This window comes from Triticum urartu, chromosome 1 (assembly GCF_003073215.2).
Source record: "Triticum urartu cultivar G1812 chromosome 1, Tu2.1, whole genome shotgun sequence".
Classification (NCBI taxonomy): Eukaryota; Viridiplantae; Streptophyta; class Magnoliopsida; order Poales; family Poaceae; genus Triticum; species Triticum urartu.
The window spans coordinates 547,019,275-547,091,363 of record NC_053022.1 but is presented as its reverse complement, the minus strand read 5'-3'; the positions used below and the strand labels follow the sequence as shown (position 1 = coordinate 547,091,363).

Here is a 72,089-nt window from a genome sequence, read left to right as displayed (position 1 = left end):
ATGTATTTTAGTTCTAGATCATCCATTTCTGTGACAAGTAATTTAAAACGAAAGGAGTAGGAGAGAGAAAGAGCTTCAGAAGTGTTCCAGAGATCCCGGCATTGTCATGGTGATGCTAGAGAATGTTCCATAAGGTCCCAGAAATTACCAAAAGGCCGCGGAAGGTTCCAAAAACGTTCTGGAAGGGTTCTTGTGGGTCGGCTGCTGCATTCCCTACAGCTGCAAATCCCGTTCCCCGCGCGTACAGTTTCTTTCTTCTTTCCTGTACTCAGTTTGAGCTTGAGCTACAAATTCTCTGACTCCTTTTGTCCAGTGGATTGGGTAGCAGTAGCACTGCACGCACGATGTGTCATCGTCAAGGTTGCGGCTCCAGACCCTTTACCGAATCCATCACCAGACACTCACACCTTGAGTCAGTTGGCTTCAGCTTCACTCTCACTGGCTGCTCCCTGCCGTGAGTGACACTTTCAACCCACTGCAGCTCAAAGCATGAAGAGCCATTCCCCTGCCGTGCTTTGCTTTTGCCGTCTCCCGTCTCGCCGCGGCAGTGCAAAGCAGCAGACCGGCCGCGAGCCAATCCCCTGCTGCTGCTGCTTCCTGTGCACTGCTTTTGCCATGTCTCATGTCTGGGCCTGCTTTTCCGTGCAAAGCAGAGCCCGACGTGTCGTCCATCATCGCCGTCACACACATTGAGTTGAGTTGACTTCAGCTTCGCTCCCACACCACCCTCCGTAGAATGACTGTAGTCTGTAGGCGACCAGAGACAGGGACGACTCTCTTGGCCGCTCACCTGACTGACTGGCATGGCAAAGAAAGCGGTTGGGATCCCAGACGACACCTGTTTGTTTCTCTTGTTGTTGTCGAATCTCCTGGTCTGGGCTGGGTAGGTTTGGTTTGGTTTGGATACAGTTAGATGCATGTGCATGCACTAGCTATATTGAAGGGGAAAAGATAAGACGGTGGCAGGCCAGTCGTTGATCACCACCCGGAAGGCTCGCACGAGGTTGGATGATGACATCGTTGTTGGAGGCTGGACGAGATGAGAGAGCAAGAGGGAAAATGCTATTCGGCGCTGCGCCAAACGTGCACATACATTGCATCAAAGTGATGGTGTAGCTGATAGAAATTCCTCAAAAAGAAGTGTGTGTGCCAAGGATCGAACTCAGCGTCCGCCCGGGCCTCCCACGGCTCCAACTCCTCCCGCCACCCTCAAGAGGAAGTGGCAAGGAAGGCATCTCGTTCAAAGCGGCTCACTCCGTGTGGCAGCACCAGCGTCGCCCCCGCTCCGGTTCCACGCGCCCCGCCCAAGAGGAAGAAGACCGCCTCGACAGGCCCCGCCGGCGCGCGGGCGAAGCCTCCGAGGAAGAAGGCGATCGCGTCAAGGGATCGGTCTGCTCCTCTGCCTCCGGCCGTCCCCGACATCCACATTGACGGCCAGGCCGCCGGGCACGCTCACAACGTGTTCAATGAAACGGCCGGGGGCTAAACACAATTTCTCTTGCTAGTTTTGCACCCGTCATCATTTTCGGCCTTTGGGAACTGTTGATTTAGCTTTTGGCCGTCGATTTTTGTAGCCCAAATGTGCCCTGCAGATATACAAAGATGTTGGCTGAGAGCACTTTCTTGAGGTCGACGCGGAGGTGCACGATGAGAATGAAGATAATGATGCTAGAGATCCTGGAATCCGACTATGATACTCGTTTCGGGAGGACCCGCAACTACACGGAGACGGAGGATGTGTGCTTAGTTAAAGCATGAGAAAGCATCTCTTGACTTCATCACCGGCAAGGATCAAAATATGGCAACTATAGGCAAAGGATGGAAGACAAATTTCATCAAACGATGCCATTCCCATCTAGCCGGAGCTTGAAGGGCCTTCAAGGCCGTTCTGACACCATCAACAAAGCTTGCTCTCGCTGGTCTGGATGCTTGGAGCAAGTGCGAAATGCACCACCAAGTGCCTCCACTATTGATGAGTATGTGAGCATTTCTTCATCTTGAAGTCCCTAGCCGTGTGCATAGGAAGATTATGAGCTCACAATCCTCTCAATGTTTATGTGTAGGATTGCATCGCCAACGAGTACTACAAGCAAATCACGGTCTCCAATGGCCGGTCATTCAATCTACAACATTGTTGGAAATGGCTCCGGGATAATGAGAAGTAGAGGGTGAGGGACAAGGAATCCCCTCCAAAGAGAGGCATGAAAGTGGAGGTTGAGGATGATGATGATAGTGATGATGCACCAAGAGAAGGAAGAAACAAGGGCAAGCCGGATGAAAACAAGAAGGAGAAAGCAACACTGGTAGAAAAAGAGCCATTTGTCCCGGTTCGTAAGGCCCATTTGTCCCGGTTGGGGAACCGGGACTCAAGGGTCGGTACTAAAGCCCTACACCTTTAGTCCCGGTTCTTATACCAACCGGGACAGATGGGCCTCCACGTGGCCGCTGCGGCAAGTCCAGGCAGGAGGACCTTTGGTCCCGGTTGGTAGCACCAAGCGGGACCAAAAGGCATCCACGCGTCAGCAGCTGCCAGAAGCTGGGGTTTTCGTTTTTTTGAAAGGGGGTGGGTTTAGGGGGTTTTGGGGGGTTAATTTAGGTAGCTAGCTAATAGAGAGAAGTGTCCTCTCTTATCTCCGGGCTTGGTTTACCAACGCTACTGCTATGCCTAAACATGGCTTAGATTGAAGTGAAGGCAACATGTGGTGCATGTCGAAAGTAATTCTAAACCTAACTTGATCAAGTTTGGATTAGTACTACTTTCGACATGCACCACATGTTGCCTTCACTTCAATCCAATCCATGTTCATGTCACCCACTGATATATAATAACTCTTCATGCACGCATCATGCATCATCATAATAACAAGTCCTACTAATCATCATCATACAACTTCTACTCGTTATTAATAACAAGTCATACAATCATCATCCTCATAGTCATCGAAGAAACCCTACTTAATTGTTCTTAGGACATGATCATCAGTATTAGGTAGGACCTAAATACCCTCTTTAAGGTAAAATAGCACAAAACAATATAGGCCCTGACTCTCCATTATGGAGAATGGAGATCATCCTGTCTCTAATTCTTGCGCTTCGCTTCCTTTTGCTTCCAAGAACCTCCTTATGACTGTCCATACATTTTTTCCATTTTTTGATTACCATGTGTTCACCGGTTTTCGAAATCCGGTATGGACAGGTGAGATTCGCAGGATGACCTGGCTGTATGTTCAAAACATCAAGGTGACCATTCTGATACATCAAATGAGGCACACAATCCATCGGAATTTTCTGTTGAAAAACATAGTAATAACTTCGTAGTTAGCAATGATGTACTAGTTTTAGAAGTATGTAAAAGATGCACGGATGTCGTAAGAGTAAAAAATCTTACCAGGTGTCGAGGGTTTGTCACGACAGATGTCCTTGTGAAAGGACTTAGTCGTGGAGCCATCGCAACGGGTTATCTTAAAGGGGTTAAACCGGACAAGGGGACACGTGGAGTTTATACTAGTTCGGCCCCTTCGATGAAGGTAAAAGCCTACATCTAGTTGTGATTGGTATTGCTGGGGTTTCGATGACCAGGGAGCGAATCCGCTTTGACTGGCCCTCGAGTTGTTGTCTGTTGTCCCTAAACCGCGGCCGGGTCGTCCCTTTATATACATAGGTTGACGCCTGCCGGTTTACAGAGTCCCGAAGCCGGATCATAAACGTGTCCGGTTCGGTCTCTATACTTCCTATCTTACAATGCAAGTTACATAATAAGGTCGGTTTATAGCTACAGGCTTTAACTCGCCTTTGGGCCTTGGGCCTTCATAAAGCGCCATCATTCTTACGTCTTCATGGGCTTCTAATCTTCATAAAGTTAATCCGGTTGCTCCTGGCCGGTTTACGTCCAGTAATAATATCCCCAACATTAGGCCCTAGATTGGTTTAAACTTGTTCATGTCAATCTTCAGCACCTAGAAAAATTCTTGCTCTGGCATCTTTGTATAAATCTGGTAAATCGCCGTGACGTCATCCTTTAAATCCAAAACCAATCGTTATGATGTCATCTACCCGTTGAAGCCGAAGATGCTCTTCATTAATGATCATTTCAACCCTTGAGGCATCATCCTTAATAATTATCCATTTCCAGCTCCTCGATTTCCGCACTTGTCGCTTTATCGCTTTGCCTTATAAATAGGACCACGGGTCCTTCTCCTTTTCCCCTTCGTCTCCTTCACTTCGTCTTCCTCCTCGCGACACCTCCACCCCTGAGCGCCGCTGCCGTCACCGAGCTTCACCTCTGCTTCGACAAAGGCCGCTGCATCAACCTGATCGTTACCAGAGACACGTGGTGATCCTCCGCTGCTTCCTCCTGCACCAGTAAGTTTCTCCTCTCCTCACCCCAGATCCGCCATTAGGGTTCGGTGTTCTTCATAACCTGAAACTGTTCCTCCTTTAGTAACACCAATGGCCAGTTAGATCTGATCGTTTTCAGTGCCCTTTGTAGTTTAAACTCCCTTCTTCTTGTTAAGGCACCTGCTTGATATCAAACTCATCTGAACCTACTGAACCTTTTGAGCACTTGAAATTAGAACAAAATATATTTTGATTATCCAACGCACGGCAGATCTGAAATTTCCATGCCAAACTGTGAAATCTGTTTTACCTTACTTAGCCCCTTTTGTCTTATATCTGTATCCTCTTTACCATGTAGGTGGTTTACCCTTGTGAAAACAATCTATCTCATACCATTAGTCCCCTGGTAAACCGGCAAACCCCCTTTACATTCATTGTAACAGTCCGGTTTAACAACACATGTATACCCTTGATATGACCTTGTCAATTATTATTGTATCAGTCTCCGGTTTACGCAATTTCACATATCTGTATATCTTTATCCCATTGCATCTTGCGTATCATCATGAATGATTTGTAAACTGGCATTTCTTTTCCAGCTTTTCGTTTCACAATGGCCAAATAGTTTGCCGCTTGCAACTGGGCTCTTTCCCGGATCACCGAAGAACAGTTGAACGGAATGGTCAGTATCGGCACCTTGCCCAAGAAAATGGAAATTCGGTGGCGAGTTCCAGGAACAGAGAATCCTCCTACCCCGAGGCAGGGTGAGGTAGTGGTCTTTGTCGACCACATAGGCCATGGTTTCAAACCGCCCGGGTCGAAGTTTTTCCGAGATGTTCTTCCTAGTTTCCAACTCCATCCTCAAGATATCGGACCCAACTCGGTGTCCAATCTACGCAACTTCCAAGTCTTCTGTGAAGTATACTTACAAGAAGAACCAACTGCTGAGCTGTTCCGGGACTTTTTTCACCTGAACCGGCGTACAAAATTTGTAAATGGTCCCAACACTGAACTTGGTGGTGTCTCTATTCAAAAGCGGAAGGAAGTTGAATTCCCTCATGCCAAACTGCACAGTCACCCTAAGGAATGGAACCAGACTTGGTTCTACTGCATAGATACCTCTCCTGAAGATGAGAACCCTCTTCCAGGCTACCGTGATCACCGGCTTTCCAACACTCATCCAATGCCGCAACGTTTAAGTTCTGCAGAACGGGCCAAATATGCCCCTCAACTCGCCAAGCTCCGGGCCTTTATGGCCAACGGTTTATCAGGCGTTGATTTTGTGCGTTGCTGGATATCTTGGAGCATCTTGACACTAAGCCGCCGCCCCGGTTTAATGTGTGAGTATACCGGTGAGGTTGAAGACCCCCAACGCCACATCAACATTCAGATAACCGATGAATAGATCACTGAGGGCGTTAAGAAAATTTTAAATGAACCGGAATCAGTCTGTCGCCAAACCGGCTTGAACCCCTTCTACACTCAAAATAAACCGCCTGCTGTAAGCACTATGCTTCCTTTTTATCTTTGATATCTTTTAAATTATTCAACTTGTAAACTTTCCTCTGTTTGTGTATGAATAGGGTGATGATCCCTTCTGGAAGCAAAAATCCGCAGATAAAGCGGCAAAGCCATCCCGTCCCAAAACCAAAGCCGTCAAGCGTACCTCAAAGCGGAAAACGGCTGACCGGACCAACATGGAACTTGATGAAGATGCAGATGATCCGGAAGTTGAGGTAGAACTTGACTCACTTGGCTCCCTTTTCATGCACCTCATTAACAATGATTTTTATCAGGAGGACGTAGAAGGCAGCCAGGCTAATGATGTAGAGGTAATTACCCTTTCCTCCGGTTCAGACTCTATGCCAACACAAAAAACCCGTCAAGCAATCCAGAAAGTAAGCTTTTCTCATCCTCTTGCTTACTTGGATCCAACATTTATTTTGAAAACACAACAACATGAAGCTCGCCGGACGACCTGACACAGTGGCCAACAGGTCACTTCGGCCGGTTTACCTGATACCCAGGTTCGGAAGCGCCGATCTGAGGTCTCCCCCACTTCTGACAATTCTTATCCCCAGGCAGGTTATTTTAGACAACCTCTTAATCCGTCCGATTCAAATTATCGGGTGATACCTCCCTCATCTTCTAGCGAATCAACAGAAACCCAACTCCCTCCTCTTAAAACTATAGCTGGGTAAGCATTCAAACCCTTTCTTCAAATGCATTGCAAATCTTGAATAAGATGCTAAACCTTTTTTTAATCTTGTTTGCAGAGCCAAAGCCAGACCCAGCAAGAAAGCTCGGGTCAACAATCCGTCAGAAGACCAGGCGGTTTTTGAAGAAGAGCAAATAGGAGAACCGGACCAAACTCATGAACCGGAGGGTCCTCATCCTGAAGCTACCTTTGATGAACCGCCCCTTCAAGACCAGAATATTGATGAACAACCAGAAGCTGATCCTGCTATGCCTGCCACTGAACCAGCAGCTCCAAACTAGGCTAGTCCGGTGAGGGGTACTGATACTCCATCGTCACCCGCAAAAACTACTGAAGGCCAAGGAGATGATGTTATCGTTACTGGCATGGGCCACAGCTCTCCTGGCCATCCTGTAATATTGGCCCAACATAGTGCCAAAGAAGAGCGTGTTGCCAAGGAAAAGGGTAAATGAAGCACTGACTTATCAAGCTATGCTCATCTCAGTGCTGAAGAAGTTCACTCCGGTTTCTTAAACCGTCTGCACTCAAACCGTGACTATGAAGCCGGTTTGGTGAACCTGATGAAGAACCACTATGAGGTATTTTCATCTCCCTTTATTTCTTGATTCCAAAGTTGAAACACTAGCCCAGGTAGCCCCCAAGGGCCATTTTATGATGTTAATCTTAAACCGGGACTTTGTAATACTTTAATCCTCTCCTGCTGACCCTCAAAATGTCAGGTCCTTAGTGAAAACAAAACCGATACTTTACCAATGCAATTATGTAGCTTTCCTCAGTGTAGCCCCCAAGGCCCGGTTTAGCTTTGCGAGGTAATCCGGGTCTTGAAATCCATGCGTCCGTTTTGAACAGATGTACATTAGCCCCCAAGTGTCAAGGATAATGCTTGCATTGTTCTGGAGACTTTATAAAAGATGTATTAAAATCAGAGCAAATAGGCATTAGCCCCCAAGTACGAAGTGCATAACTTGTTATACGCTTAGTACTTAGAAAATACATATCCTGTTGTTGACATATCTTCGCTGTTACAGGCTGAGCTAATCAATAGAGACGCCCGAACTACTGATTTGCAAGAGAACGTGAAGTCCCAACAAGCAGAGGCTGTGAAAGCCAAGGAGGAGCTGACCAAAGCCCTGATAGCTATGGAAAAGCTAAAGGAGTCTTTTAACAAAGAACGTGCTGACTGGGAAACCGAGAAGGCCGGTTTAACCAAAAGAGCTGAGGATGCCGAAGCAGCCCTGAAGCCAGTTGTAGATGAACTGACTGGTTTGAAGCGGCAAATCAACGCTATGACGTCCGCTGTATTTGGTAAGTATCTCCTTATGCTGTTTGTCCAATTCATGAGACCTTATTGTTTACTAGTCTGGCTGATATTAAACCATGACAGGCACTCACATTACTCATCTGGGTGCTGATATGCGGATGAAGCTTAAAGCGGCATATACCTTAATAGAACAGCTTTACTTTGGATCCCAGCGTGCTATATGCACTGCAGCCTACAATAAACCGGCGCCATCACTGATAAAAGAAACTCTTGAGAAGCTGGCCATGTTACCAGCCCGGATTACCGAACTAAAGAAGGCAGCCGCAAGAGCAGGAGCGCTGACCGCACTAGTCCAGGCCAAAGCATGGATTCCAGATCTTGAAGCGGATGACATCATTAAAGGATATCCAGGTGTGAAGGAGGACGGTTCAAATTTCGACAATGATGATCTCCGAAGGCTGACAAAAGAAATGCGGCCAATAGCCAGCAAACTGGCAGAAGACACAGACTTATCTCATTTCCAGCCGGCTTACGACAGTGAAGGGAAGAGACAGCCTACCGAAATCCATGAAGTCGAAGAACTTGTGCCTCCAATCCGTAAGCATACTTACGCTCCTGACATTAACCCCTCCAGCCTTATCCATGAAGAAGCCGTGTTTCAAGCTTTAACCGGAATCGATTGGTCAATGGTTGATTCTAGTGTTTGGGGAGGGATGAAGAAGAAGTGATTGCACCAAATGACCCTCAACCGTCAAACCGTCCAGACGAAGCATCTTAAACCGGCAGCCGGTTTACCAGCTATTGTGTGCCAATGCTTAAAAACAATTATTCAATTGGAGCCATGTTGAAGCTTCTTGTAATAGCTAATAGGATAGCAAAAACTCCTTTATCTGTCATGCCATCAAGCATGTTTTGTGGTGTTTTGATATTGTGAAAACTTGCTGCACTTTTTGGGATCTATTTATGCATAGCCCATGATGATTTGTGTTCTGGATACAAGAACTTGAAATTGTCCTAGTGGTTTACCACTGGACGGGTCATGATGCCCAAAAATATACAATACTTGGATGGATAATCAAAGTTTGTATAAAAAATAATATCTGCAACATACCTCGTTGGCTGACCAACTGCTTGTATGGTAAAGGTGTAAACACCAATCCGGAGCATTGATAAATCCGTCCTTAATTTGCCAGATTATGATAATAAACCGTACCGGGATATAATAAACACAGGGTTTTCCTTATAACACTGGAGACTTGTTAGTCAAAACCAGACCGGGCCAAGGACACCGGTTTATCAGAAGATATTATGAACCTCAATAAAGGCGAAAAACTTGGCAAACAAAAATCAAAAAGAACATGCGAGGCTTTTTACGAGCTGCCAGGCTCCAAATCGAGGCTTTTCATGGGCTGCCAGGCCACTGAGTTAAACCATTTTATAAAGCCTTTTTTTAGATGGACCTCAATCTTTAACCAAACACCGATTTAACTGTGACAAGTTCAGGGTCCATGAGATTGACTTGTCAAACGTTCGATGGGTCATACCAGGTTTACCTGCACGGAGTGACTTACTTAAAGAGGTAGGATAACCCGGGGTTTTAGGTGAATACACCTGGCTTCCAAGCCTGGCTTGATAGCCTATTACAAGGGTTCAAAACTCATTGTTCTTTGAGAAGCAAAGAGCCCCCAGGTAATATGTGAGCTGTGCTCGGTGGTTACCTATGTTTGAGTTGTGCTTAATGCAACAGACTCTCTTTGGCTCCACATAATTTCCTTTTGGCTTAACGCCTATCAAGAGGTGTAGCTGTGGTGTGACAACAACCAAGCCCCCTAGTGACATCCCTTTGTGGTGTTTAAACCGATCAAGAGGTGTAGCTATGGTGTGACAACAACCAAGCCCCCTAGTGACATCCCTTTGTGGTGTTTAAACCGATCAAGAGGTGTAGCTATGGTTCGGATACGACCAAGCCCCCTAGTGATTTTCTTTATATCCGTGTGGCCGTATAAGCTGGTTTAACAAAGCTCCATTGTATCAACAGAAACGCCTTGTAAGCTCACACATGATGTAAAAAGAATAGAGACCCCGCTTTATTCGAGGCTCCGGTTTATTATATAATGTATACATTGTCATAAATATGTACATAAGAAGAGCCTGTGGCTCAAGTATAGTAAGGCCGAAGAAGAGCTATATTCCACGGCCATTTAGTCTCCTCCTCCAATTTACGTGAGTCTTTGTGCTCTCGAACATCAATGAGGTAATATGACCCGTTGTGCAGATTCTTGCTGACCACAAATGGTCCTTCCCAAGGTGGGGATAACTTGTGCATATCAGTCTGATCCTGGATGAGCTAGAGAACCAAATCACCCTCTTGAAAGGTTCTGGTCTTAACCTGGCGGCTGTGATAACGTCGGAGATCTTGTTGATAAATCGCCGAACGTGCTGCTGCAAGATCGCGCTCCTCATCTAACAAGTCCAGTGAGTCCTGACGTGCTGTCTCATTATCAGCTTCAATATAAGCTGCTACACGGGGCGAGTCGTGACGTATGTCACTAGGAAGAACTGCCTCCGCTCCATAAACCATGAAGAAAGGCGTGTAACCCGTAGATCTGTTGGGTGTGGTGTTGATGCTCCATAACACAGAAGGCAACTCCTCAACCCAACAACCCGGTGTCTGTTTCAAAGGAACCATAAGCCGGGGTTTAATACCTCTCAAAATTTCTTGATTTGCCCTCTCCGCTTGACCATTAGACTGGGGGTGAGCCACCGATGCTATATCAAGCCGGATGTGCTCACGTTGGCAAAATTCCTCCATCTCTCCTTTTGACAGATTAGTACCATTATCAGTTATAATACTATGTGGAAAGCCAAACCGGAATATCACCTTTTTGATGAATTGAACCGCCGTGGCCGCATCACACTTACTCACTGGCTCTGCTTCCACCCATTTGGTGAATTTGTCAACTGCCACTAATAAGTGGGTCTTTTTGTCCTTGGAGCGCTTAAAGGGTCCAACCATATCAAGCCCCCAAGTCTCAAACGGCCACGTTATTGGAATCATCCTCAACTCCTGAGCCGGAATATGAGCACGGCGTGCGAATTTTTGACAACCGTCACATCTTTTGACTAAGTCCTCCGCATCAGCGTGAGCTGTTAACCAATAAAAACCGGCGAAAAGCTTTAGCTACCAAAGACTTTGAACCGGCGTGGTGACCACAATCCCCTTCATGGATTTCTCGCAAAATCTCACAACCCTCTTGAGGAGAGACACACCGCTGAATTGCCCCTGAGACGCTGTAACGATGTAACTCTCCGTTGAGTATGGTCATTGACTTGGAACGCCGGATTATCTGTCGGGCCGATGTTTCATCCTCCGGTAACTCGCCCCGGTTCATGTAAGCCAAGTATGGGATTGTCCAATCCGGTATGACATGCAAAGCTGCCACCAATTGAGCCTCCGGGTCAGGAATAGCCAACTCCTCCTCTGTTGGTACCTTGATGGACGGATTATGCAACACGTCAAGAAAAACATTTGGTGGGACCGGTTTATGCTGAGAACCAAGGCGGCTTAAAGCGTCCGCCACTTTGTTCTTTCGCCGGTCTATATGGTCCACCTGATAACCGTTGAAGTGACCAGCTATTGTGTCCACCTCTTGTTGATATGCAGCCATGAGTGGGTCTTTAGAATCCCAAGTGCCAGACACCTGTTGAGCCACCAGATCTGAATCCCCAAAGCACTTAACCCGGCTTAAGTTCATCTCCTTAGCCATCCGAAGACCGTGGAGTAAGGCCTCATACTTAGGTGCATTGTTAGTACAAGGGAACATTAAACGGAGGACATAACAAAACTTTTCACCTCGTGGGGAAGTTAGTATGACTCCAACCCCCGAGCCCTCCAACTGTCTGGATCCATCAAAGTGAATAGTCCAATATGTATTATCTGGCTTTTCCTCTGGTGCCTGCAATTCCGTCCAATCATTGATGAAGTCCACGAGTGCTTGGGATTTGATCGCTGTGCGAGGTATGTATTTGAGCCCGTGAGGTCCAAGCTCAATAGCCCACTTGGCAATCCGGCCAGTTGCTTCTCTGTTTTGAATGATATCTCCCAGAGGGGCTGAACTGACCACTGTGATAGGATGGCCCTGAAAATAGTGTTTAAGCTTCCAGCTTGCCATAAACACTCCATACACCAGTTTCTGCCAATGTGGATACCTCTGCTTTGATTCAATGAGCACCTCACTGGTATAATAAATCGGCCATTGAACCGGATACTCCTTTCCAGCTTCCTTGCGCTCCACCACAATAGCTACGCTAACAGCTCGGGCATTAGCAACCACATATAGCAATAACGACTCTTTATCGATCGGGGCTGCAAGCACAGGCGGTTCAGCTAACTGCCTCTTCAGATCCTTAAACGCTTTATCAGCCGCCTCGCTCCAGAAAAAATCATCTGTTTTCTTTAGCATCTGATATAAAGGGGTAGCCTTCTCCCCAAGACGACTGATAAACCGGCTCAAAGCCGCAATCCGGCCAGCCAACCGTTGAAGGTCATTGATACACGCCAGTTTAGCCAAAGATGTAATTGCTGATATTTTTTCCGGATTAGCCTCTCAATGCCTCTGTTTGATACCAGAAAACCCAAGAGTTTGCCTGTCGGGACACCAAAGACACACTTTTCCGGATTGAGCATCATCTTGTAAACCCGGAGGTTGTCAAAGGTTTCTCTCAAATCATCTATCAATGTTTCCTCCTTCCTGGATTTTATCACAATATCATCCACATATGCATGAACATTACGCCCAATTTGCTTATGAAGACAATTCTGAACACAACGTTGATAAGTCGCCTGGGAACTCTTAAGCCCAAAGGGCATGTAGACATAGTAGAAGGCTCGAAAGGGAGTTATGAAAGCTGTCTTCTCCTGGTCCTTAAGTGCCATTTTGATCTGATGATAACCAGAATAAGCATCCAGAAAACACAAACGGTCACAACCCGCCGTAGCATCAATGATCTGATCAATACGAGGGAGGGCAAAGGGGTCTGCAGGGCAAGCCTTGTTCAAGTCTGTGTAATCTACACACATACGCCAAGTGCCGTTTTTCTTAAGAACCAGCACCGGATTAGCCAACCACTCCGGGTGAAAGACCTCCATGATAAACCCTGCGGCCAGCAACCGAGCTACCTCTTCACCAATAGCCTTGCGCCTTTATTCATTGAAGCGGCGGAGAAACTGCCAGACCGGTTTAAACTTAGGATCAATGTTAAGTGTGTGCTCAGCGAGTTCCCTCGGTACACCTGGCATGTCAGAAGGTTTCCATGCAAAGATGTCCCGGTTCTCACGGATGAACTCGATGAGCACGCTTTCCTATTTGGGATCCAGGTTAGCGCTAATGCTGAACTGCTTGGATGAATCGCCAGGAACAAAATCAACCATCTTAGTATCTGTGGCCGATTTAAATTTCAATGCCGGATCGTGTTCCGTGGTTGGCTTTTTCAAAGAGGTCATATCTGTCGGATCAACTTGGTCTTTATAAAACTTCAGCTCCTCCGTGGCACAAACCGACTCAGCATAAGCCGCATCACCTTCCTCACATTCCAAAGCGATCGTCCTGCTCCCATGTACTGTGATGGTCCCCTTATGACCTGGCATTTTAAGCTGTAGATAAACATAACACGGCCTCGCCATGAACTTAGCATAAGCCGGTCGCCCAAACAAAGCGTGATACGGATTTTTGATTTTCACCACCTCAAAAGTCAATGTTTCTGGTCTTGAATCATGGTCATCTCGAAAAGCCACCTCTAAGGCTATCTTGCTGATACATCTCCAACGTATCTATAATTTTTGATTGCTCCATGCTATATTATCTACTGTTTTGAATGTTTATGGGCTTTATTATACACTTTTATATCATTTTTGGGACTAACCTATTAACCGGAGGCCCAGCCCAGATTTGTTGTTTTATGCCTATTTCAGTGTTTCAAAGAAAAGGAATATCAAACGGAGTCGAAACGGAACGAAATCAACTGGAGAAGTTATTTTTGGAAGGAAACCTATCGGATAGACTTGGACCCTACGTCAGAAGATGAAGGAGGAGCTCACGAGGTAGGGGGCGCGCCCCCTGCCTCGTGGCCCCCCCTTCGGTCCACCGACGTACTCCTTTCACCCATATATACCTATGTATCATAAAATTTCCGAGGAGCACAATAGATCGGGAGTTCCACCGCCAGAAGCCTCCGTAGCCACCAAAAACCAATCTGGAGCCGTTCTGGCACCCTGCCGGAGGGGGCAATCCTTCTCCGGTGGCCATCTTCATCATCCCGGTGCTCTCCATGATGAGGAGGGAGTAGTTCTCCCTCGGGGCTGAGGGTATGTACCGGTAGCTATGTGTTTGATCTCTCTCTCTCTCTCTCTCGTGTTCTTGAGGTGATACGATCTTGATGTATTGTGAGCTTTGCTATTATATTTGGATCCTATGATGTTTCTTCCCCCCTTTACTCTCTTGTAATGAATTGAGTTTCCCCTTTGAAGTAATCTTATCGGATTGAGTCTTTAAAGATTTGAGAACACTTGATGTATGTCTTGCCGTGGATATCTGTGGTGACAATGGGATATCACGTGATTCACTTGATGTATGTTTTGGTGATCAACTTGCGGGTTCCGCCCATGAACCTATGCATAGGGGTTGGCACACGTTTTCGTCGTGATTCTTCGGTAGAACTTTGGGGCACTCTTTGAGGTTCTATGTGTTGGTTGATAGATGAATCTGAGATTGTGTGATGCATATCGTATAATCATACCCACGGATACTTGGGGTGACATTGGAGTATCTAGGTGGCATTAGGGTTTTGGTTGATTTGTATCTTAAGGTGTTATTCTAGTACGAACTCTAGGGCTGTTTGTGACACTTATAGGAATAGCCCAACGGATTGATTGGAAAGAATAACTTTGAGGTGGTTTCGTACCCTACCATAATCTCTTCGTTTGTTCTCCGCTATTAGTGACTTTGGAGTGACTCTTTGTTGCATGTTGAGGGATAGTTATGTGATCCAATTATGTTAGTATTGTTGAGAGGACTTGCACTAGTGAAAGTATGAACCCCAGGCCTTGTTTCAACGCATTGCAATACCATTTACGCTCACTTTTATCATTAGTTACCTTGCTGTTTTTATAATTTCAGATTACAAATACCTTTATCTACCATCCATATACCACTTGTATCACCATCTCTTCGCCGAACTAGTGCACCTATACAATTTACCATTGTATTGGGTGTGTTGGGGAAACAAGAGACTCTTTGTTATTTGGTTGCAGGGTTGCTTGAGAGAGACCATCTTCATCCTACGCCTCCTACGGATTGATAAACCTTAGGTCATCCACTTGAGGGAAATTTGCTACTGTCCTACAAACCTCTGCACTTGGAGGCCCAACAACGTCTACAAGAAGAAGGTTGTGTAGTAGACATCAAGCTCTTTTCTGGCGCCGTTGCCGGGGAGGTGAGTGCTTGAAGGTATATCTTTAGATCTTGCAATCGGGTCTTTTAGTTTCTTGTTTTATCACTAGTTTAGTATATAAAAGAAAACTATAAAAAATGGAATTGAGTTTGTCTCATACGCTTCACCTTTTTAATATCTTTTGTGAGTATGATGGAAATGATAATTGTGCTCAAGTGCTAGAAGAAGAAATCTATAAAATGTTTGGCACTAAATATTTGAATGATGAGCATGATTGCAATGTTGTTAGTATGAATTCCTTGAATATCCATGATGCTAATGATGATTGCACTAGTTATGATGAAAATGCCTCCTATAAACATGTCAATTTTTGTGGAGTAGACTGGGTTTGCAAGTACACACAAAATAGAGAAGATAGATATTGCAAGAGGCATAAGTACTTAGAAACTAAATTGTTGCAAGAGAGCTAGATGAATGTGCTGAAAGATTCAATATTTTTCGTGCCCCTTGTGAACTTTGCAATCAACATGGTCATTTAAAGCTCCAATGCTATTTGTTTCATGATCAACTCGTGTCCAAACATTGTAATAATTTGATTACCCTTGAGCATCATAAAGAGCTTAGCCTTCTTTTGGGTTATGAAGAAATGAAACGTATAACTGAGGGTATTCCAAAGTTTAATCTTGATAGAGTTCTTGATTTTGATCTAGAGAATATTTATATGTATTGTGCGGTGAATTGCATTGAAAATCCTTATATTGCCAATTACATAAAGAAAAGAAAACAAATAGAGGATGAAGAGAATACTAATGAAAGGGAAGAGACTTCCCAATATCCTCCTATTATTTCTTATGATGAATCAAGTAACGAGGAGGAGCCTCCTATTCAACCAATCTCATTAATAAGGAGCTCCCAAAAGAGGATTGAACCCACACATGATGTGGTGAAGAAGAAGAAAAGAAAAAGGAAGAGAGGTAAAAAGGTATCTCTCCCAAATAAAGTTGCTCCCATTATTCCCGTGCCTCATGAAAATGAAGATGATACACTTGATGATGATATCGTTATGCCTATTGCTTGTTGTGATGATTATGATTGGGAAGATAATGATACTTCTTATGATCTTGAAAATCTTTTTGGTACTTGCTTGGCAGAATATAATAATTTCTATACTATCGGTGCTATCTATACTATTAATGATGAGAGTGATTATGCTTATGATATGAAAAGGCCCAAGCTTGGGGAAGCTATGTTTGATGAGGATGGCATATTTGAGAATATATTTGCTGCAATTAATGTTTGTCCCAAGCTTGGGGAAGCTATGATTAATGAAGATGATATTTTTAGTCTCTCAAGTTTTGATATGCAAGTTTATAATGATGACAGCATGCCTCCTACTTATGATGATTATTGTGACGATACTTATGCTATAAAAAGTAGTGATTATATTTATAAAACTTGTCATGATTATGATTACCCCTTCTCTGAACCTTACTCTTTTAATATGGAAACAATTTATAGTATTCGAGTTTCCTATGATACTCCCATTATTCATGAGAAGAATTTTGCTTGTGTGGAGAGTAATAAAATTTCTATGCTTGTAGATCATGAAAAGAATGCTTTAGGTGCTGGTTATATTGTTGAATTCATTCATGATGCTACTGAAAATTATTATGAGGGAGGAATATATGCTTGTAGGAATTGCAATAATATCAAGTTTCCTCTCTATGTGCTTAAAATTTTGAAGTTATGCTTGTTTTACCTTCCTATGCAAGTTGATTCTTGTTCCCATAAGTTGTTTGCTCACAAAATCCCTATGCATAGGAATCATGTTAGACTTAAATGTGTTATTCATATTCTTCATGATGCTCTCTTTATGTTTCAATTCTTATCTTTTATGTGAGCATCATTGAAATCATCATGCCTAGCTAGGGGCGTCAAACGATAGCGCTTGTTGGGAGGCAACCCAATTTTATTTTTGTTCCTTGCTTTTTGCTCCTGTTTAGTAATAAATAATTCATCTATACTCTTCTTAGATGTGGTTTTATGCTTTTAATTAGTGTTTGTGCCAAGTAGAACCTTTAGGAAGACTTTGGGAAAGTCTTGTTGATCATGCTGTAAAAAATAGAAACTTTAGCACTCACGAGAATTGCTGCCATTTTTATTTGGAGAGTGATATTTAGTTAATTCTTTTTTCAGATGATTAATAGATAAATTACTAAGGTCCAGAAATTTATTTTAGAATTTTATGAGTCCCAGAAGTATACGTTAGATCCAGATTACTTCAGACTGTTCTGTTATTGACAGATTCTGTTTTTCATGTGTTGTTTACTTATGTTGATGAATCTATGGCTAGTAAAATAGTTTGTAAACCATAGAGGAGTTGGAATACAGTAGGTTTAACACCAATATAAATAAATAATGAGTTCATTATAGTACCTTGAAGTGGTGATTTATTTTCTTATACTAACGGAGTTTACGAGTTTTCTGTTAAGTTTTGTGTTGTGAAGTTTTCAAGTTTTGGGTAAGGATTCCATGGACTATGGAATAAAGAGTGGCAAGAGCCTAAGCTTGGGGATTCCCAAGGCACCCCAAGGTAATATTCAAGGACAACCAAGAGGCTAAGCTTGGGGATGCCCCAGAAGGCATCCCCTCTTTCGTCTTCGTTCATCGGTAACTTTACTTGGAGCTATATTTTTATTCGCCACATGATATGTGTTTTCCTTGGAGCATCAATTTATTTTGTTAGAATTTGCTTTCTGTTATTTAGAACAATGTTTTGCATCTTTTATTTCAATAAAAGTGGCATTGATAGCCTTTACTATGCCTATGTTACAAGTATACATGTTGCTGTTTGAAAACAGAAAGTTTACCGCTGTTGCAATAATTCCCTAGAAAAGTCAGAATGTGATAAAATGTTGAAACCTTTTGAATAGTAAGCTATGATAATTTTACTACAGTGGGAATTTTATTTCATAATTTTTCGAGCTAGGGAAGTGTGAATGTTTCTGTACTCTTTACAGACTATCCTGTTTAGGCAGATTGCTGTTATGTTTGCATTGTTTGCATATGTTTGCTTCTTTAATGATTCTATTTGAGGATAGGACTATTAAATATGCAGAGGCCTTTAGTATTCAATGTTGAATAATAATTTTAGTGATTTTCTACAGTAGAGTATGATAAGGTTTTGGCAATGGTTTATACTAACTTATCTCACGAGTCCTTGTTGAGTTTTGTGTGGATGAAGCTTTTGAGATTTAGGGAGACCTTGATATGAGAGGAATTAAGGAGACACAAAAGCTCAAGATTGGGGATTCGCAAGGCACCCCAAGATAATATTTCAAGAAGTCTCAAGCATCTAAGCTTGGGGATGCCCCGGTTGGCATCCCACCTTTCTTCTTCAACAAACTATCGGTTAGTATCGGTTGATCCTAAGTTTTTGCTTCTTCACATGATGTTTGCTATTCTTAGATGTCATTTTATTTAGTTTTGCTTGCTGTTTGAATAAAGTATCAAGGTCTGAAATTATTGAATGGGAGAGTCTTCACATAGTTGCACAATTATTCGACTACTCATTGATCTTCACTTATATCTTTCAGAGTAGTTTGTCATTTGCTCTAGTGCTTCACTTATATCCTTTTAGAGCATGGTGGTAGTTTTATTTTGAAGAAATAGATGAACTCTCATGCTTCACTTAGATTATTTTGAGAGTCTTAAATAGCATGGTAATTTGCTTAAAATCCTAATATGCTAGGTATTCAAGAATAATAAAATTCTCTTATGAGTGTGTTGAATACTATGAGAAGTTTGATACTTGATAATTGTTTTGAGATATGGAGATGGTGATATTAGAGTCATGCTAGTTGAGTAGTTGTGAATTTGAGAGATACTTGTGTTGAAGTTTGTGATTCCCGTAGCATGCACGTATGGTGAACCGTTATGTGATGAAGTCGGAGCATGATTTATTTATTGATTGCCTTCCTTATGAGTGGCGGTCGGGGACGAGCGATGGTCTTTTCCTACCAATCTATCCCCCTAGGAGCATGCCGTAGTACTTTGTTTCGATAACTACTAGATTTTTGCAATAAGTATGTGAGTTCTTTATGACTAATGTTGAGTCCATGGATTATACGCACTCTCACCCTTCCACCATTGCTAGCCTCTCTAGTACCGCGCAACTTTCGCCGGTACCATACACCCACCATATACCTTCCTCAAAACAGCCACCATACCTACCTATTATGGCATTTCCATAGCCATTCCGAGATATATTGCCATGCGACTTTCCACCGTTCCGTTTATTATGACACGCTTCATCATTGTCATATTGCTTAGCATGATCATGTAGTTGACATTGTATTTGTGGCAAAGCCACCTGTCGGTGTCAAAACCGGCGGATCTCGGGTAGGGGGTCCCGAACTGTGCGTCTAGGCCGGATAGTAACAGGAGGCATGGGACACAATGTTTTACCCAGGTTCGAGCCCTCTTGATGGAGGTAAAACCCTACGTCCTGCTTGATTGATATTGATGATATGGGTAGTACAAGAGTAGATCTACCATGAGATCAGAGAGGCTAAACCCTAGAAGCTAGCCTATGGTATGATTGTATGTTGTGGTTGTTGTCCTACGGACTAAAACCCTTCAGTTTATATAGACACCGGAGAGGGTTGGGGTTACACAAGGTCGGTTACAAAGGAGGAGATATCCATATCCGTATTGCCTAGCTTGCCTTCCATGCCAAGTAGAGTCCCATCCGGACACGAGACAAAGTCTTCAATCTTGTATCTTCATAGTCCAACAGTCCGGCCAAAGGATATAGTCCAGCTGTCCGGAGACCCCCTAATCCAGGACTCCCTCAGTAGCCCCTGAACCAGGCTTCAATGACGATGAGTCCGGCGCGCAATATTGTCTTCGGCATTGAAAGGCGGGTTCCTTCTCCGAATACATCACAGAAGAATTTGAATACGAGGATAGTGTCCGCCCCTGCAAAATAAGTTCCATATTCCACCATAGAGAGAATAATATTTTCACAGATCTAATTTGCATGCTTGTTTTGGCAGCATGACGTTATGTCATGGCCCGGTGATTACTCGAACCGTTTCCTTTAACCAGCCCCGCACATAACGCGAGGCAGTTTTTCGACACGTCTCGTCAAAGCAGAGATCGTGTCCCCTTATTATGTGATTCTCATCAATACGGGCGTGGGTAACCCAACCGCGCCATCAATTACGGCGCTTGGGGGATAAGCGAGTTTTACCAGGCAAGTGGGGACGCTTAGCTTCGTCCGCCCATATAAACGGATAATGATTCACCTTTCTATCCACGCCTTATTCCTCATTTGCTCATCCGTTTTCGCACACTCGAGCTCTAGCGCCCAAGTCTGCACTTCCCACCTCAACCTTCTCCAACCATGTCCGGAGCGGGAGGCAGGTGGATGGTCTCCTCCGTCACGGAGGGAGACATCAAGAAACTGAGGAGAGCCGGATACCTACCCGACGACATCGCACACCGGCTTCCAGATGAGGGGCATCTCATCCCCACCCCCAGGCCCCATGAGAGGGTAGTGTTCCTCACCCATTTCCTCCACGGACTAGGATTCCCTCTCCATCCATTCGTCCGGGGGCTCATGTTCTATTACGGCCTGGATTTCCATGATCTGGCCCCGAACTTCATGCTCAACATCTCGGCGTTTATCGTCGTGTGCGAGGCCTTCCTCCGCATCAAGCCCCACTTCGGCTTATGGTTGAAGACCTTCAATGTCAAGCCGAAGGTTGTGGGCGGGCGCCAGGCGGAGTGCGGAGGTGCCATGGTGGGCAAGATGCCCAACGTAACATGGCTCGAGGGCTCCTTTGTGGAAACCATAAAGGGGTGGCAATCGGGGTGGTTCTACATCACCGAGCCGCGCAACCCTGCATGGGCAGCGGCCCCCGAGTTCTGATCTGGCATCCCCATGCGGCTCACTTCCTGGAAAGAGAAGGGCCTATCCCGGGGTAGTTTGGGAGAGCTGACCGGACTCCAGACATGTATTCAAAACATGGTGAACAAGAAGCTCAAACTTGTCAACGTGGTCCAGGTCATGTTCCATCGCTGGATCCTCCCGTGCCAACAACGGGAGTTCAATTTGTGAGAGTTCGACCCGGCGCAACACCGAACTCTGAACAGGCTCTTCTACACAACTCACGAAGATGCCTGGAGGGTGCTGTTCAAAAGTGCCGAGGTCCCCCCCTCCTATTACTGAGGATCGCGGATTCAGCGCGAAGCGCCAAGCCAAAGCGGTAAGATGCTTTACCTCTCGCAGGATACTTATTTTTTATAGGTTGACTCCATGCGGGATCTAAACTCCCGTACCTTTGACTGGACTCGCAGGAGACGACCGGACAGATCGATTGTCCGGCTCCTTTGCCCGAAGGCCCATCAGACGCTCTTCTGGCGAAGATGCTGATTCCGACTCCTTATACGGTGCCGGAGAAGACCAAGAAGGCCAAGGGAACCCAAAAGAGTTCCCGACGCTAGGCGTCATCGGACTCACCGTCCGATGATTTTGTTGCGCACTCCTCCCTCGAAGACGAGGAAGAAGAAGAAGATGCTCCCCCTCCTGCAGGGGGAGATAAGAAAAGGAAGGCCGCCCTAACTGGGGGGGCCGAAGGGTCCAAGAAGGGAAGGACTCTCCTTCCGGACAGCTCCATCGCCGCCGACGAAGACGAAGACGAGTGGTTGCCTAGGGCCAAGCCCCTGGGGAGATCGTAAGTATTCGGATACCAGAGTAACTCATAGCATTCCTTTGTCGCACTACTTTCCCTAACGCCGAACATGATTATGCAGGCCGCCACGAACCAGCATCGATGTATCATCGAACGGCTTCCTGGGCTCGTCGGACATGGATAGCGATCCAGTCCCGACCGCCACCTCCCCTCATCCCGCTGAGGACGCCGAGGTGCTGTCTCAAGAGGCACCGGGTCGAGGGGAGACAGTCCCGGAGGCGCCTCAAGGCGACCTTCCGGACTCCGGGAGCCGAGGGGACGAGGCCCCTGAGAGCTCCGAGTTCGGCCCTCAGCCGAACACCGCGCCGGACCCTCCAGCGGTTCCGGGCTCGGGCAGGCGACCTCCTTCTAAGAGGGGCAAGAAGCCTGTGCCGGTGACCTCTGTCCATCCAGAGGCGCTGGACAATCTGCTGGAAGCGCTTCGCAGCGCTTCCATCGACGAGGAGCACCGCACTATCATGAGTGCGGTGATCCAGAAGGTTCAGTCCGCCAAGAGCGGATTGACTGAAGCCTGTGCCAGCCTTCTAATAGGCTTTGAGGTAAGTGTTTTAAAATGTAGTAGAAATATTACCACATAGACAGTAGCCCCTGATGCTTTGTTCGGTGTTCACAAAGAAAAGCCGAACAGAGGATCAAATAATATCGCAGGAGTCTAATATAAGTATGTCAATATGCATATGCGGGCTTCGTTGTTGGCGTCCGCCGCACTGACTGCGGAGGTCGCCGTACTGAAGCAGGACCTTGAGGGGTCCAGGAAAGAGCTCGGCCTTGCCAAGAGGCAGCTCGAGGAGAACAAGGGTAAGTAATACCCTGTCTATAGATATGTATATATAAAAGAAGACGCGATTGCAAAATGACAGGATCAACATATATTTGCCAGGGGCCACGACCGAGGTGGCGGCCCTGAAGCAAGCGGTAACCAAGGCCGAGGATATAGCGGCCAAGGAGCGCACCGAGCGAGAGAAGCACGAGGCTCGGGTGGGCGAGGTGCAACAAGAGCTCCAGGCTCTCGTGGCGAAGCACGAGGCGTTGGAGCTTGACTCAAAGACGCGGGAGTCCGAGCTTGCCGCGGCCCTCGAGAGTGCAAAAAGTGCCAAGGCCGAAGCCCAAAAGGCCCTCCAAGAGATCGACGCGATGAAGAAGATAGCAGCGGGTAAGGCTTTCTATATGCAAAGCAAGCATGTAAAAGTAAATTACTGATTACTTACCCGAATCCGGAGCTCTCCAGGAGCATTCGTAGATTTTCCCGCAGCGTGTCCGATGCCGCACAATTTTACCAGGCCGAGGATGGAAGCTCAATGGAGAAGCTGTTCTGGTCTTAGTATGCTGAGGCCGAACACCCGGTGCCAATGAGCGACCAGCTGAAGCACATGGTCGAGCTACATAAGGCGGCCGATCTGGCCATGAGGAGCTTTATAGTCCGGCTGTGGCCTGGCGACGCCCTTCCGAACAGCTTCTTCGGCCTGGTGAGGCGGCTTGTGGATGCCTGCCCGCGGCTGGAGGTCGTCAAGCGATCTGTCTGCATTGAAGGTGCACGCCGGGCTTTCGCCCGTGTGAAATTGCAGTGGGTCAAGCTGGACGCCGTGAAGTTGATCAAGGAGGGGCCGCCGGAGGGCAAGGAGCACCGCCACCCCGAGATGTACTACGAGGGTGTTCTGCTGGGTGCCCGTCTCATCGCGGATGAGTGTTCAAAAGATGTAATATTTGAATGAGACTTGCTCATTGTATCCTGTATTTATGAAAACTTGTTTCATATTCGCTATGCAACGCTTGTTTGAGTTTAAAATATTACCTTCTGTTTGGCTGTTTATCCAATCTGAGAGATGGCTAGTCCTCGGCTTCTGCCCCCATGCCACGAGTGCTGGGGTGTTCGGGATAAACCTGAGCACTCTTGTTCCCATGTTTGGGTCCTTCGAGGGAGGTGCTCAGCACAGCGAACAAGGCAACCGGACTAATAATGCTTTATCACTCTCACTTAGCCATAGAATTCTATAATTTTAAATTTCGGCGAAGCCCCTGGTATTCGGAAGGTCGAATTTGGGGCGCGATACATGCCTTTAAGCCGGAAAGGGCCGGCCCCTCGCTCTAAGCGGCATAAGTCTTTAGGGACTCGAAAACCTCGCCGAACAGCGACCAGTCTCTCGCCTTATCATGACAGTCAGTTTTAGCTTTCTCTACTGAGGTGCTGAACCCAGCAGAACCGGGGTACAATCGCAGTAGTTCTCCTAGCGCTACCTTAGTCGATAGAGCGGAACGTAAGGTACCAAAACGTAGGAGCCGGGCAAACCCAACATTTGACCAAAGACATGATTCGGAGCTGATGCATATAATGCTATAAGTTCGGGGTGCCGCACTTGTGAAAGTGTTCGGACTTTTCACACCGCATTGTGGGGTACGTAAGCCCCTGGTGTATTGGCCGTACCAAGGTGTACGGTTGCAAGGCGTCATTAATGAAAACACACATATATATAACAGGAATGCAACAATAGTCATAATGTCATGCATTGTTTATTAAAAAATTGCGTTAAAGCAGAGTGATACAGATAGTGCGATAAGCAAAGAGTAGGACTATGTCCCTTCCAAGGGCAAGCTGAGGAATGATATTAAATCGAATATTTCGCTCATTACTGTAATCCACCTGGGAATTCCGTGGTATGACATAGCTGTCTGCCTCCTTGGTTGCTGCATCATGTGTTCGGCAATAGTGCTGCCAGACAGTGTTTCCAGAGATTAAGGTCCTGAAAAAAAAGAAAAATAACAAAACGGGAAGCCCCTAGTGCGGTTTAGGCCGCGTCTTGGGGCGTGCCGCAGTTGTGCCCCCTCCCCACCTGTGCCCATGGTATTTTTAATGCGTAATTATGTACGCGCGGCACGAGTTTCTCCGTTGGGCTGGGATTGGGGTGGCCGCCGTATTGCTACGCGAGCTCAGATCGCGCCAGGTGGTCTATTTGTCGATTGCCCCGAGCGCGCTTGAAGGTGTTCGGGCTTTGAAGTGCCGAACTGGTTGATTGCCTTGAGAGGCTGCTTTGCGCTTCTGCTGCGAGGGCCGCGGTGTGCTCCTCTGTTCGGAGAGAGCGCTCTGTGTTTCCATTGATTGTAATAACTCCGCGAGGTCCTGGCATCTTGAGCTTGAGGTATGCATAATGTGGTACCACATTGAATCTAGCAAATGCGGTTCGCCCGAGCAACGCATGATAACCACTGCGGAACAGGACTATATCGAAGATTAACTCTTTGCTTCAGAAATTATCCGGGGATCCGAAGACCACTTCCAGTGTAATTGAGCCTGTGCAGTGGGCCTCCACACCTGGAAAGACGCCTTTAAAGGTCGTTTTTGTGGGTTTGATCCTTGAGGGGTCTATACCCATTTTGTGCACTGTGTCCTGATAAAGCAGGTTCAGGCTGCTGCCGCCATCCATAAGGACTCGAGTGAGGTGGAATCCGTCAATGATTGGGACCAGTGCGGCGAACCTGCCATGACAGATACTAGTGGGATGGTCCCTGCGATCGAAGGTGATCGGACAGGAGGACCAAGGGTTGAATTTTGGGGCGACTGGCTCCAACGCATATACGTCCCTGAGCGCACGCTTCTGCTCCCTCTTGGGGATGTGGGTTGCGTATATCATGTTCACCGTCCGCACTTGCGGGGGAAACCTCTTCTGTCCTCCATTGTGCAGCTGCCGGGGCTCCTCCTCGTCATCGCTATGCGGCCCCTTGTCCTTGTTTTCGGCAATTAACTTGCCGGCCTGCTTGAGCACCCAACAATCCCTGTTGGTGTGATTGGCTGGCTTGTCTGGGGTGCCGTGTATTTGACATGAGCGATCGAGTATACGGTCCAAGCTGGACGGACCCGGCGTACTTTGTTTGAATGGCTTTTTCCACTGACCGGGTTTAGAGCCTTTGAATCCGGCATTGACTCCCGTATCCTCAGTATTTTCGCTGTTAATGCGGCGCTTATGTTTGTTGCGACGTGACCTGCTATTGCCGTCCTTGGTATCTGAGGTACCATGGTTCTTTGATATGTTATTACTGCGAGCCAGCCAGTTGTCTTCTCCCACACAAAAGCGGGTCATGAGCGTTGTGAGAGCTGCCATAGATTTCGGCTTTTCCTGACCAAGGTGCCAGGCTAGCCACTCATCTCGGATGTTGTGTTTGAAAGCCGCTAAGGCCTCCGCATCCGGACAGTCGACGATTTGATTTTTCTTTGTAAGGAACCGAGTCCAGAATTGCCTGGCCGACTCTTCTGGCTGCTGAATTATGTGGCTCAAGTCATTGGCGTCTGGTGGTCGCACATAAGTGCCCTGAAAGTTGTCGAGGAATGCAGCTTCCAGATCTTCCCAACAGCTAATGGAGTCCGTTGGCAAGCTGTTAAGCCAATGCCGCGCTGGTCCTTTGAGCTTTAGTGGGAGGTATTTGATGGTGTGTAAGTCATTGCCGCGGGCCATGTGGATGTGGAGGAGGAAATCCTCAATCCATACCGCGGGATCTGTTGTGCCGTCGTATGATTCAATATTTACAGGTTTGAAACCTTCTGGGAATTGATGTTCCATTACTTCGTCTATGAAGCATAAGGGGTGTGCGGTGCCTCTGTATTGGGCTATATCGCGACGCAACTCGAATGGGTCTTGCCCGCTATGTTCGGCCCGGCCGGATTTGCTTTTACTGTATCCGGCGTGATGTTTATCGTCTCGCAGAGTGGTGCACCGTCGTGATCCGTAGATCGATCTTGCATGCTTTGCTTTGTCCTCCAATATGTCTCGCAGGTCTGGCGTATCTCCCCATGCCTTTTTATTTGAATGGGGTTGGGGTGGAGGCTGAGCTTTTGGCTGGAATGCCTCTCTATCGCGGCCACGAGGTGGCCGATCAGCCGTATCATACGCTTCTTCCTCCAGTCGGGGTAGTAACCTGCACTTTGGGTAATTCTTGGAGGGGCGCTCGAGTTTATATTCCTCGGCCGCAAGGACTTCAGCCCATCTGTCAGCTAGCAGATCTTGATCAGCTTGAAGCTGCTGCTGCTTTTTCTTCAGGCTATTTGCCATGGCCATAAGCCGACACTTGAAGCGCTCTTGTTCGATGGGATCCTCTGGTACGGTGAATTCATCGTCGCCGAGGCTTGCCTCGACTTCGGAGGGGGGCATGTAATTGTCATCCTCCTCCTCTCCGTCTGCCGCTCTCTCAGGAGAGCCGGCTCCTCCATCCTCCTGCTCTAAATCATGTTGGAGTTGATTATTGTTGTCTTCGGCACTATCCGGAGTGTTATTATCTCCTGTGCCGGTATCACCACTTTTGCTTTGGCGGGACTTAGAGCGGCGCCGCTGACGTCGGCGCTTGGGTTGCTTCTTGGAGGGGTCATCCTCCGCTATCTCGTCGCCATTGCCTTCGTTGGGTGTATCCAGCATGTATATATCATATGACAAGGTGGCTTTCCAGTGCCCTATAGGCGCTGGTTCATGTTCGTCTCCTACATCGTCGTCCATACCGTCGATGTCTTCGGAGTCGAAGTCGAGCATGTCGGTTAAATCATCGACAGTGGCTACGAAGTGGGTGGTGGGTGGGCGTCGAATTTCTTCATCGTCCGCATCCCATTCCTATTGGCCATAGTCCGGCCAGGGCTCTCCTGACAAAGAGAGAGACCTTAGTGAATTCAGAATGTCGCCGAAGGGCGAGTGCTGGAAGATATCCGCGGCGGTGAATTCCATGATCGGCGCCCAATCGGATTCGATTGGCAGGGGCGCGGGTGGTTCGGAGTCCGGAAAAGAGTCCGGCACCTTGGAGTCACGGGCTTCGCGGAGGATTAGGCTAGTGTTCGGCTCGATCGCCGTTGAGACTGCAGCCCCTGAGGCGGTGTCTAGCCACCCGTCCCCGATTGGCGATGTTGGCTCCGAGCTAAGGGTCGGAGCTGATGCGGGCGCGACCTCTGGGGTACTGTTCGGCGGCAGAGCTAGGTCATACCCATCGTGACAGTGCGGCGCGTCCGGCTGCGGCTCGAATCCATTGAAGATCAAGTCTCCACGGATGTCGGCCATGTAGTTCAGACTTCCAAATCTGACCTGATGGCCAGGGGCATAGCTTTCAATCTGCTCCATATGGCCAAGCGAATTAGCCCGCAGTGCAAAGCCGCCGAATACGAAGATCTGTCCGGGAAGAAAAGTCTTACCATGGACCGCATCGCTATCGATGATAGTAGGAGCCATCAAGCCTAACGGCGACGACACAGAGGAACTCTCAATGAAAGCACCAATGTCGGTGTCAAAACCGACGGATTTCGGGTAGGGGGTCCCGAACTGTGCGTCTAGGCCAGAAGGTAACAGGAGGCAGGGGACACAATGTTTTACCCAGGTTTGGGCCCTCTTGATGGAGGTAAACCCTACGTCCTGCTTGATTGATATTGATGATATGGGTAGTACAAGAGTAGATCTACCACGAGATCAGAGAGGCTAAACCCTAGAAGCTAGCCTATGGTATGATTGTATGTTGTGGTTGTTGTCCTACGGACTAAAACCCTTCGGTTTATATAGACACCGGAGAGGGTTAGGGTTACACAAGGTCAGTTACAAAGGAGGAGATATCCATATCCGTATTGCCTAGCTTGCCTTCCATGCCAAGTAGAGTCCCATCCGGACACGAGACAAAGTCTTCAATCTTGTATCTTCATAGTCCAATAGTCCGGCCAAAGGATATAGTCTGGCTGTCCGGAGACCCCCTAATCCAGGACTCCCTCACCACCGTTCATAATTCTTTCATACATGTCACTCATGCATCATTGCACATCCCGGTACACCGCCGGAGGCATTCATATAGAGTCATATCTTGTTCTAAGTATCGAGTTGTAATTCTTGAATTGTAAGTAAATAAAAGTATGATGATCATCATTATTAGAGCATTGTCCTAGTGAGGAAAGGATGATGGAGACTATGATTCCCCCATAAGTCGGGATGAGATTCCGGACGAAAAATAAATAAAAGAGGCCAAAGAAGCCCAAATAAAAAAAAGAGAAAAGAGGCCATAAAAAGGGAAGAAGGCCCAAATAAAAATAAAAGAATGAAATGAGAGAAAAAGAGAGAAGGGGCAATGCTACTATCCTTTTACCACACTTGTGCTTCAAAGTAGCACCATGATCTTCATGATAGAGAGTCTCCTATGTTGTCACTTTCATATACTAGTGGGAATCTTTCATTATAGAACTTGGCTTGTATATTCCAATGATGGGCTTCCTCAAAATGCCCTAGGTCTTCATGAGCAAGCAAGTTGGATGCACACCCACTTAGTTTCTTTTTGAGCTTTCATACACTCATAGCTCTAGTGCATCCGTTGCATGGCAATCCCTACTCACTCACATTGGTTTCTATTGATGGGCATCTCCATAGCCCGTTGATACGCCTGGTTGATGTGAGACTATCTTCTCCCTTTTTGTCTTCTCCACAACCACCATTCTATTCCACCTATAGTGCTATGTTCATGGCTCACGCTCATGTATTGCGTGAAGATTGAACAAGTTTGAGAACATTAAAAGTATGAAACAATTGCTTGGCTTGTCATCGGGGTTGTGCATGATTTAAATATTTTGTGTGGTGAAGATAGAGCATAGCCAGACTATATGATTTTGTAGGGATAACTTTCTTTGGTCATGTTATTTTGAGAAGACATGATTGCTTAGTTAGTATGCTTGAAGTATTATTATTTTTATGTCAATATGAACTTTTGTCTTGAATCTTATGGATCTGAATATTCATGCCACAATTAAGAAGAATTACATTGAAATTATGCCAACTAGCATTGCACATCAAAAATTATCTTTTTTATCATTTACCTACTCGAGGACGAGTAGGAATTAAGCTTGGGGATGCTTGATACATCTCCAACGTATCTATAATTTTTGATTGCCCCATGCTATATTATCTACTGTTTTGAATGTTTATGGGTTTTATTATACACTTTTATATCATTTTTGGGACTAACCTATTAACCGGAGGCCCATCCCAGATTTGCTGTTTTATGCCTATTTCAGTGTCTCGAAGAAAAGGAATATCAAACGGAGTCGAAACGGAACGAAATCAACTGGAGAAGTTATTTTTGGAAGGAAACCTACCGGATAGACTTGGACCCTACGCCAGAAGATGAAGGAGGAGCTCACGAGGGTAGGGGGCGCGCCCCCTGCCTCGTGGCCCCCCCTTCGGTCCACCGACGTACTCCTTTCACCCATATATACCTATGTATCGTAAAACTTCCGAGGAGCACAATAGATCGGGAGTTCCACCGCCAGAAGCCTCCGTAGCCACCAAAAACCAATCTAGACCCGTTTCGGCACCCTGCCGGAGGGGGCAATCCTTCTCCGGTGGACATCTTCATCATCCCGGTGCTCTCCATGACGAGGAGGGAGTAGTTCTCCCTCGGGGCTGAGGGTATGTACCAGTAGCTATGTGTTTGATCTCTCTCTCTCTCTCTCTCGTGTTCTTGAGGTGATACGATCTTGATGTATTGCGAGCTTTGCTATTATATCTGGATCCTATGATGTTTCTTCCCCCCTTTACTCTCTTGTAATTAATTTAGTTTCCCCTTTGAAGTAATCTTATCGGATTGAGTCTTTAAAGATTTGAGAACACTTGATGTATGTCTTGCCGTGGATATCTGTGGTGACAATGGGATATCACGTGATTCACTTGATGTATGTTTTGGTGATCAACTTGCGGGTTCCGCCCATGAACCTATGCATAGGGGTTGGCACACGTTTTCGTCGTGATTCTCCGGTAGAACTTTGGGGCACTCTTTGAGGTTCTATGTGTTGGTTGAATAGATGAATCTGAGATTGTGTGATGCATATCGTATAATCATACCCATGGATACTTGAGGTGACATTGGAGTATCTAGGTGACATTAGGGTTTTGGTTGATTTGTATCTTAAGGTGTTATTCTAGTACGAACTCTAGGGCTGTTTGTGACACTTATAGGAATAGCCCAACGGATTGATTGGAAAGAATAACTTTGAGGTGGTTTCGTACCCTACCATAATCTCTTCGTTTGTTCTCCGCTATTAGTGACTTTGGAGTGACTCTTTGTTGCATGTTGAGGGATAGTTATGTGATCCAATTATGTTAGTATTGTTGAGAGGACTTGCACTAGTGAAAGTATGAACCCTAGGCTTTGTTTCAACGCATTGCAATACCGTTTACGCTCACTTTTATCATTAGTTACCTTGCTGTTTTTATAATTTCAGATTACAAATACCTTTATCTACCATCCATATACCACTTGTATCACCATCTCTTCGCCGAACTAGTGCACCTATACAATTTACCATTGTATTGGGTGTGTTGGGGACACAAGAGACTCTTTGTTATTTGGTTGCAGGGTTGCTTGAGAGAGACCATCTTCATCCTACGCCTCCTACGGATTGATAAACCTTAGGTCATCCACTTGAGGGAAATTTGCTACTGTCCTACAAACCTCTGCACTTGGAGGCCCAACAACGTCTACAAGAAGAAGGTTGCGTAGTAGACATCACTTGCCCACTGGATATGCAGACTTGCCAGGCACCACACCATAGAAAATAGTGTCTGACGGTTTAAGATTCTTATCTGTCAACCCCATACGACGGAAGGTATCATAATATAGAATGTTGATACTACTTCCTCCATCCATGAGTACCTTAGTGAACTTATATCCCCCAACTTGAGGGGCCACCACTAAAGCCAGATGACCCGGATTGTCAACCCGGGGGGGTGGGGGGTGATCCTCTCTACTACCCAAAATGGGTTGCTTAGACCAGCGCAAATACTGAGGCACCGCCGGTTCAACAGAGTTTACTGCCCTCTTGTGAAGCTTCTGATCACGCTTACACAAGCTAGTGGTGAAGACATGATACTACCCACTATTTAACTGCTTAGGATTGCTCTGATAACCCGACTGCTGTTGTTGCTGCTGGTTTCCCTGATGGTTGTAACCTCCCTGGTTGCCCTGCTTCCCTTGATTGTTATGTCCGGTTTGATTGCCCTGAAATCCTGAACGGGAGTTGCCGCCTCTGTAACTCGGCCCGTGGAAACCACCTCCTGAACCGCCGGGCGGGCCATTATCGTACTGAAACATATTGGAGTTCTTGAAATCTCACATGATTTAACAATCCTTCCAAAGATGCGATGCTGGCTTCTCCTTTGATCCATGCTTTGGACAGGGTTGATTTAACAGGCGCTCCAAATTGGGGCCTGAACCTCCGCCCCTCTGGGACTGCTTTCCCTTACGGCGCTGACCATTCTCATGAGCATTGGTGTTAGCCACAAAGTCCAAACTATTGTCGGCCTTGCGCTTACCATTGTTCCCATGGCCTGCCGGATTATGCTGCTGACCCTTGGTGTTGCTATTCTTTTTCCCTTTCCCCGGTTTGTCCTCCTCTGAGTCAGGGTCTTTGGTATTATCTGAATCGGCGTATTTAACCAAAGCGGCCATAAGTGTTGACATATCATTGCAGTGACGTTTGAGCCTTCCTAACTTCTGTTTGAGCGGCAGAAAACGACAATTGCCCTCCAACGTTAGCACTGCGGTATCTGCATTGATACGATCTGATGAATGCAGAATAGCTGAGACCCGCTTTACCCAATGGGTTGTGGACTCCCCATCCTCTTGGACACAAGCGGCCAGATCCACAATTGACATGGGCTGCTTACAAGTATCTTTGAAGTTCTGGATAAACCGGTGCTTCAATTCAGCCCATGATCCGACAGAGTTAGTTGGTAAGCTCTTCAACCAAGTACGAGCTGTTTCTTCCAACATCATGGTGAAGTATTTAGCACATACTGCTTCATCCACATCTAACATCTCCATTGCCATGTCGTAACTTTCAACCCATGCCTCTGGTTGCAGATCGGCGGTATAATTGGGTACCTTACGAGGTCCTTTGAAATCTTTGGGCAGTCTCACATTACGCAAAGCGGGGGTAAGACACGGCACCCCTAAGGAACTAAATACCACACCTGGCTCTACTGAAGCGGTAGGGTGAACCAGAGTAGGTTGACGGGCTCCGTGCAGAGCTGCTAACTCGGCCTCTCGACGCGCGCGACCATGGTCCACCACATCCTGCGCATTAGCACCTCCCCTTGCCGGGTTGTGCCCTCGCGGTGAATTACGGTGACGTGCACTGCTTGATACGGCCGGTTCATCCTCAATGTGCCTGCTGTAGCTACGGCTTGGACGGGGGGTGGAATGAATCCTCTCAAGACTGTGCGAATATGCCTGCTACTGGTTTAGAGCTGTTTGAAGGAGATCCCTGGCCCGTCGTGCCTCAACCGCAACTGGTGATTCGCCGTCGGTTGGGAGGGCTGCCAATCGTGAAGCGGTGGCCACAATGTTGTCCAACGGGTTGGAGTAATGCCTGGGAGGTGTTGGAACATACTGTGGCACAATGTTATTCTGACGAGGCGGGTCCGTCGCGCGCGGCTGAACCGGCGCTCCTGTTCCTGGCACCTCCGCTCGGTTTAATATTGGCTGGTTACTCGTTCCTGATCCTGGCGTATTGAAGAGATTTCTTGGCTCATAACTCGGCGGGAGATGCGATCGGTATCTTCTTCTCATGACTTCCTCTGAAGCATTCTGATCTAGCCTAAGCCGGTAGGCCTGAGCTTCCAACTCGGCCCGTTCTGTAGCCATCCTAGCATTCTCTGCTGCTAGGTCCGTTTTAGCCTGAGTTATCTGATCCTTTACCTTTGCGATCTCCGCATTGTGCTGATCCCGGGCTGCTGCATCCACCTCTGCATCCATCAATGTTGCCAAAGCGTCGAACAAGTCAGACAGAACTTGAGCCAGAGGTGGCGCAGAGCTCCCTGCCCCCGCCGGCGTGGCTGTTGCTGAACCGGAGAGCATTGCTGCGGCGGTTGATGAGTGGGGCGCTGATTGTGTATCGGCCATGAAGATAGCGGCCCGGTTTGGCAGATCAGGGGAGTTCGGAATACTGTTGCCCTCAGAACCTCTACCAATCCGGCCATCCTACAACTGATAGAGTGATTCAGTCTCTCCAGAAGACTCGTCGTCGAAGCAGACAACAGTTTCTCCATCGGATGCCGGTCTGTCCTCATATTCTGCTCCATGGATGACACCTATGAAAACATGCTTCGCCATAGGCTGAACCGGGGAAGGGCTTGCACGCTGAGCCGTCTCGACGATGTCGGTGTAGGTGTCCGGCTCAGGGCCCGGTTCGCCAATCTTGCCGATGAAGACGTGAATCCCACCAAAGGGGACCCGGTACCCGTATTCGATTGAATCGGCCTCGGGGCCCCATCCCGTGTTGTCGATGTAGAGCTTGCCGCGACGACTCTTTGTCATCCGGCCCACAGCGTATCCCTTGAGTCCATCAAAGCTGCCCTTTAAGAACTCGAAACCATCGTGCGATAGCCCCACGGTGGGCGCCAACTGTCGAGGGTTTGTCACGGCAGATGTCCTTGTGAAAGGACTTAGTCGTGGAGCCATCGCAATGGGTTAGCTTAAAGGGGTTAAACCGGACAAGGGGACACGGGGAGTTTATACTAGTTCGGCCCCTTCGATGAAGGTAAAAGCCTACGTCTAGTTGTGATTGGTATTCACTACACCACAACACCACATCCCCAACAAACAAGTTGGTCGGAAAAACAGCGTCTGCCGACACACAGTTGGTCGGGAAAAAGTATTGCCGACCGACAGCGTCTGTTGGGGTAAGTCCAGACGGGAAAACCTTTTCCCGACCGACAGTTGGATGCCTATAAACCGAATTGCCGACCGACTTTCTGATGGCCTACCCCGGAATCTTTCCCGACTGATTCTCAGCTGGTGTTGCTGTTAAAGCTTTCCCGACCGACCGTTTGACAATACAGTCTTTGCCGACCGACTTTCTGCTGCCCCTATCCTGAACCTTTCCCGACCAACTGTGCGATGGTGTCTTTTTTGCCGACCGACTTTCTGTTGGTCCTAACAATAGGATGCTGTTTTGTTTTGCCAACCAACAATTTGACAACATTTTGCTTAGCTAAGCAATGTTCAATACCCACGTACCCTTGATTTCCCATCTGCCTTACAATACAATGTCAATCAAAATCAAGTTGCATATCTCATTACAATATGATATTAGTCAAGTTACAGTAACTTGCATGTACTCCGAAAATATTAAATCATGACCAAAGAAGGATAACATATTAATTACTTCTCACAAGTAAAGGAAACATTTACGATTCAACGACCGAATCACCCAACAGGTTTACAAAATGATAGATGCATCTCCAATATTCATTGTTTGCTCCATTACACAAAATACCCAGGTGAAAAAATGAGACCTAAAAGACGCATTGTTTTTGCTCCATTACAGAAATCTCTAGCTGATGTAAACTGACATCTTCCTGGTTCCTTCCTGCTCCTTTTGTATGTCTTTCCTACAAAGGATAAAAATGTCATGGTGAGCATGCATTCAGAGACAATGGCAAAACAATAATTGTATAAAGCATCTATGGCAATTGGCAATAAAAAACTATGGGATTTTAGTGTTACAAAAAATAGCTCAAGTTTAGAACAATGCCACAACATGTGTTAATTAGATCTTTGCTGTGTTGGACATCATAAAGCCTCGATGCAACGTGACCATGAAGTATATTTCAGGAAATATGAGCAATATAGAGGTGTACTCGGAGCAACACAAGGCAACATAATATAGAGGTGTACTCACTGTGATAACAGAACTATCAATACTAAAGAGCAGATTTCTATTGTGGACATGGCAGTACTAGAAACTGAGAATGTTGCCTTGAAACATAATATTTTGAAGGCCCACACACTTTTTTTTTTCAAGTTTCTATATGCACAGACTTCCAAAGAATGTATCATTTCCATGGTTGAAGTTTTGCCACGAGTACTGAGACATTCTAGCAAAGAGGTTTTACTTGAGATGAAAATTAAGTGGGTAAACTGTATTGATTTTCTGCTACTTAATGGAATGAAAGATGTCAGAGATGCATTTTCTCTTGTAGTATGCTGCTTTTTGGAAACAAGAGTCATGGACATTTTGTTCTCAGATGAACTGGGAATGGAGGGAGGGACTAAAGAACTTAAGTTCATGGACAAAATAAAGCAAGCTTTCGCAGAAGATGAAGATTCTCATGTTCTACTGACTCTTTTGGAGTCTACTCCCAGGGAGCACCCAAGCAATAGAAAATAGTTTTTAAGGCCAAACCAGATTTGGGAAATGAGGCATGTGGCAAGTCGAACTTACGAAAGCCAACTTGAGCCACCCAACATAGGAATTGCTCGGGTCTATGTACCATGTTCGGACAATTACTCTTGTAAACAATAGCATGGACATGAGAGCAACTTTTGCATCACATTATTATTTCCTTGTATTTCTACTAAACCATGTAAGCTATGAACTGTACATTAAGAAGTGGCAATGAACTAGGCAGGTATTGAAAATAAGAGAAGATAGACCAGCATTGATCGTTACTGCTCAATGTACAGAGCTAGATAACAACTATCATGAGGAAGAAGAAGATACAAGGGTCTGGTTAAGTTCATTTCGATCCCTGGTTTTGTAGCTCAAAAAATAAATACTAGCTCATGATTCAAATATACCTTAGCGGCGGGACGAGGAACATGCCCCAGGTTTGTAGGGTTTCATCTAGCAAAGTGATCATGAGTCAGTATCACACATCAAACAATTCGAGATAAGTGGACAAAACACACAATGTTGGTGATTACCTTGCTAGATGGCCATGCGATGGACCTTGTGACAGCATCAGCGATAATTTGTAAACCTTCATCTTCAAAAGGCAAAGTAGCATCCCTTCTGATCGCAACATTGACAAGAACCTCATAAGTTCCTTGTCCAAGGGGCTCTCCGCCCACAATAGTGTCTGGGTCAACTGAGATAATTGTTGCCTTAGCAACAGGAGTTTCAGGACCAGTCCATGCATATAGAAGCACATCCATACCAATCTGAATCAATGATTATTTTAGAAACATGAAACAAAATAAAATTTCAACATATAGGTAAGGATGAGAAGATTACAAGGCTTTCATCTTCATAGGCTGATGAGCTTCTTGAAGGGGGCTTTGCGACAACTCTTCTATGAACAAAGGGCTCTTCATCATCCCGTTCATCATCTTCTTCACCATCGTTATTATCCTCAGCTCCAGCTCTTGAGTTCTATCAAACAGAAATAGAGTTAGTGCATGGAAGATGGATTATTGATGCAATGAAAAGATGTGGAAATAGTTCATTACTTGTCGAGAATTGGAACCGTGCTGCGAGCTAGGAGTTTCTAGATTATTCCCTCCTTGTGAAGCTAACATCAATTCCATTCGATTCATCTGTTCCTGCATTTCTAGCACATGCCCCTCTAGCATGTTAAAGCAATTTTCAGCTTCTCGACGCCCTTCCATTTCAACTAGAACTCTTGTGCTCAATTTACCCCGTGTACCCGGTGTGCCCAAATCTTGAGGTGTTGGCCCTAGACCTAACACATGAACACGACCCCTGGGCTCCTTCATTCCACATACACGTGCAAACAGATCACCTTCTTTAATGTTTTTTTCCTTCAATTCGGGGTGCTGTTCACCTTTCTCTATGAGTTCTTTCTACAAAATGATATGTACTTGCTATGTAAATTCTACTTGTATAATTTCTGTCTAATACTAAAAAAACATGGCAAAAGGGACTCACAATTGTTGCTGCTGCCTGCGGCACATAACTCCCTTTCCTTTCCCCTTTCTTGCATGTATGTGTTTCGGTATAAACTTCATCTCTTCGAGGATCATGCCCAAGTTTGACAGCCCGCAATCATTTATTTATTTCACTATGCATTAGTCACTAAAACACAGTGGCGTATCTTTTTAATTGGGGTAATTGCGTTTACCATTTCATTGGCAACACGGGCATGACTGTTGCTACCAGATGTATGAGGCACTGCATTGGCACGATTCTTTTTGGCGATAGCACTACGAGACTACAAGACAAGTAAAGGAGATTTATCACATGTATTGTTTGCTGCCATATGTATGGTGCATATTTGTTTATCTATGTCCAGCAGGACGACTACATTTTTGATTCGGCAGGATGACTTACTTCAAATGCCGAAGATCTCCAATAAGTAATAAGGGTCTTCCAATCAGCTTCACTAATTTTGCTATCACGTCTTTTCATAAGTTGTGCATCAGTCAGTGCAACATCAAACTTGTACCTCTTTAAATCTGACTTCCAATCCTTCCATTTTATGTGTGAAGTGTTGAGAACAAAGCTCAAGGCAGTTGAGTCGAGCTCATAAAATGCCTATTAAAATGAGAGAAAGAAGAATACTCGGTTAGATAGCATTAAAAAAGAGTAAGTTATAAATTATGCTCATTTATACCTTCAAGGTCTCCCACACTAACAATTTTTTGTCTACATCAACATCTCGCCAATCTAACTCTGCAGGTGGTATATGCTTCCTCACCAAAGTACCAATGAAATTGGCAAATTCAGTTGCATCTGGCCCAACAGGCTGGCCATTCCCATTAAGTGGAATATGGATTTTGGGTTGATTCAGCCTTGCATATATGTTAGCCTTTCGAGTAATTTTTCTTCCACCTTTCTTTTGACTACCTTCATCATCAAGCTCACAAGTAATCTCTTCATGCAAGAAAATTAACATAGTCATACAACAATTCTAGCAAGTGACATTAGGCTACAATATGAGCAAGTATAACCCACTACAAATACCTTTGGAAGGCTGATGCTCAGGATCTACATGATCTTGATCTTTTGATACCCTAGACCTCAAAACACGTCCTTCATTCGCGCTTATAGGTGCGCTGGAGGGTGCCTGCATAGATATATAGTTTAGTGTTGCAAGCTACATTTGCTTCCTTCAGGTAGAACATCTTCAGGGCTACATACCTTTCTTTTCTTTTTGGGGGCTTGGTTCGCTTCCATATCTTCCTGCATAGAAGCTCTTGTTGCTCGTACCGCTGCTAGCCGTTTATCATTCTCTTCAATGGTCTTGCTTCTCAGTAGTTCATACTCTACCGCTTTCAGTTGTTCCTCCGTGACCCCACCATCTTTAGCTCTTCCGTTTGCGCTTGCCATTTTTCCTCCTGCAAAAGACACACTATGCGAGTACATCGCTGAAAATACAAAACATTAGAGGATCATACACAACACTTACTTTTTTTCAATATCACTTGCTTTAAGAACTAGTCCATCTATATCTGTCCTAGCAGAACCAATGCATCCATCCGCAACACTCACACGTATAGCAGTACATGGATCAGGCAACGTCACACATAAAACATTACCATTGTCATCTTTAGATTCTTCTATGTCATATAATGATGGAACAACAACAGTAGACCACTCAGCATCAATGGGATCTTCAACATAGTAAACTTGAGTTGCTTGTGTGGCTAATATGAAGGGCTCGTCTGATATTTTCTCACCAGTATTGAACAAATGCTTAAAATTCACAGAAGTGATTCCAAACTGATCAGTTTGCACCCATTCATCTTCTACACGATTATCAACCCAGTCACATTTGAACAACACTACTTTCCCTTCATGTTGATAATTCAACTCAAGAATTTCCTTTATAATGCCATAATAGGTCTTGTTTCTTACACTAATATTGTCACCTTTTCCTTTTGCAAAGGATGTGGTTTGTGCAACAAGAGCTACTCCACTACTCTTAAATGACCGGCCCTCATCATATGATTGTGTATGAAAGTCTGTCCCATTTATAGTGTAGCTACTATACTTCATATCAACCAAGTTTGGCTCTTTAGCTAATATTTTTATCTCATGAGGTGCTTCATCGCCCATTTCTGCCACCTGTGATTATGAAATGCTATTGTTACTCTACAATGGGATGGAATTATATGTCTTATAGGTTGACAGTCAAATGCCCACTTACGTGCAATTTAAACCACTCATGAAAGGTCTCGTAATGCACACGCTTGACTTCTCGATGACTTCGAACACCAATAGAAGAAAGGTAACCCATATGTTTGCTGCATATAGGTTATATTTATTAATTGACAAGGAGGAGAGAAATAACCTAATAGCAATACATAGTAGGGATATCTTACTCTAGGTATGGTTCTATGTTGTCATAATTGAACAAGACGTATCTGTGGGCTTGCAGCCAAGTTTTGTTATCTAACATCACCATGCACTTGCCAGCCAGCCCTCGACCAATGTTGTGGAAGAAAGGAGTTGTATCATCAACTTCCATATCCAAACCTCCATCATTCCTAGCTCGATTCAACCGACTCTCATCATCCAAATAGTGTGAGCAAAATGTCAAGCTCTCATCAAACAAATAGCCCTCTGCAATTGATCCTTCCACATGACTTCTGGTGTGGACATGTCCCTTGAGCTTTCCTATATACCCGGTTTATCTATAATTGTGCATATTATGGTAGCATGCAACTGAAAATACTCTCCGGTTGAAGCATCATAGGTCCTAACACCATCAAGAAACATATCTACCATATCATCAACTAGTGGCTCAAGATAGACATCAATATCACTACTAGGAGAATTTCTGCCAGGAATCAACAGTGCTAGGATGAAATTTGATTGCTTCATAATCATCCAGGGTGGAAAGTTATAAGGAATCAATACTACTGGCCAAATGCTATAGCTGAGATTCATGGATCTAAATGGATTAAAACCATCGGCACATACTACAGGCTTAAGATTTCTGCTGTCTTTTGCAAAATCTTTATTTTTTTCATCAAAATCTTTCCAAAGGAGGGAATCTTTAGGATGCCTAATCAAGCCATCTTGTGTGCGCTCTTCTGCATGCCATCTTGTGAGAGCCGCAGTTCTGGAACACACAAACAACCTTTGAAGCCTCTTCTTTATTGGGAAGTAACGAAGAACCTTCTTAGGAACCTTGTGGACACGTTTCCCATCTACACTCTTCCTTTCAGATTTCCATCTTGAAGCCTTACATTCTGGGCATGAATTGGCATTGGCATTGTTCTTCCAAAATAGAATGCAATCATTTTCACATGCATGGATATTAACATACCCAAGTCCTAGGCATTTGACTAGTTTTTTTAGCTTCATTGGAGTTTTTGGGTATTGCGGACTGAGGGTAAGCATCTTTTAGTAGATCTAACAGCAGATCAAAACTTCTATCAGACCACCCTCCAAGCAGTTTGGTGTGAAGAAGTCTCACTAGGAAACGAAGCTTTGAGAAATTCTTACAGCCTGGATATAGCTCTTGTCTAGAATCAGCTTCAAGTTTGTGGAGAGATTCTAGAAAAGAATCATCCTGATCTAAACCACAATCATCTTCAAGATCTCCCCCTTTATCCAAACCAGCAGCTAGGTCTCTTAGCAAATCAGATATATCATCGCCCTCATCCCTATCGTCACCCTTAAACAAAAATATGATGAATGGAAGAAGAAGATACACGTTCTCCATGAAACATCCACTGTTTGTAGCCATCTACAAATCCCTCGCATACCAGGTGCTCACGGACTTCAGACTCTTCTCTCCAGTATGAGTTCACACAGTTTTTGCAAGGACATAAGATTTTATTCTCGACCGATGATTTATTAAATGCAAAGCCTAGGAATTTGGCGAGCCCTTGTAAGTACTTCTCTGTATGCCTACATGCAAGTGTACATGTGTAGTGTGTTATATATAGTTTCAGCATCTAAGAAATTTAAAACATATATGCTGCGTTATACCTAGGAGCATCCATCCAACTTCTATCCATGGTAGCTAGCTTCACACTTGGTCACTACAAATACACACTAAATCCTGAATAGATAATATCACAACCAGAGAATGCAAGGAATTACTTGAAGTACTATAAATACAGTGGCTCGGAAAAGAAAGTAAGAATCATAGAACCAATTCAATGGTAGTACACATAGCAAAGGTAGATACCACCATAAATAAACAGACCAAAGATATGGTTGACTCACCAACTAGTGGAGGATGTCGTGACAAGCACGAAAGGGGATTACTGCGCCGCTGCTGGAAGTTGAGTCGTTGGTAGCAAGAATCCTAATAACCAACCAGATTACACACTACAACAATCAGTGCCAAACATAAGGAGGTATCTCTACATATTCATGGCATCCACACACATGGAGGGCCTCTAGACTTGAGTGGGGCAGAGGAACTCACTTGAGTGGATGCACTAAGCACATCGGTGAATGATCTCTTGAAGATGAGCTCCCACGGTGTAGCCTCCTGAAGGAAAAAAATGCATAAGAGCCGAAGCCTAAGCAAAACCTTCAATTCATGTTCACACGCAACATTGGCTGGGCTATGCTAGGAACACACTAAGATAACAACTTCAATAAATCTTGGAGCCACATTTGTTACAAAATACCAACAAGATATTAAGCTCACCAATTTCATAAATAACATCTGTTTGTTAGCCACTAACTCCTAATCTATCTACCATTTCAGTTATTCACATAATTTTTGAATCAAACAGCCAGACTAAAAGCACTCCATCAACTAATCATATACTAAAAGAAAAATAAACAGTGGACACTCCACACACACCTTGTGCACTAAGGTGGTGTTTGGTTCACGCAAATATGATGCTAGGTACAATCAAATACCACAAGCTGGTCATTAAGTACCAATGATTCTGCTACTCTTCTTCCTCTGCTCAATGGTACCAACAGTGGTACTCTGTGCAACCTGCAACAAAAACAAAAGAGAGATGAAGTTAGGTCACATGTACAGAGAGATGAAAATCCACACTGCGTGAGGTCTCCCCGAGTTCAGATGCTAAACTTCCTTAAGAGGAAATACAAGAATCTAGCCCCGATGCTTATCTCACCAAGTCAGAGAAACCACTTTCTATGAAAGGTAAAACAGTAATGCCCTAGACTTATTCAGTATACCGAATTTTGTTTTAGCCCATGATGTTGAATATAAAATCTCTTACGAGATCATGCTGAACAACACTAAGGACAATGTAGAAACTTGCTAGACTTAATGAGTGATCCTTGCTCATTGAACCTATAACAATTCAGGCATAAACCATGTAAAATGCATCTATTCCTTCTTTTTTAATGTCAGGACAAACGTGTGTACTTACACAACTAACGGTAATGAAACATTGTTCTCAAATCATATGTACAGATCCAGTTCGGCCTCCACATGAAGCTGTAGAGTTAGTATCATCATTTCCTCAGAAGAACCTCAGAGTTGTCCCCGCCACATGCGTTCTACGGAAGATCCCCGAGAGATTCTCGTTCCCCACTGCCGGAGCTCCAACATGCCTCTAGGAGAGAGAGAGAGAGGAGCTGTACCTCAGACGCACGCTGCCCCAACGGTAATGAAACATTGTTCTCAAAACATTTCGCGGGCTGGGCCAGACTTCGCGCTAAAATTTGGTCGTTCGCGCGCGAGGCCCATTTAGCATCTGACTATTGGTCGGGATTATTTGCCGACCAATGGTCCGTGGGCCATAAGGGAATTCCCGACCGACAATTTGATGGTATATGTTTTATCATTCCCGACCGACGGTGTGTTGCCGTAAAGAATTTTCCCGACCCACAATCTGTTAGAAACTTTCATGGCCAACCGTGGGTCGGCAATAGTGACTTCTTCCCAACACACAACGGTAGGGAATTCTGGTGCATGGTGTAGTGATTACTGGGTTTTCGATGACCAGGGAGCGAATCCGCTTTGACTGGCCCTCGAGTTGTTGTCTGTTGTCCCTAAACCGCTGCCGGGTCATCCCTTTATATACATAGGTTGACGCCCGCTGGTTTACAGAGTCCCGAAGCCGGATCATAAACGTGTCCTGTTCGGTCTCTATACTTCCTATCTTACAATGCAAGTTACATAATAAGGTTGGTTTATAGCTACAGGCTTTAACTCGCCTTTTGGCCTTGGGCCTTCATAAAGCGCCATCATTCTTACGTCTTCATGGGCTTCTAATCTTCATAAAGTTAATCCGGCTGCTCCTGGCCGATTTACGTCCAGTAATAATATCCCCAACACCAGGGTATCTCCATAGTAGTTACCGTAGTTCAACACGTGCACTAGTGGCACGTATTGACCATAATTTGGAGGAGTATCATAATAGGTATTGTAATTCTCAAGGTTAGTACAAAATGCGATCAAATGATTTTTCTCCTGGTAAGTTAATTCGAAGCCATCGGCGTAGTGGGTTTTGTCTACCATCTTTCGCACATTGTTTGAAGATTGAAAATAAGCTATCAATGGAAATAAGCTGTCAACTATTTTGAAATAAACAATATAAATTAGTTAATAACTATGTTTGAGAAACTCACATAGAGGTAGAATTGGAAGCGTATCAACAAGGACCCAAATGTCCATATTGTTTTGCTCGATGTCAGGATCACCAAGATCCATGGTGACAAGCATATCTGTTGGGGAACGTAGTAATTTCAAAAAATTTCCTACGCACACACATTATCATGGTGATGCATAGCAACGAGAGGGAAGAGTGTTGTCCACGTACCCTCGTAGACCGAAAGCGGAAGCGTTAGCACAACGCGGTTGATGTAGTCGTACGTCTTCATGATCCGACCGATCAAGTACCGAACGTACGTCACCTCCGAGTTTAGCACACGTTCAGTTCGATGACGTCCCTCGAACTCCGATCCAGCCGAGCTTTGAGGGAGAGTTCCATCAGCATGATGGTGTGGTGACGATGATGATGTTCTACCGACGCAGGGCTTCGCCTAAGCACCGCTATGATATTATCAAGGTGGACTATGGTGGAGGGGGGCACCACACACGGCTAAGAGATCCAAGAGATCAATTGTTGTCTAGAGGTGCCCCTGCCCCCGTATATAAAGGAGCAAGGGAGGAGAGGTGGCTGGCCAGGAGGAGGCGCGCCAGGGAGAAGTCCTACTCCCACCGGGAGTAGGACTCCCTCCTTTCCTAGTTGGAGTATGAGAAGGGGGAAGGAGGAGGGAGAGAGGAAGGAAAGGGCCCCCCCCTCCGTGTCCAATTCGGACTCCGGTAAAATCCCGATTTCACCCGGAACACTTCCGATATCCAAATATAGGCTTCCAATATATCAAACTTTATGTCTCGACCATTTCGAGACTCCTCGTCATGTCCGTGATCACATCCGGGACTCCGAACTGCCTTCGGTACATCAAAACACATAAACTCATAATATAACCGTCATCGAACTTTAAGCGTGCGGACCCTACGGGTTCGAGAACTACGTAGACATGACCGAGACACGTCTCTGGTCAATAACCAATAGCGGAACCTGGATGCTCATATTGGCTCCTACATATTCTACGAAGATCTTTATCGGTCAAACCACATAACAACATACATTGTTCCCTTTGTCATCGGTATGTTACTTGCCCGAGATTCGACCGTCGGTATCTTAATACCTAGTTCAATCTCGTTACCGGCAAGTCTCTTTACTCGTTCTATAATACATCATCCCGCAACTAACTCATTAGTTGCAATGCTTGCAAGGCTTATAGTGACGTGCATTACCGAGTGGGCCCAGAGATACCTCTCCGACAATTGGAGTGACAGATCCTAATCTCGAAATACGCCAACTCAACAAGTACCTTCACTGTAGAGCACCTTTATAATCACCCAGTTACGTTGTGACGTTTGGTACCACACAAAGTGTTCCTCCGGTAAACGGGAGTTGCATAATCTCATAGTCATAGGAACATGTATAAGTCATGAAGAAAGCAATAGCAGAATACTAAACGATCGGGTGCTAAGCTAACGGAATGGGTCAAGTCAATCACATAATTCTCCTAATGATGTGATCCCATTAATCAAATGACAACTCATGCCAATGGTTAGGAAACATAAGCATCTTTGATCAACGAGCTATTCAAGTAGAGGCATACTAGTGACACTCTGTTTGTTTATGTATTCACACAAGTATTATGTTTCTGATTAATAAAATTCTAGCTTGAATAATAAACATTTATCATGATATAATGAAATAAATAATAACTTTATTATTGCCTCTAGGGCATATTTCCTTCAATATCGTCATAAAACCATACATCTTGCAAAGTGCTTCCCAATTTGGGCAACCAAAATGGGTTACGCTCTGAGAATTGTACATATTTACTTCAAAATCCATACCATGATGGGTCCTTAGATGAATTTTCTTTGTTTCGAAACTTCCATGGTCTTCAAAACCCATCCTCTCCAAGACATAGCGTCTTGCATGGCATGGGATAAGGTAGTCAAATTGTAAAAGATGAAAATTACACAGTCTCCCACTTGCACTAGAGTCAATAATCTAGATTGCACAGTAATGATTCTAACACCCATGGAGCCTTGGTGCTGATCATGTTTTTCTCGTGGAAGAGGCTTAGTCAACGGGTCTGCAACATTCAGATCCATATGTATCTTGCAAAGTTCTATGTCTCCCACCTGGACTTGATCCCGGATGGAGTTGAAGCGTCTCTTGATGTGCTTGGTTCTCTTGTGAAATCTGGATTCCTTTGCTAAGGCAATTGCACCAGTATTGTCACAAAAGATTTTCATTGGACCCGATGCACTAGGTATGACACCTAGATCGGATATGAACTCCTTCATCCAGACTCCTTCATTTGTTGCTTCCGAAGCAGCTATGTACTCCGCTTCACACGTAGATCCCGTCACAACGCTTTGTTTAGAACTGCACCAACTGACAGCTCCACCGTTCAATGTAAATACGTATCCGAGTTGCGATTTAGAATCGTCCGGATCAGTGTCAAAGCTTGCATCTACGTAACCATTTACGACGAGCTCTTTGTCACCTCCATAAACGAGAAACATATCCTTAGTCCTTTCCAGGTATTTCAGGATGTTCTTGACCGCCGTCCAGTGATCCACTCCTGGATTACTTTGGTACCTCCCTGCTAAACTAATAGCAAGGCACACATCAGGTCTGGTACACAGCATTGCATACATGATAGAGCCTATGGCTGAAGCATAGGGAACATCTTTCATTTCTCTCTATCTTCTGCAGTGGTCGGGCATTGAGTCTTACTCAACTTCACACCTTGTAACACAGGCAAGAACCCTTCCTTTGCCTGATCCATTTTGAACTTCTTCAAAACTTTGTCAAGGTATGTGCTTTGTGAAAGTCCAATTAAGTGTCTTGATCAATCTATATAGATCTTGATGCCCAATATATAAGCAGCTTCACCGAGGTCCTTCATTGAAAAACTCTTATTCAAGTATCCCTTTATGCTATCCAGAAATTCTATATCATTTCCAATCAGCAATATGTCATCCACATATAATATCAGAAATGCTACAGAGCTCCCACTCACTGTCTTGTAAATACAGACTTCTCCAAAAGTCTGTATAAAACCATATGCTTTGATCACACTATCAAAGCATTTATTCCAACTCCGAGAGGCTTGCACCAGTCCATAAATGGATCGCTGGAGCTTGCACACTTTGTTAGCTCCCTTTGGATCGACAAAACCTTCCGGTTGCATCATATACAACTCTTCTTCCAAAAATCCATTCAGGAATGCAGTTTTGACATCCATTTGCCAAATTTCATAATCATAAAATGCAGCAATTGCTAACATGATTCGGACAGACTTAAGCATCGCTACGGGTGAGAAAGTCTCATCGTAGTCAATCCCTTGAACTTGTCGAAAACCTTTTGCAATAAGTCGAGCTTTATAGACAGTAACATTACCGTCAGCGTCAGTCTTCTTCTTGAAGATCCATTTATTTTAAATGGATTGCCGATCATCGTGCAAGTCAACCAAAGTCCACACTTTGTTCTCATACATGGATCCCATCTCAGATTTCATGGCCTCAAGCCATTTTGCGGAATCTGGGCTCACCATCGCTTCTTCATAGTTTGTAGGTTCGTCATGGTCTAGCAACATAACCTCCAGAATAGGATTACCATACCACTCTGGTGCGGATCTTGCTCTGGTTGACCTACGAGGTTCAGTAGTAACTCAATCTGAAGTTTCATGATCAATATCATTAGCTTCCTCACTAATTGGTATAGGTGTCACAGGAACCAGTTTCTGTGATGAACCACTTTCCAACAAGGGAGCAGGTACAGTTACCTCATCAAGTTCTACTTTCCTCCCACTCACTTCTTTCGAGAGAAACTCCTTCTCTAGAAAGGATCCAAATTTAGCAACAAAAGTCTTGCCTTCAGATCTGTGATAGAAGGTGTACCCAACAGTTTCCTTTGGGTATCCTATGAAGACACATTTCTACGATTTGGGTTCGAGCTTATCAGGTTGAAGCTTTTTCACATAAGCATCACAGCCCCAAAATTTAAGAAACGACAACTTTGGTTTCTTGCCAAACCACAGTTCATAAGGCGTCGTCTCAACGGATTTCGATGGTGCCCTATTTAACGTGAATGCAACCGTCTCTAAAGCATAACCCCAAAACGATAGCGGTAAATCAGTAAGAGACATCATAGATCGCACCATATCTAGTAAAGTATGATTACGATGTTTGGACACACCATTACGCTGTGGTGTTCCGGGTGGCGTGAGTTGCGAAACTATTCTGCATTGTTTCAAATGTAGGCCAAACTCATAACTCAAATATTCTCCTCCACAATCAGATCGTAGAAACTTTATTTTCTTGTTACGATGATTTTCCACTTCACTCTGAAATTCTTTGAACTTTTCAAATGTTTCAGACTTATGTTTCATTAAGTAGATATACCCATATCTGCTTAAATCATCTGTGAAGGTGAGAAAATAACGATACCCACCACGAGCCTCAACATTCATTGGACCACATACATCAGTATGTATGATCTCTAACAAATCAGTTGCTCGCTCCATAGTTCTGGAGAATGGCGTTTTAGTCATCTGCCCATGAGGCATGGTTCGCAAGTACCAAGTGATTCATAATCAAGTGATTCCAGAAGTCCATCAGTATAGAGTTTCTTCATCCGTTTTACACCAATATGACCCAAACGGCAGTGCCACAAATAAGTTGCAGTATCATTATCAACTCTGCATCTTTTGGCTTTAACATTATGAATATGTGTATCACTACTATCAAGATTCAACAAAAATAGACCACTCTTCAAGGGTGCATGACCATAAAAGATATTACTCATATAAATAGAACAACCATTATTCTCTGATTTAAATGAATAACCATCTCGCATCAAACAAGATCCAGATATAATGTTCATGCTCAACGCTGGCACCAAATAACAATTATTTAGGTCTAAAACTAATCCCGAAGGTAGATGTAGAGGTAGCGTGCCGACCGCGATCACATCGACTTTGGAACCATTTCCCACGCGCATCGTCACCTCATCCTTAGCCAATCTTTGCTTAATCCGTAGTCCCTGTTTCGAGTTGCAAATATTAGCAACAGAACCAGTATCAAGTACCCAGGTGCTACTGCGAGCATTAGTAAGGTACACATCAATAACATGTATATCACATATACCTTTGTTCACTTTGCCATCCTTCTTATCCGCCAAATACTTGGGGCAGTTCCGCTTCCAGTGACCAGTCTGTTTGCAGTAGAGGCACTCAGTCTCATGCTTAGGTCCAGTCTTGGGTTTCTTCTCCTGAGCAGCAACTTGTTTGCCGTTCTTTTTGAAGTTCCCCTTCTTCTTCCCTTTACCCTTTTTCTTGAAACTGGTGGTCTTATTGACCATCAACACTTGATCCTCCTTTTTGATTCTACCTCCGCAACCTTTAGCATCGCGAAGAGCTCGGGAACTATCTTATTCATCCCTTGCATATTATAGTTCATCACGAAGCTTTTGTAGCTTGGTGGCAGTGATTGAAGAACTCTGTCAATGACACTATCAACATGAAGATTAACTCCCAGTTGAGTCAAGTGATTATGATACCCAAACATTTTGAGTATATGTTCACTGACAGAACTATTCTTGTAACATCCCAAATTTTCAATTTGGAATGTTATACATTAGATCATCATTGCATATCATATTTTGTTTTACTTTTGGTTTGATCCTAGAAATTTCTACGCAACTCAAGGACCCACGGAGAGAGTTGGGAAATTCTTTATTTTCATATTTGAGTTTTCTCAAATTTTGAGAATAGGATCATTTGATTTTATTTATTTTATCGTCAATTATTTCTATTACAAAAATATGAGAGAGGGAATAAAATGACTTTCCCAAAATAAAGGAATATTGAGGATTTAATAATAAAATCAAATAAGTTTTTATTTCAGAGTTTTTTGTTATTTTATTTGAATTTAGGAAAAATGTGCGTTTTTCAAAATTGCATTTAGGCCCCAAATAAATGCGCACCTTGTGCGGCTTGATTTTAGAAGCCCGGGAAAATTTATTTTTCGGGATTTTTGGAGTCCGTTTAGTATTTCTTTTTATTTTCCTTCCACGCGCATAATTATTTAAAAAAAACGAACCGACCTAACGGGCCGTGTCCGACCCGGACTCCTGGCCCGGTCGCCTTTATAAGCCGGGGGGGAGGCCCAGCCGAAGCCAAACCCTAGCCCCAGCCCCGAGCCGCCCCGCCCGCACACGCCGCCCGCCGCCGCCGCCCGCCGCCTCGCCGGACGCCGCCGCCTCGTCGCCGGCACGCGCGCCTCGTCCGCCGCACGCCGCCCGAGGTCGCCTCGTAATCCGTGCCGTTTTTTTTCCGAAACTGTTGGTTTTCCGTCGGTTTTTTTGTTTCGGTTTTTTAAATAGATTGGTTTTTCCGATTTATAATTAGCGAGCATTCGTCCGTTCGTTCGTTCTAACGAACGTTCGTCGTTTTTCTTTTTCTCGGATTAAATCCGCGATTTTTCTGTCGCGATTCCTGATCCGATTTTCGTTTTAGTATAACTTTTCGCTCGTTTATCAGAATCAGGCGATTCAAGCACCTGGAGTTTCATCTCAAAACCCTCTATCCATTTAACCAACTTAAACAAGCTTTTTCCACTGTAAAAATTGCCCTAGATCCAGATTAGTAGAACGAAGTTGTTTTCTTTCGCCGTTTGACTTTCGGTTGCTTCATTTGATTTGATTCTTTTTGCAAACCGGAGTTCTTAAGTTGAATTTTCTGTGTAGATCTCTTATTTGACTTTGTGCATTAGATGAGTACTTATTGTATGCTTGTTTGTTTGTCTGCGATTAGAATACCCGGAGTGCGCCGCCTGTTACTTCGAAATCGCTAGGTTTCGCGGATCATCAGCAAGGCAAACACTTGATCCATACCTTACTACCTAGTTTTTATTGTATTAGATCAATCCTCAAATTGCGATTTAGGATCTAATTAAATTGGTGGATGGGAGTAGTTGAGGTAGTACCTATCACCTGTTATATATCACCTTTGGGAGTTACTTCTACGTTTTCTTATGTGCCATGCTATGCTAGTAGACGTGGATTGGTGAGTGATCCATGACATGTGAGTTTTTTAATTAATGGTTTATCTAAGGTGGCAACTTAAACACACATCTGGGTGGATTGAGGCACCTGGGTTAATCCAGGATTTGCCTGTCTTTGACCGCCACCAGGCTCAAAGGGATCATGAGACTATTCATACTAGAAACTTCTGTGTGCAGTCACAAGCTATTACGGGCTCTAGCATAGTTGACTAAGTCATGCGAACTCTTATAGTGGTAGACTAGCAGAATGGTAGGGGATGTAGTGGTACAGTCTACCGATCATAAGTGCGAGCGCTTCTGAAAGACTATGTCTCAGTCATCGTCCTTCTCAAACACCATGTAGTCGAGAAACCAAACGGAGGCGATTCGAGTCTGTGGGGGAAACCCAGATTTGTGGACGCCGAGATGAGCACTGGGAGATGATCAGCACCCGGAAGGATAGATCAATTGCAGCTTTTTTATCCAGGAGTTAAACCAGCACATTCGACGACAGGAGAACCAGATGTGCGCCGAACATGATAGACGTGAAGAAGGCAAAGACAAGAATCAAGGAACTGGAGGAAGAACTCAAGGCTACACATGAAGATTATGAAGAAGAAATTGAAGTATTAGTGGACAAGAATGCCGACCTAACAATGAAGATCGGGATATTTATGGGAGGCCCTACACCAGTAGATGAAGACGAAGAACCCAAGAGATTAGCCCGGAAGAATACATCATCATCGACGACACTGACTCGGATCCAGATGATAGCGATGATGACTATGTTGATGAAGCCAGGAGCAGATATCATGGAGTCTGCAACCGAAGAATATTTTTAGACCACCTCATCAGTAGTAGTAGTCCACCATGTAAATACTATAGTCCGAGCACTTTTGCGATAGTTAGATCGATTGTATGCCCTTGTTTGATTGAATGAAGTGAATTGTTTGATTTTGCCTCATGTGCATATGGGTAGTGTTTTCTCTTTAGACCCTCTATTCTTACATCTCTATCTTTTCTAAACCCTCAGATGCCTCCGAGACGTGACCCGGATTTACCTTTCCACCGGAGCTCACCCAGTTGATCCAGCAGCAGAACACATTGATGCAGTTGCTAGTTCAGAATCAGAATCAGGGGAACAACACACAACCACACCACCACCACCTGTTGATCACTTAGCCCGTTTTCTTAGGCTGAACCGCCGGTGTTTTCCAGTAGCACCGAGCCGATAGTAGCAGATGATTGGCTCCGCAAGACAGCTAGGAGTTGACCACAGCAGGATGCACAGATGCGGAGAAGGTGAAGTTTGCCGCACATCAGCTTGAAGGACCCGCAGCATCCATGGTGGGAGAATTTCACAGCCACTTTCCCTGTCGACACTGTCACATGGGACCAGTTTCAGCAGCTTTTCAAACTGCCCATGTTTCAGCGGAGCTATGGCCATGAAGAAGCGTGAGTTTCGCAACTTGCGCCAAGGAGGACGGACAGTTGGCCAGTATGTGGAGGACTTTAGTAAGTTAGCACGTTATGCCCCAGATGACGTTGCTACGGATGCAGCTAAGCAGGAGAAGTTTCTGGAAGGACTGAATGATGAGTTGAGCATGCAGTTGATGGTAGCAACCTTCAACAACTACCAGGAGTTGGTAGACGTGCTCTTATGATTGAAGGGAAGCAGCAGCAAATTGAGAATCGCAAGAGGAAGTATGGACAAGGAAGTACAATTCAGGAGCTCAGCAGAAGCCACGTTTTACCCCTAGACCGGGAGGACATTTTCAGCATACCCATGGAGGAGGTAGCTCGCACAATCACAATGGCCCAGGAATGGTAATGGGAATGGAGGAAGCAACGGCCAGAACCGCACCAACCCATCAACCCCAGCCAAGAAAGACCTGAGCCAAGTCACTTGCTTTAAGTGTTCGAAGACCGGACATTATGCCAATGAATGTCCTGAATTACAAAATGGAAATAGCAATGGAAGCTCTGGGAAGAAGCCGAACCCTTTCAACAGGGGACAGGTGAACCACGTTAGCGTGGAGGAGGTTGAAGCTCAGCCTGATGCAGTAATAGGTAAGTTTTTGGTTAAGTCATTTACTGCACTCGTTCTTTTTGATACTGGTGCATCGCATTCATACATCTCAAGGGGATTTGTGGATAAGTATAACCTGTCAACCCAAGCCCTTAGGTCACCCATGTTAGTAACCTCGCCTGGAGCAGAATATATGGCTAGTCGATGGTGTGATCGGTTACCATTAAGGATTGGTAACTATGTTTTTCCCTCAGACCTAATAGTATTGGAATCCCAAGGATTGGATGTGATATTAGGCATGGATGGTTATCAAAGTATGAAGGGAATATTGAATGTGCTAGTAAGTCAATTTTGCTTACCACCCCAGAAGGGAGAAGGATCAAGTATGTATCCCGACATGTGCCAAAGAGGACTCAAGTAAATTGTTTAACAGGAGTTGTGCAGGAGGAAGTACCAGTAGTGAAGGATTTCCCTAAGTATTTCCAGAGGAGTTCCAGGCATGCCACCGGATAGAGATATTAAGTTTTTGATTGAGCTATTGCCAGGCACAGGGCCAATATCAAAGAGACCATACAAGATGCCTGCAAAAGATTTGGTGGAAATTAAGAAGCAGATTAAGGAGTTACTGGATAAAGGATATATTCGCCCAAGTTCTTCGCCTTGGGGATCGCCAGTACTTCTAGTGGAGAAGAAGGATGGATCGTTAAGGATGGTTGTCGATTATCGAGGATTGAATGAAGTAACAATCAAGAACAAGTACCCACTACCGATGATCAATGATCTGTTTGATCGATTGCAAGGAGCTAAGGTATTTTCCAAGATCGATCTGCGATCAGGATACCACCAGTTGAAGATTCGAGAACAGGATATACCTAAGACGGCTTTTACCACCAGGTATGGGCTGTACGAGTATACCGTTATGTCATTTGGTCTGACTAACGCACCCGCATATTTTATGAACATGATGAACAAAGTATTTATGGAGTTTCTTGGATAAGTTCGTCATGGTGTTCATTGATGATATCCTGGTTTACTCGAAGAATGAAGAGGAGCATAAGGAACATTTGCGTTTGGTTCTTGGAAAGCTCAGAGAACATCATTGTATGCCAAGTTCAGCAAATGTGAGTTTTGGTTGAAGGAAGTAGGATTTCTCGGACACGTTATATCCGGAGAAGGTATAGCAGTAGATCCCACTAAGGTTGACACTGTGACAAATGGGAAGCACCAACAACACGTTGGAGAGATCCGGAGTTTTCTTGGACTCGCAGGATACTACCGGAGATTTATTGAGAATTTCTCAAAGATTGCGAAGCCTATGACGGAGTTGTTGAAGAAGGATACCAAGTTCATATGGACTGGGAGGAATGTGAGGCTGGTTTTCAGGAGTTGAAGAAACGTTTGGTTACCTCACCAGTGTTGATTTTGCCAAATCAGACCAAGGATTATGAGGTGTATTGCGACGCTTCACGTCGAGGACTTGGAGCAGTGCTTATGCAGGAAGGGAGAGTTGTTTCATATGCCTCACGACAGCTTAAGCCTCATGAGTTTAATTATGCTACGCACGACTTGGAGTTAGCAGCCGTAGTGCATGCATTGAAGACTTGGAGACATTTTCTGATTGGAAACCATTGCGAGGTGTATACGGATCATAAGAGTTTGAAGTATATTTTCACACAGAAGGAGTTAAACCCCAGACAAAGGAGATGGTTGGAGGTCATCAAGGATTATGATATGAAATTGCATTACCATCCCGGGAAGGCTAATGTAGTAGCTGACGCATTAAGCCATAAGAGCCATGTCAATACATTAATGACGGGAGAAATCCCAAGGGAGTTATCCGAAAATCTTCGAGAGTTATGCTTAGAAATAGTCCCGAGAGGCTATGTAGCAGCATTGGAGATTCATTCTACATTGATGGATAAAATCAGAAAAGCCCAAAGGACTGACAAGGAGATTGCTTCTATTAAGGAGAAACTTAGCAAGGGAAAGGCTAAGGGATTTCGTGAGGATGAGCACGATACCCTATGGTTTGAAGACCGTGTTTATGTGCCCAATGACCCGGAGATCAGGAAGTTGATTCTGCAAGAGGCACACGATTCACCATATTCGATTCACCCAGGAAATACCAAGATGTATTTGGATTTGAAGGATATTTTCTGGTGGACCAGAATGAAGAAAGATATTGCGGAGTACGTAGCCGTTTGTGATGTATGTCAGAGAGTAAAGGCAGAGCATCAGAAGCCGGCAGGATTGCTACAACCATTGCCGATACCCGAATGGAAGTGGGATAAGTTAGGCATGTATTTTATTATGGGATTGCCCAGGACTCGTTTAGGCTATGACTCAATTTGGGTTGTAGTCGATCGGTTGACGAAAGTAGCTCATTTCATCCCGGTAAAGACCACTTACACCAGTGCTAAGTTAGCAAGGATATACAAGACCAAGATCGTATGTCTGCATGGAGTTCCGGGGAGTATCATATCAGATAGAGGAACCCAGTTTACCTCAAAGTTCTGGAAGCAGTTGCATGAAACTTTGGGTACTAGGCTAGAATTTAGTACAACTTTTCATCCACAGACAGATGGACAGACTGAGAGAGTCAATCAGATTTTGGAGGACATGCTGAGAGCTTGTGCGCTAGATTACGGATCTAGTTGGGACGACAATTTGCCATATGCAGAGTTCTCTTACAACAACAGTTACCAAACCAGTTTAAAGATGGCCCCTTTTCGAAGCCTTGTACGGAAGGAGGTGCAGGACACCGTTGTCATGGGACGAAGTTGGAGACCGCCAGTTGTTTGGACCTGACTTGATTAAAGAGTCTGAACAGAAGGTGAAGTTGAAATTGTATTGATAGGCTCAAGAGTAGCCCAAGTCCAGACAGAAGAGTTATGCAGATTCTAAACGCAAGGAGACAGTTTACGAAGTTGGAGATAGAGCTTATCTTCGAGTATCACCACTTCGGGGAACAAAGCGTTTTGGAGTTAAGGGAAAGTTAGCGCCACGATTTGTAGGACCATATCGAGTTTTGGAGCGTATGGGAGAAGTGGCCTACAAGTTGAAATTGCCTGAAGGATTGTCAGGAGTTCATGATGTGTTCCACGTTTCCCAGTTGAAGAAGTGCCACGCGGAGATGGCTGACATACCCTTGAGAGACACAGTGCCATTGGAAACATTCAGTTGGATAACGATTTGACCTACGAGGAGAAACCAATTAAGATTCTCGAGTTTGCCAGCCGAGTCACTCCGCAGCAAGGTTATCAAGTTTTGCAAAGTTCAGTGGAGCCACCACACGGAGGATGAAGCCACCTGGGAACGAGAGGAAGATTTGCTCAAGGACCACCCTCACCTATTTTCTAGCCAACCCGAATCTCGAGGGCGAGATTCATCTTAAGGGGGGTAGGTTTGTAACATCCCAAATTTTCAATTTGGAATGTTATACATTAGATCATCATTGCATATCATATTTTATTTTGCTTTTGGTTTGATCCTAGAAATTTCTACGCAACTCAAGGACCCACAGAGAGAGAGTTGGGAAATTCTTTATTTTCATATTTGAGTTTTCTCAAATTTTGAGAATAGGATCATTTGATTTTATTATTTTATCATCAATTATTTCTATTACAAAAATATGAGAGAGGGAATAAAATGACTTTCCCAAAATAAGAAATATTGAGGATTTAATAATAAAATCAAATAATATTTTATTTGGAGTTTTTAGTTATTTTATTTGAATTTAGGAAAAATGTGCGTTTTTCAAAATTGCATTTAGGCCCCAAATAAATGTTCACCTTGTGCGGCTTGATTTTAGAAGCCCGGAAAATTTATTTCGGGATTTTTGGAGTCCGTTTAGTATTTCTTTTTATTTTTCTTCCGCGTATATTATTAAAAAAACGAACCGACCTAACGGGCCGTGTCCGACCCGGACTCCTGGCCCGCTAGGCTTTATAAGCCGGGGGGGAGGCCCAGCCGAAGCCAAACCCTAGCCCCAGCCCCGAGCCGCCCGCCCCCGCCGCCCGCCGCCGCCGCCGCCGCCCGACGCCGCCGCCTCGCCGCACGCCGCCGCCTCGCCGCCGCCCCGAGGCGTCGCCTCGAAATCCATGCTGTTTTTTTATTTTTTTCGAAAAACCGTTCGGTTTTCCATCGGTTTTCGTGGGTTTTTTTGTTTCGGTTTTTTAAATAGATCGGTTTTTCCGATTTATTTAATTAGCGAGCGTTCATCCGTTCGTTCGTTCTAACGAACGTTCGTCGTTTTTCTTTTTCTCTGATTAAATCCATGATTTTTCTGATCGCGATTCGTGATCCGATTTTCGTTTTAGTATAACTTTTTGCTCGTTTATCGGAAGCAGGCGATTCAATCGCATGGAGTTTCGTCTCAAAACCCTCTATTCGTTTAACCAACTTAAACAAGCTTTTGCCACTGTAAATTTTTTCCCTAGATCCAGATTAGTAGAACGAAGTTGTTTTCTTTCGCTGTTTGACTTTCGTTGCTTCGTTTGATTTGATTCTTTTTGCAAACCGGAGTTCTTAAGTTGAATTTTCTGATTAGATCTCTTATTTGACTTTTACCTGTGCATTAGATGAGTACTTATTGTATGGTTGTTTGTTTGTCTGCGATTGAATACCCGGAGTGCGCCGCCTGTTACTTCGAATCGCTAGGTTTCGCGGATCATCAGCAAGGCAAGTAACACTTTGATCATACCTTTTCTACTACCCAGTTTTATTGCATTAGATCAATCCTCAAACATTGCATGATTAGGATCTAACTAAATTGTGGGATGGGAAGTAGTTGAGGTAGTACCTATCACCTGTTATATATCAAACCTTTGGGAGTTACTTCTACGTTTGCTTATTGTGCCATGCTATGCTAGTAGACGTGGATTGGGTGAGTGATATCCATGACAGATGTGAGTATTGTTAATTAATGGTTTATCTAAGGTGGCAACTTAAACACACATCTGGGTGGATTGAGGCACCTGGGTAATCCAGGATTTGCCTGTTTTCTTTTGGACCGCCACCCAGGCTCAAAGGGATCATGAGACTATTCATACTAGAAACTTCCGTGTGCAGCCACAAGGTATTATGGGCTCTAGCATAGTTGAATAAGTCGTGCGAACTCTTACAGTGGTAGACTAGCAGATGAAGGGGATGTAGGTGGTACGGTCTACCCGATCGTAAGGTGCGAGCGCTTCTGAAAGACTATGTCTCGGTCATCCGTCTTCTCAAACACCATGTAGTGCGAGAAACCAAACGGAGGGGATCGAGTCTTGTGGGGAAAAGTGCGCAAACCTCTGCAGAGTGTATTAAACTAATCATGATTAGCCATGTCCCCGGTTATGGACATCTTGAGTATCTAGTACTTGGATTATCATGTGAATCTCAACATGTTACCCTAAATTAATTTTGTTGGGCTTTGTTAATGATGATGCTTAATTGGGATTGAGAATGCTGTCAACCATTCTCGATGTTTAACAACTACCATGATAGTTAAGTAAATTTATTCCTTTGCAGTAGGTAAAAAATTGGCTTTACGCAAAACTGTAACCATAGAGGTTTCCACCAGCCAAATATGCATATAGTATAGCTGTTTCATTCCATTACTCTCTATGTGTTACATTGCCAGCATATTCCATGTGCTGACCCGTTTCGGGCTGCAATGTTAATGTTGCAGACTTTTCAGACGACGATTAAGGAGTTTTAGGTCGTGGTTCTATACTCAGTGATGCCGTTGGAGTTGATGGACTCACTTATCTTCCAAGCCTTCCGCTGTTATCGTTATTAGATGGCCTTAAGCCATATTTATTGTAATAAGTTCTCTCTTGAGACACTCAATGTAATAAGTGTGTGATTGCAACTCTGTTATAAATCCTCCGAGTACTGTGTGGTGTCAGCATTACTGATCCAGGGATGACACCGAAGCACAGAGATCAGACTGTTTGAGGTCTGGTCGCTACAATTCTCCTCCATCTTGCAGCTATAGAACTTATTGGAGACTTCATATCTCTCAATCCGGGCATTTGCTTGAAATATTAACTTCAACTCCTGGAACATCTCATATGCTCCATGACGTTCAAAACGTCGTTGAAGTCCTGGTTCTAAGCTGTAAAGCATGGCACACCGAACTATCGAGTAGTCATCAGCTTTACTCTGCCAGACGTTCTTAACGTCATCGGCAGCATCTGCAGCAGGCCTGGCACCCAGCGGTGCTTCCAGGACGTAATTCTTCTATGCAGCAATGAGGATAATCCTCAAGTTACGGACCCAGTCCGTGTAATTCCTACCATCATCTTTCAACTTTGCTTTCGCAAGGAACACATTAAAATTTAACGGAACAACAGCACGGGCCATCTATCTACAATCAACATAGACAAGCAAAATACTATCAGGTACTAAGTTCATGATAAATTTAAGTTCAATTAATCATATTATTTAAGAACTCCCACTTAGATAGACATCCCTCTAATCCTCTAGGTGATCACGTGATCCAAATCAACTAAACCATGTCCGATCATCACGTGAGATGGAGTAGTTTTCAATGGTGAACATCACTATGTTGATCATATCTACTATATGATTCATGCTCGACCTTTCGGTCTCAGTGTTTCGAGGCCATATCTGCATATGCTAGGCTCGTCAAGTTTAACCTGAGTATTCCGCATGTGCAACTGTTTTGCGCCCGTTGTATTTGAACGTAGAGCCTATCACACCCGATCATCACGTGGTGTCTCAGCCCGAAGAACTTTCGCAATGGTCCATACTCAGGGAGAACACTTATACCTTGATAATTTAGTGAGAGATCATCTTATAATGCTACCGTCAATCAAAGCAAGATAAGATGCATAAAAGATAAACATCACATGCAATCAATATAAGTGATATGATATGGCCATCATCATCTTGTGCTTGTGATCTTCATCTCTGAAGCACCGTCATGATCACCAGTGTCACTGGCGCGACACTTTGATCTCCATCGTAGCATCGTTGTCGTCTCGCCAACTTATGCTTCTACGACTATCGCTACCGCTTAGTGATAAAGTAAAGCATCACAGGGCGATTGCATTGCATACAATAAAGTGACAACCATATGGCTCCTGCCAGTTGCCGATAACTCGGTTACAAAACATGATCATCTCATACAATAAAATATAGCACCCTGCCTTGACCATATCACATCACAACATGCCCTGCAAAAACAAGTTAGACGTCTTCTACTTTGTTGTTGCAAGTTTTACATGGCTACTATGGGTTGAGCAAGAACCGTTCTTACCTACGCATCAAAACCACAACGATAGTTTGTCAAGTTAGTGCTGTTTTAACCTTCTCAAGGACCGGGCGTAGCCACACTTGGTTCAACTAAAGTTGGAGAAACTGACACCCACCAGCCACCTGTGTACAAAGCACGTCGGTAGAACCAGTCTCGCGTAAGCGTATGCGTAATATCGGTCCGGGCCGCTTCATCCAACAATACCGCCGAGACAAAGTATGACATGCTCGTAAGTAGTATGACTTATATCGCCCACAACTCACTTGTGTTCTACTCGTGCATATAACATCTACGCATAAAACCTGGCTCAGATGCCACTGTTGGGGAACATAGTAATTTCAAAAAAATTCCTACGCACACACAGGATCATGGTGATGCATAGCAACGAGAGGGAAGAGTGTTGTCCATGTACCCTCGTAGAGCGAAAGCAGAAGCATTAGCACAACGCGGTTGATGTAGTCGTACGTCTTCATGATCTGACCGATCAAGTACCGAACGTACGGCACCTCCGAGTTTAGCACACGTTCAGCTCGATGACGTCCCTCGAACTCCGATCCAGCCGAGCTTTGAGGAAGAGTTCCATCAGCATGATGGCGTGGTGACGATGATGATGTTCTACCGACGCAGGGCTTCACCTAAGCACCGTTACAATATTATCGAGGTGGACTATGGTGGAGGGGGGCACCGCACACGGCTAAGAGATCCAAGAGATCAATTGTTGTCTAGAGGTGCCCCCCTGCCCCCGTATATAAAGGAGCAAGGGGAGAGAGGTGGCCGGCTAGGAGAAGGCGCGCCAGGGAGAAGTCCTACTCCCACCGGGAGTAGGACTCCCTCCTTTCCTAGTTGGAGTATGAGAAGGGGGAAGGAGGAGGGAGAGAGGAAGGAAAGGGCCCCCCCCTCCGTGTCCAATTCGGACTCCGGTAAAATCCCGATTTCACCCGGAACACTTCCGATATCCAAATATAGGCTTCCAATATATCAAACTTTATGTCTCGACCATTTCGAGACTCCTCGTCATGTCCGTGATCACATCCGGGACTCCGAACTACCTTAGGTACATCAAAACACATAAACTCATAATATATCCGTCATCGAACTTTAAGCGTGCGGACCCTACGGGTTCGAGAACTATGAAGACATGACGGAGACACGTCTCCGGTCAATAACCAATAGAAGAACCTGGATTCTCATATTGGCTTCTACATATTCTACGAAGATCTTTATCGGTCAAACCGCATAACACCATACGTTGTTCCCTTTGTCATCGGTATGTTACTTGCCCGAGATTCGATCATCGGTATCTTAATACCTAGTTCAATCTCGTTACTGGCAAGTCCCTTTACTCGTTATGTAATGCGTCATCCCGCAACTAACTCATTAGTTGCAATGCTTGCAAGGCTTGTAGTGATGTGCATTACCGAGTGGGCCCAGAGATACCTCTCCGACAATCGGAGTGACAAATCCTAATCTCGAAATACGCCAACTCAACAAGTACCTTTGGAGACACCTATAGAGCACCTTTATAATCACCCAGTTACGTTGTGACGTTTGGTAGCACACAAAGTGTTCCTCCGGTAAACGGGAGTTGCATAATCTCATAGTCATAGAAACATGTATAAGTCATGAAGAAAGCAATATCATAATACTAAACGATCGAGTGCTAAGCTAACAGAATGGGTCAAGTCAATCACATCATTCTCCTAATGATGTGATCTCGTTAATCGAATGACAACTCATGTCAATGGTTAGGAAACATAACCATCTTTGATCAACGAGCTAGTCAAGTAGATGCATACTAGTGACACTCTGTTTGTTTATGTATTCACACAAGTATTATGTTTCCGGTTAATACAATTCTAGCTTGAATAATAAACATTTATCATGATATAAGGAAATAAATAATAACTTTATTATTGCCTCTAGGGCATATTTCCTTCAATATCGTCATATAACCATACATCTTGCAAAGTGCTTCCCAATTTGGGCAACCAAAATGGGTTACGCTCTAAGAATTGTACAGATTTACTTCAAAATCCATACCATGATGGGTCCTTAGATGAATTTTCTTTGTTTCGAAACTTCCATGGTCTTCAAAACCCATCCTCTCCAAGACATAGCGTCTTGCATGGCATGGGATAAGGTAGTCAAATTGTAAAAGATGAAAATTACACGTTGAAATAGTTGAAGTCGTGCTTAATTAATTACGAAAAAACACTTGTCTTCGTTGCGTACCGTTTCAACATCGAAGGTCTCCTGGAGCTTAATACTAAAGCGCTGATCTTCATCCCGGTGAGGCCTGTCGCATAGACCTCGGTTGTCGTTGCACAAGTCGCACTCCCCCGGGAGACTTTTGTCGTTCGAATACGACATTTCCTATGTTCATAATTCAAGATTAAACTTGTACAATTAAATATATGTACTACAAAAACTAAATTATATCATTATTATTCATCACGGGTTGGTTATCGGTCTGTCGAGTCTTTTCTTGAAAACTCTCAGCTCACGTGGTGTATATATTTGACCGTCGGTGATGGTAGCTCCTCCTTTCATTCCCGAGTGCATTACACCAAATTGTCTAGCACACGAGAATGATGGAGAAGCTACCCCCACGCTAACAGTCAGGATTCTTCGTCCTCTCATATATGGTGGAGACTCTCCCTCACTGATTCCTCTCTGACATTTGCGACCGTCGGTGATGGTAGCTCCTCCTTTCGTTCCCGAGGGCATTACACCAAATTGCCTAGCACACGGGAACGAAGGAGAAGCTACCCCCAAGACAACAGTCGGGACTCTTCGTCCTCTCATATATGGTGGATACTCGACAGACTTAAAGTCAATCCGAAATATCGTTTAATTATCTTTATAAAAAAGGACATATCGTTTAACTAAAAAACTAGTTCTATTATTTTTATTACTAAAAATAAACTACTTCTATAGTAAAATAAATTAGTTCTATTAATTTTCTTACTAAAAATAAACTACTTCTATAGTAAAATAAACTAGTTTTATTAAATCAACTAGTTCAAATAAGCACTTACTATTAATAAACTAGTTTAACTAGTTCTATTATTTTTCTAACTAATTCTATTAAACACTTACTAAAAAACAACTAATTCAACTAACCTAAAATGCACACTAACCTAACATCTAATGCGCTAACTTAAATCATACAATGTTCAAATAAAGTAGTATTGCTTGGTTTTTTTAAATGTTCAAATAGAAAATTTAGAAAAAAGTAATTTTGTTCAAATAGAAAATCAGAGAATGTTCAAATATGAACTAAAATAGTCCTAAAACTAAACAAAACTTCTCCTCCTCCTTTCTTCTTCTTCTTCTTTTTCTTCTTCTTCTTCTTTCATCCTAAAACTTTATGAACAAAATTACAACAGAAAATAAAAATAAAAATTCTATGAACAAAATAAAAATTCTATGAGCAAAATTACAACAGAAAAAAATCATCAAAATTCTATAAAAATGACATATTCTATGCATATGAACATACAAGCATTTGCATATTCTACAATAATATCATCAAAAAAATCTATGAACAGAATAAATCCAAACTTTTGCATACGAACATACATACATCATTATCATCATCATCATCTATTACTACAATATGAACAAAAAAATCTATATATTTGAATAGGGCCTCGTCGGCGTTGGGGCGGGCACGGCGGCGTTGGGGCGCGGGGGTGATACGTCCATTTTGCATCATGTTTTAATATCGATATTTATTGCATTATGGGCCGTTATTACACATTATTTCACAATACTTATGCCTATTCACTCTTATTTTACAAGGTTTACATGAAGAGGGAGAATGCCGGCAGCTGGGATTCTGGGCTGGAAAAGGAGCAAATATTAGAGACCTATTCTGCACAGCTCCAAAAGTCCTGAAACTTCACGGAAGTTATTTCCAGAATATATAAAAAATACTGAGCGAAGAAAGTTTCAGAGGGGGCCCACACCCTGGCCACGAGGGTGGGGGGCGCGCCCTACCCCCCAGGGCGCATCCCCTTGCCTCGTGGGCTCCCTGGTGGCCCTCCGACACCCATCTTCTGCTATATGAGGTCTTTCATCCGAGAAAAAATAATAATGAAGCTTTGGGGAAGAAACTCCGCCGCCACGAGGCGGGACCTTCGCGGAACCAATCTAGGGCTCCGGCAGAGCTGTTCTGCCGGGGAAACTTCCCTCCGGGAGGTGGAAATCATCACCATCGTCATCACCAACGATCCTCTCATCGGGAGGGGGTCAATCTCCATCAACATCTTCACCAGCACCATCTCATCTCAAACCCTAGTTCATCTCTTGTATCCAATCTTTGTATCCAAACCTCAGATTGGTACCTGTGGCTGATACGTCTCCGTCGTATCTATAATTTTTGATTGTTCCATGCCAATATTATTCAACTTTCATATACTTTTTGGCAACTTTTTATATTATTTTTGGGACTAACATATTGATCCAGTGCCCAGTGCCAGTTCCTATCTGTTGCATGTTTTTGGTTTCGCAGAATATCCATATCAAACAGAGTCCAAACGGGGTAAAAACGGATGGAGCTTATTTTTGGAAAATATGGAAAATTCGGAAAGAAAATAAACGCGAAGCAGTGCCCGAGGTGGTCATGAGGCAGGGGGGCGCCCCCCCTTAGGGCGCGCCCCTACCCTCGTGAGCCCACCGTAATGCGGTTGACGCTCTTCTTTTGCTGCATGAAAGCTAATATTCAGAAAAAAAATCGCGGCGAAGGTTTCAGGCCAATCGGAGTTAGGGATCTCCATATATATACGAAACGGTGAAACAGAGCCAGAAGAGAACGCAGAACCAGAGAGAAACAGAGAGGTAGATCCAATCTCGGGAGGCCATGGACCAGAGGGGAAACCCTTCTCCCATCTAGGGAGGAGGTCAAGGAAGAAGAAGAAGGAGGGGGCTCTCTCCCCCTCGCTTCTGGTGGCACCGGAGTGCCACCGGGGGCCATCATCATCACCGCGATCTACACCAACACCTCCGCCATCTTCACCAACATCTCCATCACCTTCCCCCCTCTATCTACAGCGATCCACTCTCCCGCAACCCGCTGTACCCTCTACTTGAACATGGTGCTTTATGCTTCATATTATTATCCAATGATGTGTTGCCATCCTATGATGTCTGAGTAGATTTTCGTTGTCCTATCGGTGATTGACGAATTGCTATGATTGATTTAATTTGCTTGTGGTTATGTTGCTGTCCTTTGGTGCCCATCATATGAGCGCGCGCGTGGATCACACCATAGGGTTAGTTGTATGTTGATAGGACTATGTATTGGAGGGCAAGAGTGACAGAAGCTTCAACCTAGCATAGAAATTGATGCATACGGGATTGAAGGGGGACCAATATATCTTAATGCTATGGTTGGGTTTTACCTTAATGAACATTAGTAGTTGCGGATGCTTGCTAATAGTTCCAATCATAAGTGCATAGAATTCCAAGTAAGGGATGATATGCTAGCAGTGGCCTCTCCCACATAATACTTGCTATCGGTCTAGTAAAGTAGTCAATTGCTTAAGGGACAATTTCGCAACTCCTACCACCACTTTTCCACACTCGCTATATTTACTTTAGTTGCTTCTTTACCTTAACAGCCCCTAGTTTTATTTTCGTGCTCTTTACTTTCTTGCAAGCCTTTCTGAAAACACCTACAAAGTACTTCTAGTTTCATACTTGTTCTAGGTAAAGCGAATGTCAAGCGTGCGTAGAGTTGTATCGGTGGTCGATAGAACTTGAGGGAATATTTGTTCTACCTTTGGCTCCTCGTTGGGTTCGACACTCTTACTTATCGAAAACTGTTGTGATCCCTATACTTGTGGGTTATCAAGACCTTTTTCTGGCGCCGTTGCCGGGGAGCAATAGCGTGGGGTGAATATTCTCGTGTGTGCTTGTTTGCTTTAGCACTAAGTAATTTTTATTTGCTGTTCTTAGTTGTTCTCTATCTTTAGTTATGGATATGGAACACGAAATACCAAAAAAATTAGGTGTACTTGCTGCTCATGGAGATGGGGAACCTCCTAAAACCCTCGATGCTGGTTATGTGAAAGATATTATGTACTACTTTAATAATCCTGAGAAAACCCCATTCAATTATGTAATGGGAGTAACATTGGATCAACGTGAATACTTTAGGGATTACCGCTTGACACAAAAAGGGAAACTATTATGGGATCAAATTCATATATTGAAGTGGTATGCTAGACAACTATGCATGGAATATGATTATACTTGTTGCTCTAAGGTGAAGGCTCCACACCTTCCCTTTTCATGTGAATTTAATGATAATGAAACCTTGGCTTCTTATGCTAGAGGTATATATGATTACTATGATGTGGAACAAATAGAAGAATTTGTTGCTTTTATGGGTGCTTATGAAATTGAATCTATGTTTAAAGAGTTTGATGATATTGATGATGCTTGTTATAGATCTGAAAATTTAGCTATCCTCAAATATTGCTATGAGAATTATGAATACAATTATGAAATTAATGCACTTATTAAGAAAGTCTCCACTGTCCAAGAAGAGACTATTATTTTGCAGGAATCTATGGAAGAAGAAGTTGATGACACTATGAGCTCATTGGATGAAAAAGATGAGTAGGAGAGCGAAGAACAAAAGGAGGAAGAGCGGATTGATCACCCATGCCCACCTTCTAATGAGAGTAACTCTTCAACTCATACATTGCTTAATTTCCCTTCGTGCTTACCGGAGGATGATTGCTATGATGATTGTTATGATCCCATTGATTCTTTTGAAATATCCCTTTTTGATGATGCTTGCTATACTTGTGGCCAAGATGCCAATATGAATTATGCTTGTGGCCAAGATGCCAATATGAATTATGCTTATGGAGATGAACTTGCTATAGTTCCTTATGTTAAACATGAAATTGTTGCTATTGCACCCACGCATGATAGTCCTATTATCTTTTTGAATTCTCCAAACTACACTATATCAGAGAAGCTTGCACTTATTAAGGATTATATTGATGGGTTGCCTCTTACTAATACACATGATGATTTTAATGGATATAATATGCATGTGCTTGCTGCTCCTACTTGCAATTATTATCAGAGAGGAACTATATCTCCACCTCTCTATGTTTCCAACACGATAAAATTGCAAGAAACTGTTTATACTATGCATTGGCCTTTACTATGTGTGCATGAATTGTTCTTTTATGACATGCCGATGCATAGGAAGAGAGTTAGACTTCGTTGTTACATGATATATGTTACCTGGTGCTCACTACTAAATTACAAATCATTGCTAATTAAAATTGGCTTTGATATACCTTGGGATCCGGGTGGATTCACTACTTGAGCACTATATGCCTAGCTTAATGGCTTTAAAGAAAGCGCTGCCAGGGAGACAACCTAGAAGTTTTAGAGAGTCATTTATTTCTGTTGAGTGCTTTAATATAGTTTAAAAACAACAAAAATAAAGAGGGGAACCCAAAACTTTTCAAAAAGGAAAGTGAAAGTGAGAAAGACAAGCACTGTTGAAGTGGGAGAGCTCCTTGAACTTTGTTCATGCTCACGGCAACTTTGTGAATCTTGATTACAGAAACTTTTCAACAAAAATAATTATCCCCTTGTACAATTCCATTGTATTATAAAAATAATGTGCCAATGTTTGCCTTTAGGATGTTTACATTTGCTTGATGGTTTGTACAATGCAGGACAGAAACTTTGGCTGTAGTGCGCGATTTTACATTTTTAGCTGGAACGTCAAATGGTTCTTATTCTTTTTGCACTGTCTTCCTACACAATTTTTTTATTTTTCATAATTTTGGTAGAATTTTTAAAGTATCAGAAGTATGGTGAATGTTCAGATTATTATAGACTGTTCTGTTTTAGACAGATTCTGTTTTTGATGCATAGTTTTTTATTTTGATGAAACTATCAATTTATATTAGTGGATTCAGCCATGAAAAAGTTATATTACAGTAGACACAATGCAAAAAAAATGAATTGGTTTGCAACAGTACTTAGAGTAGTGATTTTCTTTATTATACTAACGGATCTTACCGAGTTTTCTGTTGAAGTTTTGTGTGGATGAAGTGTTCGATGATTGAGAAGGTTTCGATGTGAGAAGAAGGAAGAGAGGCAAGAGATCAAGCTTGGGGGTGACCGAGGCACCCCGAGTAAATATTCAAGGAGACTCAAGCGTCTAAGCTTGGGGATGCTGGGGAGGCATCCCCTCTTTCTTCAACAAGTATCGGTATGTTTTCAAATTTGTTTCGTTCATGCGATATGTGCAATCTTGGAGTGTCTTTGCTTTAGTTTTCATGTTTCTTTTTTGCACCATGCGGGTATGAGATAGTCCTTGGTTGATTTATAGAATGCTCTTTGCACTTCACTTATATCTTTTGAGTATGGCTTTATAAGAATGCTTCATGTGCTTCGCTTATATCATTTGAAGTTTGGATTGCCTGTTTCTCTTTACATAGAAAACCGCCATTTGTAGAATGCTCTTTTGCTTCACTTAGATTTGTTAGAGCATGGGCATATCTTTTGTAGAAAGAATTAAACTCTCTTGCTTCACTTATATCTGTTTAGAGAGATGACATGAATTGGTCATTCACATGGTTAGTCATAAAATCCTACATAAAACTTGTAGATCACTGAATATGATATGTTTGATTCCTTGCAATAGTTTTGCGATATAAAGATGGTGATATTAGAGTCATGCTAGTGGGTAGTTGTGGATTGTAGAAATACTTGTGTTGAGGTTTGTGATTCCCATAGCATGCATGTATGGTGAACCGTTATGTGATGAAGTCGGAGCATGATTTATTTATTGATTGTCTTCCTTATGAGTGGCGGTCGGGGACGAGCGATGGCCTTTTCCTACCAATCTATCCCCCTAGGAGCATGCACGTAGTACTTTGTTTTGATGACTAATAGATTTTTGCAATAAGTATGTGAGTTCTTTATTACTAATGTTGAGTCCATGGATTATACGCACTCTCACCCTTCCACCATTGCTAGCCTCTCTAGTACTGTGCAACTTTCGCCGGTACCATAAACCCACCATATACCTTCCTCAAAACAGCCACCATACCTACTTATCATGGCATTTCCATAGCCATTCTGAGATATATTGCCATGCAACTTCCATCATCATCATATACATGACTTGAGCATTCATTGTCATATTGCTTTGCATGATTGTAAGATAGCTAGCATGATGTTTTCATGGCTTGCCCGTTTTTTGATGTCATTGCTACGCTAGATCATTGCACATCCCGGTACACCGCTGGAGGCATTCATATAGAGTCATATCTTTGTTCTAGTATCGAGTTATAATATCGAGTTGTAAGTAAATAAAAGTGTGATGATCATCATTATTAGAGCATTGCCCCAGTGAGGAAAGGATGATGGAGACTATGATTCCCCCATAAGTCGGGATGAGACTCCGGACTTTACAAAAATAAAATAAAAGAGGCCAAAGAATCCCAAATAAAAAAAAAGAGGCCAAAGAAGCCCACCAAAAAACAAAAAAATGAGAGAAAAATAGAGAAGGGGCAGTGCTACTATCCTTTTTCCACACTTGTGCTTCAAAGTAGCACCATGTTCTTCATATAGAGAGTCTCTTGAGTTATCACTTTTGTATACTAGTGGGAATTTTCATTATAGAACTTGGCTTGTATATTCCGATGATGGGCTTCCTCAAATGCCCGAGGTCTTCATGAGCAAGCAAGTTGGATGCACACCCACTTAGTTTCAGTTAGAGCTTTCATACACTTATAGCTCTAGTGCATCCGTTGCATGGCAATCCCTACTCACTCACATTGATATCTATTGATGGGCATCTCCATAGCCCGTTGATACGCCTAGTTGATGTGAGACTATCTTCTCCTTTTTGTCTTCTCCACAACCACCATTCTATTCCACCTATAGTGCTATGTTCATGGCTCACGCTCATGTATTGCGTGAAGATTGAACAAGTTTGAGAACATTAAAAGTATGAAACAATTGCTTGGCTTGTCATCGGGGTTGTGCATGATGATCTCATCGGATGAACCACGATGTCAAGGACTTAATCAATCCCGTATACAATTCCCTTTGTCTATCGGTACGACACTTGCCCGAGATTCGATCGTCGGTATCCCGATACCTTGTTCAATCTCGTTACCGGCAAGTCTCTTTTACTCGTTCCGTAACACATCATCCCATAATCAACTCCTTGATCACATTGTGCACATTATGATGATGTCCTACCGAGTGGGCCCAGCGACACCTCTCCGTTTACACGGAGTGACAAATCCCAGTCTCGATTCGTGCCAACCCAACAGACACTTTCGGAGATACCTGTAGTGCACCTTTATAGTCACCCAGTTACGTTGTGACGTTTGGTACACCCAAAGCACTCCTACGGTATCCAGGAGTTGCACAATCTCATGGTCTAAGGAAATGATACTTGACATTAGAAAAGCTTTAGCATACGAACTACACGATCTTGTGCTAGGCTTAGGATTGGGTCTTGTCCATCACATCATTCTCCTAATGATGTGATCCCGTTATCAATGACATCCAATGTCCATGGTCAGGAAACCGTAACCATCTATTGATCAACGAGCTAGTCAACTAGAGGCTTACTAGGGACATGGTGTTGTCTATGTATCCACACATGTATCTGAGTTTCCTATCAATACAATTCTAGCATGGATAATAAACGATTATCATGAACAAGGAAATATAATAATAACTAATTTATTATTGCCTCTAGGGCATATTTCCAACAGTTCCCACTTACACTAGAGTCAATAATCTAGTTCACATCGCCATGTGATTAACACTCACAGGTCACATCGCCATGTGACCAACATCCAAAGAGTTTACTAGAGTCAATAATCTAGTTCACATTTACCATGTGATTAACACTCGATGAGTTCTGGGTTTGATCATGTTATGCTTGTGAGAGAGGTTTTAGTCAACGGGTCTGCAACATTCAGATCCGTATGTACTTCGCAAATTTCTATGTCATCTTGTAGATGCAACTACTACGCTACATTTGGAGCCATTTCAAATAACTGTTCTACTTGGAGTTATTCTAAATTGTTGCTCCATTATACGTATCCGGTATCTCTACTCAGAGCTATCCGGATAGGTGTTAAGCTTGCATCGACGTAACTCTTTACGTCGAACTCTTTATCACCTCCATAATCGAGAAAATTCCTTAGTCCACTAGTTACTAAGGATAACTTTGACCGCTGTCCTGTGATCCATTCTTAGATCACTCTTGTACCCCTTGACTGACTCATGGCAAGGCACACTTCAGGTGCGGTACACAGCATAGCATACTGTAGAGAGCCTATGATAAAAGCATAGGGGATGACCTTCGTCCTTCCTCTTTCTTCTGCCGTGGTCGAGCTTTAAGTCTTAACTTCATACCTTACAACTCAGGCAAGAACTCCTTTGACTGATCCATCTTGAACACCTTCAAGATCATGTCAAGGTATG

The 72,089-nt window shown here is 44.1% G+C and overlaps 1 protein-coding gene and 1 long non-coding RNA gene across 2 annotated transcripts; both read right to left on the bottom strand.

Annotated features, from left to right (window-relative positions):
• Positions 1–35,162: 35,162 nt before the first annotated feature.
• Positions 35,163–37,191, bottom strand: LOC125538749. Its single transcript, XR_007296503.1, has 4 exons — positions 37,035–37,191; positions 36,725–36,961; positions 36,599–36,644; positions 35,163–35,409 (listed from the first exon to the last, which is right to left on the bottom strand). It is a non-coding gene; the product is annotated as an uncharacterized LOC125538749 (long non-coding RNA).
• Positions 37,192–37,821: 630 nt separating this feature from the next.
• Positions 37,822–42,162, bottom strand: LOC125533108. The gene is made up of 7 exons (XM_048696879.1): positions 42,148–42,162; positions 41,943–42,024; positions 38,901–39,097; positions 38,724–38,826; positions 38,374–38,633; positions 38,091–38,294; positions 37,822–37,971 (listed from the first exon to the last, which is right to left on the bottom strand). The coding sequence occupies exons 3-7, from the start codon at positions 39,087–39,089 to the stop codon at positions 37,822–37,824; spliced, it is 906 nt and encodes a 301-aa protein (XP_048552836.1). The 5' UTR covers positions 39,090–39,097; positions 41,943–42,024; positions 42,148–42,162.
• Positions 42,163–72,089: the final 29,927 nt, after the last annotated feature.

Excerpts from the sequence above, each read along its gene's own strand:
- LOC125533108 (XM_048696879.1), bottom strand. The coding sequence starts at position 39,089 with ATGGCAAGCGCAAACGGAAGAGCTAAAGATGGTGGGGTCACGGAGGAA. Across the intron at positions 38,634-38,723 it reads TGAGCATCAGCCTTCCAAAG|AGATTACTTGTGAGCTTGAT; the intron begins GTATTTGTAGTG and ends TCTTGCATGAAG. Across the intron at positions 37,972-38,090 it reads GGAGATCTTCGGCATTTGAA|TCTCGTAGTGCTATCGCCAA; the intron begins GTAAGTCATCCT and ends CTTGTCTTGTAG.